At 41.0% G+C, this 72,089-nt stretch overlaps 1 protein-coding gene across 1 annotated transcript; it reads left to right on the top strand.

The window, feature by feature from the left end:
- The first annotated feature begins 21,592 nt into the window (after nucleotides 1-21,592).
- DPT (dermatopontin) lies at nucleotides 21,593-49,673 on the top strand. The gene is made up of 4 exons (XM_064702505.1): nucleotides 21,593-21,917; nucleotides 32,505-32,630; nucleotides 42,577-42,684; nucleotides 48,291-49,673. Exons 1-4 carry the CDS (start codon nucleotides 21,619-21,621, stop codon nucleotides 48,355-48,357), a joined length of 600 nt encoding a protein of 199 aa, XP_064558575.1. The 5' UTR covers nucleotides 21,593-21,618; the 3' UTR covers nucleotides 48,358-49,673.
- Nucleotides 49,674-72,089: the final 22,416 nt, after the last annotated feature.

Genomic DNA, 72,089 nt, shown 5'->3' with positions numbered 1-72,089 from the left:
TAACCCCACACACAAAATTTAAAGACTTGCAAGCACCCCCCCCGGAGAAAATACTTCAGAAACCGAAAATATTAGGAAAGATGCTGCTCTGTGCTCAAGAAAGACAGTTCAGAAAGGTTGTATAGAAGTCACATTTTGTTTGCTTTTAATGTTTTGAAAGGGGAGAATCTTTTAAACTTTCAGAAGTGAGTACCTGCCTCAGGACAGTGCCTCCTTGACTCTATTTTCTCCAAAGGAGATCCCTCACTCTTCAGACCTGCACAGTTGTTTGGACCAGACTGAAATAGCTGCAGTGATGACCTTGCTCTTACCTTTCCCCATGACCACCAATTTCTTTGGCAGTTAGTACTTTTGGGGGCAGTGGAAGGATTGTGTCCACCTGATGATGAGGCCAGGACTTGTCTTTGTGCAGGAATATAGCAGATGTAGTGAAAAACACAAATCCTCTACTCCTCTTTTCTCTCTGGGGACTTTGGCATCCAGCTTGTCCATGCAGAATTCCCTCAAGGAATGGAAAGGGCTCAGAAATGAAAGAACTGGCTTCAGGCCAACCCTTGGTCCTTCAGGCAAAATCCTGAGATGCCCTATACATGAAATGAATTGCAGATCTCTTTCTCTGAGGGAATTAGAGTTAATAGCTTAATGTTCTCAACAGAAAGGAAAAAAAAAAAAGAAGCTGTGCAGGCATTTCCTTCTTAAGGCAGTTTCAGGAGAGATGGTTGTTAGGGAGAGGGAGTAGGATCCCATTTTGTATGCAGATTTCAGTGCTGAATTGAAGGTCTTATGGTCTCATGATGCCAGGGCCAAAGCATCGGTATCTGGCCAGTCCTTTTGCAGTGATCATCAGATGACCTTGAGATTTACCCAACCAGGACAGTACAGTTTCTATAAATATTACATTTTCCAGGATCGTGTTTTCAGCTGTACCAGAGACAATCCTAGAGAAGAATTCAGTCAGGCATAGCCTCCAATCCTTCTTACCCCTTCCCTCTCCCCCAGTACTGGCCCTCCCTTACTCTGGATTGTAAAGAAAAGCTCTGAGATTTCTCTTTTAGCACTGACCTTCTAAGCCATCTAATGATGAAGATAGGAAGAGGCTGCAACCAGACAGTAGAAAAAAAACCCCTTTTGCTAGCAGGGAAATGTGTGAGTAATATACACACTGTTGGATGGTGGCCAAATCGCTCTAGTAACGGCTGTTAGTTCCCCTTATGAAGAAAATGATTAAATGAGAAAGAGAAGCTGCAGTCGGGTGTCAGAAATGCTGAGTCGCAACGGGAGAGTGCCGCATCCAATGGAAAATTACCCAGGAGCCAGCGACCTTCACATGCTGGGGACGAGGACCAAGGGCTTGTAGGGAAACCCTGCCCTCGCTCACACACTGCTGTACTACCTCCACGTCACCGCCCCAGCGGAGCACAGCCTGGAAAAGCAGATCAGAAGATCAGCTCCAAGACATGGTGGGCTGCCAGGACAGGCTCCATAGCATGAAACAGGACACTGCTCTCCATAGTATGCAAGGATGTCTGACCCCATAGCACAGCCTAGTCCTCAGGAATTACTTGCCTCAGGTAATTAAGTGCTAATCATCTGGCTCCTCCCCTGCTGCTTTGGATGCGCAGATTTGAAATCAGACAGCTGGGTCCAGCTGACCCATACCTGGGGCTGCCACAACAGGAGACAGCAGGCAGCAGAGGTGACTTTACCACGCTCTGCTTTTAGGGCTGTGCTATGGGTCAAGATAGAGCTTCCCCAGTGCATGCACTGTTGCCATTTTCACATGATTTTGAGCCCATAGTAGAAGCAGAATGCAGGAATGCTCTGGCTTCACCCTTCTCAGAGGATCTCAGGATTGGGATACCACCAGAACATCTCATCCTCTCTGCCATGTACTGGCACATAATCATTGGCTTTCCTGCAAGTCCTCAGCCTCTCCCTGAGAGACAGTGAGAAGTGGGGGAGGATGTGCAGTAACGCCAGAGGGCAGAGGATACAAGAGAGTAAGTAAGAGTTGTAGTTGAAAACAGAGGACAACTACTTGCATCGAGCTCAAAGATGGAAAAAAGAGGAGAAAGTAGCTGATGCTGCAATGATGGAGATGATGGCTAGATAGTGCTAGCACATGCTCCTGTGCTTTTATCATGAACTAGTGCAACATTATTGTTGTTTTTCCTTTAGACAGAGGTTTCATTTCCATTGCAAGAGCTGGAGAAACTACTGTCTGTTGATGGTATTGCTAATAGAGAACTGGTAGTCCCCAATGGAGTTCTTGTTCATGTCAAAGATGAAGGGTTTTTGGAGTATGAGAAAGATAATTCTCTCTTTGCAGTACTGGGGAATGATAAGGAGCCGTCTCAACCCAGTAGTCCTGTGTTGGCTAAACATTGCACAAAATATGATATCTGCCTGAAGTCATCCCTGAACTCACACCTTCTTGTGCTGTGCTGCAGAAACTCGTTCTTAATCCTCTGGACTAAAGTGGATTAAACTCTCCTGGCTGTGCTGACAGAGCCGGCTCCAGTCACCAAGGCAACAGCAGGCTCCTCAGCCCCTGCAAGGAGCATATCCACGCCGTGAGGTGAAGATCCTGGCTCCAGCACAGCCAGTCCTGCAAGCCACACGTTTTCAATTTGTACGTTGTGTTTTTTATTTGGCGCTGCATCCTGCTTGTAGCACAGCATCTGTACGGCGCTTCAGAAGATCCAGGACCAGGTGGGAGAGATCCTGCGCCCACTGTGCTGAAAACCAATGGGCTTCTGGGACACCTGCTGGTGGACTGGTGCTTGGCACCCAAGGTCCTGAGAAGTTCAGGCGTACACAAGGACTATTTCCAAACTCCAGAGCTTGGATTAAATGTCTTACTGAATATATGTCATGAACAACGATGACTGAGGGTAAATCAGATCTTGAATATAGGTTCAGACCTGAAACAAACTCCCCATATATTACAGCTTACACAGAGCCCAGCAACCACTAGAGGGAACAGAAGCTCACAAAGAATGACAAAATTACAAGATTGCTCTCTAAAATGAATGCAGTCAATGAGAAAATACTAGCAGACATTCTCCATTACGACTGGAGATGAAATATAGACACCTGCTGATCTGGTAAGATGAGGAAGTGACAACTGGAAATGTAGAACAAGTATTTTGTATCTTTGCCTGTTGTGTATCTTTTTGTATCTTTGCCTGTCCATCCTCTAAGCCCCAGCTCCAACTCCTGCAGGCAGAGGATTAAAAGTGGACGCCTTACATCCAAGACTCCTTGAAGCTGTTGATAGGAAATTTAGAAAGCTACAGACCAGGACAGCACATATTTGGTGGAAAAGAAGATATCACCTCATCAAAAAGAGCTTACAAACATCCCAAACCCTCTCTTTGGTATATGTTGCACACGGAATCAGAACCATCTGGGTTAGCTGTCCTGGGCTTGCTCCTGGGTGCTCTGGGAACATGTAGCTCTGCTCTGGGCTGCACTGTCCAGCCAACCTTTTTCCACAACAGTGAAAAAAGATCAGTACCAATATGATCAGGTAGAAAGCTAAAGTAAAATTTTTCCAAGAGGTTAGAAATAGCCTCAACTTCAGCAGCCAGTTATCCAGAACTGAGAGAAACAGGAACTAGCAATTGAGACAAAACAGTACACATCCCTGCAAGTCATTGCCTGTCCTTGGGGTTAGTGAGGAAAGAGTTTCACCAATCCCTGCTGCTGACTGCTCCTTCAGAGCTGTTCATGACGCCATAAGTATCCTTTGGTATGTGCTGGGACAAGAGCAGCATGCCTTGCTGGGTACCCTGATTTCAGCACTTCACAGCAGCTCTCCTGCTGGCTGATGGTGCAGAGCAGCCAGGAGCCAAAATGGATACAGGGCAGAGCAGTCTTTACATAGTAATTCTCACTAAAGTTTAAGGTCAGGTGAATAGTAGTGTGGGAAGGAATTGCACTCTTACTGCCTCTTGTGTCAGTCATTTCAGCTCATGTTAAAGTCTTCCCTTTCCTAGCTCTTGTATTTATACGCCTTCATCTTCTGTTTTACTATGTCAGGTGCACTGACTTCCAAAGACTTGCTCCTGATTCACACTGCTACAAACAAGTGGAGAAGGTCTCCACATGAGTGCTCCCAGGAAGGAATCCTTTACAGATCTCTTGATCTGTGAAGCAGCCAAAGGGAAATTTGAAACAGTAGTAGAAACAGTCCCATTAGTGCCTTTTGTCCACAGGACTCACCTTGATCCTGTTAACTGCAACTAACCTATTTCCTAACAAATGCACTTTTTGGTACTGCCTCCTTCTTATGCACAAGTTTTCCTCTAATTCCTGTTGATACCTGCTGGCTACCCTGCCTGGCACAGAGTGAGCCATTTCCCATCATTCCCACAAGCAAATCTCATGCAGCCCTGTGCAGCAGGTATCAAGAGCCACCTGGTCACACTGCAGAGAGAAAATCAGTCCAGAGGCCCTCAGCTGAGCAGCAGACACAGCACAGCTCCAAAGGTAGGTTGTGTAGGTGGTTCTTTTCTGGCCTCACTTTTCCCCTGTAGGAAGAAGAAAACCTTGGTTTTAGTATGGCTACAATCACCATGGCTGCCTGGCACAAAAATCAATGGAAGGGCATGAAATCTAGTCCAGTCTCTGTCATGGCACTTCTCAGCTGGGAAGTTGCCTTTACCCTTTCCTCCCACCCTCAGGGCCAGTCCAGCTACCCCCATTGTCTGCCAAGCACAGCAGCAAAATTTTTACCCAGCTGCAAGGACTTCACTCACAGATGTGCTTAGATGTGCTTAGCTGTGCATACACACAAGTGTTACTGATGCGCTCATGGCCTGTCTCCCTCTGCCCACATCTTCAAATGTCAGTCTCAGAGAGGTTCTGGGGCTGACTCACTCCAAGCACAAATTCTGGCCTGCCCATGACCTGCATGTCTGAGAAATTCTCCTTGGCCAGCTTTATTTCAGACCTTGGCTGTGAGCAGGAATCATGTGTCAGGGAGTAAAGCTCAACTCCTTTGTGATTGACAAGGAGGCCTCTGGGTATCCTTTAACCTAATGCTGCTGCAGAAATGGGCTGGTGCCACAAAGCACAGCAGTGGGAACAACTCTGACTGAGGTCAGGGAAATGCCAGCCTGCAGTTTCAGATCTTCTACAGAGGCGGAATGACCATATGCCTCTGTCTGGATCCCAGTTTAGGCTTGGAATATGAACCATGAAAAACTAGCAGGGTAGTTGAATCCCAGACCTGGAATTGGGATTCTCCCTAATCTTTTCAGACAGATGCTTCAGGATTTTTATGTAAGACCCTCCAGTACCTAAACAGGAGCATTATGGCCTCATTCCATAGAGCTGTAAATTCTCTTATCAAATGTTCAGTTCTTGACCTGATCATCATGGGAAGCCTGTTCCTAAATCAAAAGGTGTTTGCACAGCACACAAGGCTAAGAATTAAGATTCTTCTGTACAGAAGATTACTAACACCTTTGAAAAATCTGGCCTGTCCAGACTTTAGTCATTTCTAGAGGGTTAGGTTTTGTAATACTTTGTACCCTCAGATGTCACTTGGAGCTTTGCTCATGATTTCTGTGGGGACAGGGTTTATTTTAAGGGCATTTCATCTTATCAGAAACCAAAAGCACTTCATACACTCTGTGCACATGGGTATAACCTAGCCATTCAGGGAAATGCTATCTCTGTAGGACAGCCATGGGCTAACAAGACAGCTGCATGCATATAAAAATCATCATGTTAAGGACTTAATTTTTCTGAAAAGTTTTGCCTCCAAGTGCTGTGCAAATTAAGCAGTTCATCTTCACTTCCCCATGGTGGAAAATAGGCTGAATCAAGAGAGGACTTACAAACAGGACTCGACAAAGTGTGTAATTCTTTAGAGCAATTAGGGCCCCAGCATGTGACAGGAGCTGTGCATTTCACCACTCTCGCCTGTGCTCATATCTTAATATCCTCTTGAGAAGTTTGACATTGCTCAACTAATAAAAAATGGCCAAAGCATTTGAATGAAGCGAAGGGCAAACAAAAAATGAATTGTCTCACAAGTCAGATCTGCAGCTCTTAATCCAACCCTCCTTCCCTGCAGCCAGTCTGATGCCAAGATATTGCCATACCTTTGGCAGACATCTGAAGGAGAAGTGAAAGTGTGAAGCCACACATTGCCTTAGCACAATCACCCTCATGCAGGTGAGAGCTGGGGTGGTGGGGAGCCCTTGCTTGAGATATGGAGAGAAACTTGCCCTACGCCCAAGGTCTCACAATAAAATCATGCACTTTAATATCTGCATTGCACACAATCTTTGACGGTCTCTAATTTTTGAAGGGAAACCTTATAAATCTAAATATAAATCTAAATAGGGAGTAGGATACATAAATAGAGAACTGGTAGTCCCCAATGGAGTTGGTGTTCATGTCAAAGATGAACAAGTGCTATCTCATTGTAGCGCATCTTTAGCTACAGTGAGATAGGAGTTGTGGTGACTGTCTGTTTGGAAACTCCTGTAAGAAGTGTTTTTGTCAGACAGCTTTCTTCTCTCTGATGTTACAAAACCAAGGTGGCTGTGAACTGCAATGTGATTCTCAGTGAACCTCAACAGGCCATGAGACGGTTCAAGCAGTGCAGACTAGTAATTGAGCATTAACAAACATCAGTCAAATGTACAGCAAAAGAGGATATCAGAGAGAAGCAAAACAGGATTCTGCTGCAAAGCCCCAGTGAAGTACAGAATATGTCACATCTTTCATGGCAAACCACTTTCCCTTAGTATTCTTGGTAACTCCTGTCCCCTCTCCAAAAGACTTCTCTGCAAAGAAACAAGAGGGGTGAGGTTTACACAAGGGAAATTCTTGAGCATGAAATGCAGAATACAAAACACAACATCAGCCTGAAAAGTCCAGCAATCCATTATCATAAGCCTATATGAGCCACATTTTCCACATTTCTAAAACACAACCAAAGTAGCTAACATCTCTTATGTGGCAGGAATCCAGAGAAAGAGGCAAGCCAAAGCAAGACTGGGCAGTCCTCCAGCAGAATGGGTTAGCTTCAAAAGCTGAAGTGCAGTTAAATCTTTAAGGGGGAACATAGGGCCAGCTTTGGATGTTGTTTTGTCAACCATACATGGATTTCCAAGCTGAGGAGAAGTTCCTCTCATCAGATTAATATTCCACCATTAGGCTATAGTTTTCCACATAGGAATGATGGCATTTAAGCAACAGGAGCAAGTTCTATCATTCCATCAAACAGCATGGCTGACACTTGCTATTTCCAGTATGCTCTCTGTTCCACACACAGGGTAAATTTCCCCCCAGGAGAGTAACTACTATTTGCTTAGCAGGAGCTCAGAGCAGAAAGAAGAGAGGATTGCTTCTACAAATGAAGAGTGCTTGGGAAATTCTGAGTAGGACAGAGTGTTACTAGCATCTTGCAAGAAGTAGCATAGACACTGTGACAGTCTCTACTCTTGTGGAAAACAGCCCAGTAGGGAGTTAATTCCTTGTCCCACCTAAAAACTGTAATTTCCACCAGTACCAGACCATCTTATATGAGGCTGCTGATCCACTTGGAATTCGCTAAATCCCTTGAGATTCTCCCAGCCATGTTGTTACTCCAGTCACTGATGGTTTTCTTGGGTAGAGCTAGTTGGAACATGCTGTAAAGGCAGATCACCTAGTAGCCATCTCATCAGTATGGGGTTACTCTTTCTTATTGTTGTTTTGCCATGCCTTGTTCATACAGATAACTAGTGGCAGATGTAAAACAAGTGAGAAGAAAAATAGGTCTTTAAAATAAAGATTATTTCCTCTGAGCACACTCAGACAAAAGACAGGGTTTCAGAGATTTTGTGGTGCTCTTAGGAGAGAGACAGGGAGAGTCAAGTCATTTTAGGGAAGCTTTGTAAAGCCAAGTAATTCCAGGTTTAGTGGTCTGCAATGTGTATGTTGCATGAAGCAGGATAAAGGGGAAAGGGGCTACAAGCCTGCTTATATCAAGCAAGTGCAGAGAGAAGATGCTATTCATAACACAAAAACATTGTTGTGACACTTAACCTTGCTCTGCTGACAGCCTCGGTGAAGGCAGCAAGAATTGATTCAGTTTGGAGACTGAACTCCTATCTCTCTCCAGGAGTGAATGTAAGGGAGTAGGAGCACTAGGAAGGATGGGAGGAGTGGAAAGCAAAAAATATTTGTTCTTCTCTTATTGAAATTGGCAGACAGCTCCCCTGGTGTCCTCACATTGGCAAAGTGCCTCCCCTCCTCCTTAGCAGCTGCCCCTTGTTTCAATGTATTAAAAACAAGATAATAAATCTATCCAGAAAATACATTTACATGGTGTCTAAAATACAAAGGGTGCCCACATCAATACAAATCAGAATTGGTGATTCTGACTTCACAGAGTATATTCCCCAGAAGTTATTAAAATAACTTGGTGCAGAATTTATGTTATTTTTTGGAAAAGTAAAGAGGAAAAAATTCTGATGAAAAAACCTCACTCGAAGCCTAAACATGTCCTTTAACCAGCTGTTGTATACACAGATGACTGTCTTTTTTTTGGGGTGCACTGCAGGGCAAACACTGAATATTTCATGCAGGAAGAAATCTGGGGACTTTTTCTATGTGAGAATATGGAAAGAAAATTTCTATTAGGAAATTTTGTGTTTGAAATAGAGGCTGAGAAAAGATGGGCTGCATCCCCACATACTACTGCACACAGTCATACAAAAGATACTGAGTCCAGAAAGTCCCATAGAAAACTGTTCTTGAGTCCTTACACACTGCATGCTCCACAACATTTCAGAATGACCTGTTTCTAAAGCAAAATACTAATGGCCCATAACAAAGCTAAAAGCCAACACTAAAATGGGCCATAGAAAAAATAACAGGAGAAAGGCGAATTACTGGCAGTGTTCAAGGTCCCTGAAATAGCTGGGAGTTTGCTGTGGAATTTCCTAGCTGTTAGTACGTGAAAGAGAAGCAGGACTGGCAGCAACTGAGTCTGCATGGCATATGAAGTGTTTGGGTATCAGATCCAGATTCAGAAATATGGAAAACAAACCCCACCTTCAGGGATAAGACCTGCTGAAAGAGAGGATATGACATTGGCAAAATGGTAGCAGAAAAGGAAGACAGGAAGGAGAGAAGGTACAGAGAATGGGAATGGTGAAAAACAAGGAAAGAAACAGTGGTGAACTGCTAGGATTTTTAAAATGCCAGTTTTGTTATAAACTCAGTGTATGACCTTGATGACAGGTAAACCTTTCCAAGTTTTTCCTCAGATTCCCATGTCTGTAAAATAGATACAATAATTCTGTACCTCAAGATTCTTACATGGAAAGTGCCAAACAGCTATTAAATATACAGTGTAAAAAAATATCAAATAGTCATAAAAGGAAAAAAAGCCAACTCAAAAAATAATCGCTGGTATCTGTGGAATAATGTCATTTTGGGGGCAATAAAGAGCTATGCCATTTATATTCTTAAAAGGAGTCATGGCTGAGAAAAGCAGCACTCTCTTATTACCACTGAGGTCCCAGCAGACCTTCCTACTGAAAGAACACACTGTAAATGAATAAATGCTGATGTGATTGTGATAGTGATTGATGAAGGAAGATCAAGATCTCAATGCGTTCAGCACTGTGAGCACCCAATAACCTTACTTGAGAGCCTCGAATTCAGACTGCAAGGAAAAGACACTAAAGGATAGAGTAAGCTGGTAAGAGATGTAGATACAGCAATGAAATTGCTTTTTCTGGTTGGGTTTCATCTTGGTGAAGAGATAAGTGATCTCATCATCCTGGTCTCATGTTTATAGGAATCTGGATCTGTGTGTTGTGTATGAAAGCAGCCAGCAGTGCTCTGGTGTGGAGGGCAGAGGCCATATCAGGGAATTCGATGAGCAGTAACTATATGCAAATTATTACCTCTGCAGTGGATGACAGCAAAGGAATCTTGGCAACATTCTCTCAGGAATTTTTTGTTCCTCAGGGAATCTTCTGACTAACTGAAGGGCACTTATGAGTTACATGATTTCATTATTTCTGCAGCTTGGGCACTCTTTTGCCTGCAGCGCTGCAGGGATCTTGCATGCTGCTTGGGATTTTGCCAGTCAGCTCACTGGAGTACTGAAGCAAAGCAATGAAGCCAATGCAGCAAAAATGCTGATTGTACTACAGTCTGGGAGAAATTCTTTTCGTATTCAACTCACGGCAAAGCCTGTTACAATGTCATAAATCCTCTGTAGCAGGGAGAGAGGGAGAAGAGAGAGAAGCCTGATGTCTCTGCTTTTCCTGCACTGTCTATTCTCAGCACTGTGCGTCATGCTCTCCTTCACCATTCTCCATCACTTCTGCACAGCTCAGGAAGATTCTGACATCTGGGTCTGCAGCGTTAGGAATTAGCAAAGGCCTTTTCCACCACAATCCAAAGATCACAAAACCCGGAGAGAGAGTTTCTTTCTGTCACACCACATGTTTTTGCTCTGAGTAAACTTGACAGAATAAATAGAGACCCCCATAGTGCCAATATTAAAAACAATTTTCAGAGTACAACAGCACTTTAAATGGGGAAAAATGACACAGGGCTCTTGGAAGAAATAAAAGCAAATGTAAATGTCAAATTCAGTTAATGTCAGGAAACTGTATATTAGGAGAGATTGGTTCATAGCAGTTATTATAACCACTGGCTAAGAAATAGCTTTTTGTTTTCTGCTGAATACTTGGTAGTTTTTTTCCCCATCTTCTCCCACAATAGCACAAAACTGTGAGTTCACCTGTGAAAAGACAGAGAGCAAGAAGCAAGCAATAATAGTTAATAGCTGGAGAACATGGGTATTTGCTTGGAGTTGCAAGACATCAATTGTCAAATCCATAAGGAGACAGTAACTTAACAACTGAGTTTACAGCATTAGGCCAGAAATACCAAAAATGAGCAGAAGGCCAAAGAGGAATATGAAGAGACAAAGTAATTTGTTTAAGGATTCAGAACACTAGAGTGGCAGAGCTATCTTGAGCTATGACTAAACCCCTTGTGTCAAGATTTATTAACCCAGGATTCCAGGATTTACTAAACCAGCAACTCCGGCTGAACTGTTGATATTCTGAAGATTAGGCTTAAATACACAATAATATTGTTGGAAGGATGATACAAAAAGGGTTTTAGGCAATTCACACATTTCTTTTACTGGGTGCAAGGTTGCCATCTGGAGAGCTTGAGCACGACTGGGCTAGGGACATGGATCGTTTCAAAGGCAATTAGTCTAACCCATTCCTGACATAAAAGAACACTGGTGCACTCCTTTTAATTGATGAGTTTTGGATTCATCATAAAAATAATGAGGTGAGAGCTGGGAAATGTGCCAAATATAGGCTGAGAAACAGCCTGACTTTCATTGCATGTGTGGCACGCATCTGCATCCATGTTGCTAAGCATTCTAATGGCACAGGACATGCCTCCTAAAGTGAAAAATACACTTTTTTCAATATCATGCTTTGAAGGGTGGAGTGATAAAGAGAGCTACAGAGCAAGGAGTGGTCAAGTAGCAGAGTAACAGCAGCTTTGATTCTGTTACCAAGTTCCTCTGGTCACAAAGATATTACACTTGTATAACTCATGCTTTCTGTCTGCAGGTGGAAAATTGACAAGGTGTGCATTCTCCATCCCTGGAGATATTCAAGACTGGATGAAGCAATCTGGTCAGATCTTCAGCTAACCCTGATTTGAACAAGGAGTTGCTCCAGAAACCTCCAGAGGTGTCTTCCAACCTGAAGTATGCTGCACCCATTGCAACTAAAGGATGGTGTGGTGTTGCCTCCCATGCTCAGCAGAATAGCTACTTCTGGCTTTTATTTCCTGGCCAGAGCAAAGTATCTGATCTCTGCTGAAGAAAACATTTCCATTTTTCATGCTTCACCAGAAAGAATCATTGGGTATCGCTACAGAAGCAGGTCAATCCCATAGCGCAAGACTTATCCACAAGCATTTCCAGTTAGCTTAAATCATGAACTTCTAAACCAATGAGTGCTGACACTTCACATTGTGCTGTGTGGACATAAAATGTAGCGCAGCATTTAAGCGATGAGCAGAAATTTCTCTTAATCTTGTCATATTCCCTTGAAGGCAATCATGAAGTACAACACAAACTATTCCCTACTGCCTGTTATGCCTTACCTTATGAATAACCCAAACATACAACTTTGCTTCCAGAGATTTTTACAGCTCTGCTACTTCTTTTTTGCTCTTTCCATGTCTATCTTTCCATTTAGCGTCAAGTATTTTCTCTTCATTTATGCATATAAACCACATAACACCAAGGTTATGCGCCCTCAAGGCTCCTCCTCCATGCAATCCTTTCTCATGATAAACAGCAGTTGTAAATGTACTAAAGCTGAGAAGAGACACAGGGAACATGTTGCCCTAATACATTTGCTGGAGCTATCAATGCAATAAAAAAACTAGAATGTAGCACAAAGAAAAGGATGTATTATTCTGTGGATGTAGTTGGCAAATCATGGGAATTTGATGTGATTAGAAAAGCTTAAGGCAGTAACAGCTTTGTGGGGACTTTCCTGCTTCTCGGTGAGCACAGTTACTGCTGGTATCTAGTGTGGTGTCAGACACAACAAAAAAAATACAAGAGTGCTCACACAAACATGCCCTATCATGTGGGTTGGCATAAAGCTCAGTAAACTGTGTGGTGCAAAGCCAAATGTTTGAAGGTTGAGAGTAGGCTCAGAAACTTCATGGCTCATGCAAATATAACCTAGATAGCAAAATCATGTTTCAGGAGCTCCCAGTTACACTTCTTGTGGCAATGAGCAGAAGCTGTTCTGGCCCAGTCTCCCAGAGGGGTTAAATTAATAGTAGACGACTACTTGCAAGAGCAAGGTGATGGAGTAAAGTACACCGTGGATGAGGATTGATCATGGGAGAGCAGAACTACTGCAAAAAAAAGGGGCATCACCTTATTCTTAAGGACTAGGGGGGCCAACTTTTGTGAACACCAGAGTAAAAAAAGCTGTGTCTTGACAGAATGGTGCAGAATAGGTTAAGCAATTACATTTTTGATTATATGCAAACTCTATCAGAGTGGTATCTGAGCCTGAGCCATGTCAAACCTGCCTGTCACACTTACTGAAACAGTTCATCACCCAGTTGAACTGCAGGACTATCAGGACCTTTATTACCTGACTCTGCTCTATTTGTTTGAACAGATAGAATGACCACAGAGACTGGGCATCAGATATTGTCACACTCTCCATATCTCAATTTTTTATCTGCAACCCCAGATATTTCCCAGGGGAAGACAACCTTCCAGTGAGCTGTCAGTGCTGTCACCTCTGTACAGTAGCAGAGCAGGAGCTGCACCTAATTAGCTGAAGAAAGTAACAACAAGGGTGACCTCCAGCCACCCCCTGCTTAAAAGACAAAGAAGCAAGATCTGTAAATGCCATGTAAAGAGGGCCTGGCAACAGCAGCTGTCAATCACACTTGGAGAACATTTATAAGTGAAGGTGAAGAACTTGCAGCATGAGAAGGCAGATCTGACCTAGCTTTCGTCCACCTGGCTGAGATACCACCAGCAACAAAGACAGGGAATCTTAGCAGCACAAAACAAAGGCCACTCAAACAGACAGGGACCCTGGTGGCTCTCTGCTCTGGAGTGCTGGCACGGTGGGATAAGTCCCAGAAGGAGGGGAAAAACAGAGACAGAACAGCAGGGTCTTTTCTGAGGCTGAGCAGACAGTCCTCAATTGGCACAACTACAGAAAGCTGAATTTATCATCCACCCACAGACTGGGATTGGCGGCCTGAGCACCTTCCTTGGTAGCTTCAGTTCTCATAGGCAGCAAAGAGGGGTGGCATGTAGGAAGGAAGAAGGGTGAAGCAGCCTAGGAGCTGGGAGGGCACAAGGACAACAAAGCAGGGGGAGTCAAGGAACCAGATACCATCACAGGACCACGCTATTATCTCAGTGCAATTGCCAATAAGCCACTTCTGGAGCAGAGCAATCTGTCCTGTAATGACAGGGTTAAGTTTAAATTGGCAGAGAGCTTCTGGGACTTTTTCACTTCCACTGTCAAATCTCTGGGGCTGGCAGTTGCTAATTACAATAATATGAGGTGACAGTCACATGAGGAGTGATGGATGGCTGAGCAGGGCTGAAAATCCAGACGATCAGATCACAATGAATTATAGTGGCAGGGTGCAGAAGCCCCTTCTCCAGATTTTCTCTTGCTCTCTCCTCACTTCTTCCCCCCACCATCTGCAGCATCTCAAAAGCAAAACAGTAAAGAGAAATCATTCTCATGAATAGAATGCAAAATAAATGGACGGTGCTGGGAGCTGGGCTTCAGTGTCACTCCAGCTATCCAAATTCACAAAGCACGCAGCCAAAAGGGACCAAATAGGCATCTCATTTCATTTCCCACACAACATGGGCTGCCAGACAGCACCTGACTTCAGTGACTGTTACAGTAAAATCATTATGAACTCTTAAGATTTTATTTTGACACAAAGAAGCCTACACAAAGAAAGTACAAAACTGAAATAAAACACCATGAGCTGTGAGTATTCCAACTCAGAATTCACTTTGCATGGGCCTGAAAGATCATGCAGAGATAGGGTCCTTTGCATGTAAAACTGAGATACTTCTAAGTCACATTGTCAGCTCTTTTTCCTCTTACCTACCTCAGAAAAAAAATGGCTTTGGTTCAGCCCATTCCCAAGACCAGCAAGTGAATTACAGCTACTGCCATTCTCACATAAAAGATCAGTTCAGTCCTGACCTCAGGCTTACCCCATGGGTCAGTGCAGAGTTATTATTAGTTCAGATTTTCCCCTCCAGCATTTCACGGTGATGCTATGAGCTGCTGGTCACAGACTATGGGAAAAAGGCATGTGAGAATTTTCTAAATATACCAAAATTCTCTGAAGGTGAAACCCACTCTCCATCCACAACAGATGGTTTGCATGACAAGCATCACAGCTGATCTCTTAACACTGCTCGGTCGGACACTGACAGTCACGCCCCTGGATAACATCACCCATATTAAGCCCCAGGTCAGTAGTCCATGGATTTTGAAAATGCTACATCTGTCGGCTGTGGCCATTCCTAAAAGGTGTCCCATGAATTAAATTGATACAGAAGTAACCAGTCCTTACATGGAAACAAACATTGTGTTGGACTTTCAAAATTTAAAAAAAAATGGGGCTGGTGCCTCTGTTGTATCTCTTCTCAGATTATGAAGAGTACCTCAATAATACTTTGATTGCTTTTTGTAACTTCTACTTTTAAATGTAACATTTTTCCTCCCTGTTTTATCTCAACAGATTTTCTCAATGTTTCAATAATCAGCTGAAGCTACACATTCTGAGGCCAAACTTAAAACAAGTTGAAAGACAGAAAGGGTAATTTATCATATACAAAATGCCTTATGTATTAAGTTTAGTAGCAATTGCACTCAAATGTTTAATGAGACCACTGGAGAAAAAAGTCATAAAGTTTTAGAACCTTTCTGTCTGTGCTGATCTGGTGATGACTGCTCTTCCAAGAAAGGTCTCCTGCTGTATCAGGTGGGAACCAACAAAAGCACAGAGATAGACAAGTGTGAATTCAGCTCAAAGACTAAATATAACTGTTATATTATTATTTAATATAAATTTTTATATTAAAGTCCACAGACACATGTGCGTGTGCAAGAAGGATAAATGATGAAAAGGGGATTACTCAGCTCAATTTATAAAAAGGTTGTGGCAAAATGCTGCCTGTAAATCTACAAAGAGGTTCAGCACTGATTCAGCCTGAAGCATCTGGCTCTTTCCTGAATCAATGTCCACTGAATTTCCTGTATCCTCAAGGCTTTTTAAATTTCTTTTGCCAGCTTCACCTTCAGACACTGTACTTTGACAGTCTAGGCTTAATACAGGACTGGACCTAAGATTAGGTATGGATCTCAAGCTTATCTGCTAAAAGAGATAGTGGTTACAGCAATAAGAACAGACTTTGTTAGCAAAAAGTACTCAGAAAAACCTCCTCACTTTTAGCAGTAACATGACTTGAAAGGTACCATGCCCTGTCTTGACATGTGAAACTGTAAAGGCAAACACTTCTCAACTTGGCTTTTGCTTATTGTAAGGATCCTGGAAGGATCACTGTAATCACAGCTTCAGGGATTGAGTATTTTAACATAAATTGTAAGAGTTACTAAGACAGGGCAGCAATTACAGTATGTGGAGCAGGCTAGGGAGGAGCAGTTACACCTCTGCTCTGACAAAAGCCGGATTTCGATTAGGATTAAACCATAGAGGGGGTTGTTCAGTTTTAGTGGGTCTGAAGAACAACAATGAAAAAAGCATCAATTTCTGTTCATAAATTGTGCATGACTTCTTACAATACATATGTAATAGTCAGGTTACCAGGCTCCTCATGCCCGTATTTGACGAATGGCTGTATCAGAACTGGTAAAATGACCCTTAGCAAATCTATGTGAAATTACTTCTGTGGAGAGATCTGTGGAAGTCTGTAATGATGGCAATTGGTTCTTGGGTTATTTAACACCAGAATATTCTTGGTAGCCATTCTAGGATGTTTGTACAAACTCTACTTTTGATGAAGATGCCTTCCATTGCAAAACTCAGCTCTTTTCCAGTATCCAACTTTTCCCTAGTCAAAGGGAAGATGGGGAAGGTTTGTCAGAAAGGTCTGTGACTGTTGCTTTTGAGCAGTTTTTGGGGGTTATTTGATCTTGCAGTGATGATTAATCTATGATGCAGTTGTTTGCTGATTAGCTGAAAATTAAGTTTTCAAAATAATAGATCTCAGACTCACAGAAGAAAAACAGTTATCATGGCATCCAGATGGTTTCCTAAACTGAAAAAAATTGTTTCAGTTGTTTCTTTACTAATGTTTTGGTGCAGCTTTCTTATCATTTTCTCAGAGACTTTGTGACTTAAGTTTTGCTTTTCTTGTTTGCTTCTATTTTTTAATCCATAATTTAATAATACATATGCTGGAAGGAAGCTATTACAAAAGCAATTCAAAGGCTTATGTTAACTTGGAAAAATAGCACTGCAGCAAGCACTTTTTTTCTCCACAGCAACATTCCAGGTGGTATCATATCAGAATTTTCTACAGCTATCTCCGAAGAGAACACAGCTCTGCAATATCCTCCAGTATCACAGTAGCTTAAGTAGTAGCTTCCCTTTCACACAAAAGGAGCTACACAAAGTAGAAGCCGAACCAACATCTCGGTAGGGAAGGAGCAGGAAGAAAAGGTTGGGAAAATGTGTGCTTTCCCAGGACTGGAGTAGGATTTTAAATTCCAGCCCAGATGCTGAAGTTTAAAATCTCTTTCTAGCCCTGAAGTACTGGTGAACATTGAGCAGATAACTGGACCCACTGTGGAAAGGATTTTAACCTTTCCTGTTTTTCAAAAAGATGGTTCAAAAGGCTTAATCAAAATATTTTGAGAACATCAAGTGAATGGAGCTACACAAAATATCATTAATAGCTGGAAAACGTAACAAATTAATTCCAGCCTTCACCATATACGTTATTCTGAAAGAAGATAGCATCTCTGAGCTAAAAAATTGACTAGGATATATCTTTACCCCTTATGAAGCAGTCTTTCAGCAGCTTTGTCCTCCACAATACCAAGGTCTCTGTAATCTCATTTCAAAAATATAATACAAGCACCTCAAATCCTCAAACTTTTATGATAACTGACAATGTAGGAAGCTTACTTTTATGTATATATATATATAAATTTCCTGCATTTCAAAGTTTGAGGATATGGGGTGCCTTTATTGTGTTTCTGAACATATATATATAAATATATAAGCCGTGCTACAAAGATGACAGGAAAAGTAATCTGTAATTGAATTCAATTTACAACTCCTAGATCATTCAGCCTCCCTGACTCATCCAAGCCACTCTGCTTTATCAGAACTGCCAGCATCACACTGAGACAGTGTGCAATAAAATATGGAAAATATGTTCACAGTGTGTGACCTCAGGGATGATATGAGCTGTCATGAAAACCACTTTCTTCTTATGGTGAAATGCCACAATGCAGTTCATTATCTTGGAAGCAGACATATATTGCTGCTGCTAGTGGTACTGCTTCTGCCATACCTGTTTTGTGTACAGAGGGTTTCAGGGATCAGCATTACACACTCAGCCTCCTTCACCAGCCCAAAATGCAAAGCTTCACTTCTGGCCATAGTCCTGAGTAATAAATATGAGATGAAATCTCTCCTATCTCTCCCGATAAATGGTGAAGTGCTGTGAGATAACACCCTCATATGCTCCTTCTGCCCTCAAAGTGGGGTAAAAACTGGCTGCCCTTGAGCCAGTCCTTTGCAGACACAGGAACTTAAACAGCACAGATACTCCAATAAAACCACATGATACTACTTTCATGCAACTCAGTTTTGTAGACACAGATCTAGTTGTACCTGTTACTGACCCAGCCTGAACCCTCACTTTTCTCATTTCAGCTCTAGCATCTTTATGTATGCCAAATAACAAATAGAGCTTTACCATTCTTTCTTCTATTTTAGTATAGAGCTTGGGCTGGCTACTGTTATGCATTCAAATAATACTTCTGCATCTGTGATTTTAGTTCAAAGCACTGAAATCTTTCTGCATTTCATGCCTGTGTCATGGCATGGCAAGAAAATACTGCAGCATTTCTTCTAATGCTCCAAAGCACTAATAACACCTGCATCACTAGAGTAATGGTGCATCTACTACCCTTAGCAGGAGAGAAACACAGAATAATTCAAGTTGGAAAGAAGATTCTTCTTTAGTCCAAGCTGTGTTAAAAATTGAGCTAACTCCAAACGTAGGCCAGGGAGGCAGGGTATCAAGAATAATTCCTTTTATCTGTCACCAGTGGGCAGGACAGAAATTAATTTTTTTATGTGATTTAAATGCAACGTTTCTTAGAGCTGATGGGGAAAACAATTACCATACAATATAGATTCCACAGCATGGAAGTAATAATGAAAGATTGATCTTAGCACCTCATATTTACTACTTCATTGATACTTTCTGCTTTTCCAAACATTGGATATGCAAGGCTGATATTTTTAAAGTCAAATTAAAAGGTAGGTAATTTCTGAGAGGGACTGATTTTTAAATATCAGGGTTTTTGCAGTGCAAACTGTAGCAGAAGACAACCAAAGACACCAAGCTGCAGATTTTTTTGCAGCTCAAAAGTACTGGCTCATCAACTGTTGTGCTTGATTCAGCGGCCAGAACAGAATAAGGCTTGCCATGTCTAAACTGCCACAACTGCTACAGGGAGTTGTTGTTCCACATCTGCTGTGTTCACTGTCTTCCCTGCAGAGCAGCCAAGCCACTTCTTGATCACAGTGCAGCTTGGAAGTGCCACTCTACCCACTAACTGGGATCAGGCAGGGTAGACTGTATGTCAGAGGGGAAAACAGACACCTCAAAGCTTCACACGCATGTGAAAGGTAGACAAAGACTGCCTACTCTCCATAGATCCTTCCTTCCACCTTCTCTTTCCCTCTTGCCTGTAATCTTGTGGGTTGTGTAAGAACTTTGTTACCAGCAATGGTGCTTATAAGGGGTTATGTGAGGTGAGGATCATATGTATATGATGTATTTTCTGCTAAAATATCTTCCATGATGTATTTTCTGCTAAAATATCTCATAGGTATCTACAGCAGTGTGCAGCATTCCCTGATGTGACTGTGTGTTTAAGGAAGTAAGAGAGGGAAAAATACACTATTGAGTTATCTGAAAAACTCATGAGAGATTGTGCAGCTCATGCACTCTGGTGCTCATCACATAACTACGAGGGGTTTTAATCTTAAATTTCCACTCTCTTAAGACATTGGGTACCCATGTCCCCCACTGGTACCTAGGATCTAGAGGAGGGCAGCTGAAGGAAAGGGCTCTTCTCTGCTGTCTCCATAGTCCCCTTCCCCAGGCATCTAGGGATGCTGCAGCTGGAAGTGAGGCACTGAGCCACACCAGCAGCTCTCACCATGCCTTGTGCATGTGGATCTGCACTGGCTGTAAGCACAGACAACTGAGATGTTGCTGCACTGCTCAGGAAAAGAGCCAACCACCACCTACAGTTTTGGTGAACAAGGATCTGCTACAAGAAAAACTATTAGCTAAAGGCACAAAAGCATCTGGCCGATGAGGCTAGAGGCAGTTCTGAGACCTGAAGTTTGTTAGTAAATGCACCTACCTCCTGGGATGCTTATAGTCCTGCAAAAAAATGACCAGGCAGGATAGATTTGGAGATCCCTAGAGAGGAACAAGTCCAGTTACTATCACAGGCATTTCTGTCAGTACCAGCAACAGAATAAAAGCTCATAAACTTTTTTTTTTGTTTCTTTTCCTTTTTTCTGTGCATGGTCCAAATGTGGAAGAGAGGTAGTAAAAAGATTTGAGAAGAACTTTGCTGCAAGAAATAGCCTTTGGATTTCACTAAAAGAGACGGAACCTGAATCTGGAACTGTTCCAAGGGTTATACATTTTATTAGTAACATAGCAGAGGCAACATAGGCATGGACTGTCTTATTAAAACATGCTCAAGTTCCAGAGTTTTCTATGGGTCAAGTACACAGTTAAGTAAAGAACATCATTCCAGACTTCCCTGAAAAGAATGAGTTCCTGATAAAGAAATTGCCTAAGGATGTTGTGTATAAACACTTTCCAAGTGGCAAGTCTGGTTTTGAATTTGCAACACAGCAGTTCCTCAGCAACAGCCTTGTGTTCCTAGCCCATGATAAAATCAAGGTAGCTTCAAGGCCCTAGCTCAAAGATTTCAGTAGGCTCTGGTCACGCATGAAGTTTTTCTCATTGTAACTTGCTTATGTGCTTTATCCTCAAATTAAAATATCTGCTGAGTCCACAGTTTCCCAGAGCTCACATACTGTCACAGCAAAATCAGTTCTGCTTGGAGGAAGCCAATGCCCTACTTCTCAGGGTGGGCTGTTTCCATGACAAGACAGAGTCTCAAGTCATTTGGGCTCCACCTTGCCTCCAACCAAACCAGCTCAAAATTTCTAAAAGAGTTTTTTCAACAGAAACAGTGAATTCCCTCACCTTGACCAATTCTCTTCTTTCTAGGCACTGGCAGAATTACGACACATACATTTAGGAAAATGATGATGGCCACACACACATTTAGGAAAAGGAGGATGGCCACACACACAGAGGATCACATTTGATTGCATGTTGGAAATGATGGGAAATGGCAACTTCAAATAGAGCTTTAATTTCAAATAAAGTAGTTTCCAAACTTAACCGCTGTCTGGAGGATGAAAGTGGCATGTCTGTGACAGTTGTACTGTGACATGTAGCTTGCTGTGCTCAGTAGCTCTGCAGTGAAGGATCACAGATGGTTTGCGGTGCTGGGAAGACCCTGCTCTTAGGGACTGAAGTCTTACTGTACTTGCAGAATTCCACCTTAAAAGTAATTGGACATCTCTGTAGCTCAGAGGTTTGCTAAGCAATGACACACTGCACTTGGATTTGGAAACATAACATCTGGAAGCCAAATGTTAGAGGCAATATAAAAGGGCCAGCCCCACAAACCAGAGGGGCACTTCTAAGCCAGGAACATCTTCAGGATGGACATTTTCCTTCTCTGTGTGTTCCTGCCTCTGGTGACTGTGGCATGGGGCCAGTACAGTGACTATTATTATGGTCCCTATAATTATGGAGATAACGATGAATGGGTCAATGTGTACCGGCAAGGTTTCAACTTTCAGTGCCCGCATGGGCAGGTGATCGTGGCCGTCAGAAGTGTCTTCAGCAAGAAGGAAGGCTCTGACAGACTGTGGAACTATGCCTGCATGCCAGCATCCCAGAGCCTCGGTGAGCCGACAGAGTGCTGGTGGGAAGAGATCAACAGAGCGGGAACCGAATGGTAGGATAACCCCAGCCATCCCTGAAGGGCACGGCCCTGACAACCCCTGTGGAATGTGGGTCCTAATACTGTGGTCAGAGCAATGCAAATGCATATGAATGCCATGATAACCTGCAGGTTTTGCTGCCTTAAGACTCTTTAATCACATGCATTGGAGCTGATCAGCATCACATTTGTCTCCTCTGTAGCAGTTTCTTGCTGGAGGATGTCAGGGTCCTTCGGTCACTCACAACCTCAGCTCTGAAGTGGTTTGGTGTTGCTATTGTTTCAATGATGAGGAAAATGAGGCAAGCACCTATTGTGAGGAGAGCATAAAGTCCCTCTTGAAAAGTCACATTGAATCAGTGACTAAACAGGGAAACAAATTGCAAAACTCCTCACTTCATCCTCACGCTCTGATCACTCTGATTAGGAAAAATAATCTCTGTATTGCACTGGCTCTTTGCTTTGTGTTTTTGTTGCTAAGCTTTTTGGCTTAAGCATAAACAAATGCTGTTTTCTAGTTGTGCTGTTGTTACAGGAGCCAAAAATCCACACTAACAAGTGATGATGGTGGCACATATATCTGCATGGTGATAGCAGAAGATCATGTTAATTCCCTGATAGCATCCGTTTGCTTAGCTAGATGTTACATTTTCCATTAACCTTGGAGGCACAGGTGATCACATTATGTGGAGACAATAATTTCTGGAAATATGTATAGCATTTCATATTTGGGCAGAATACCCAGTATTTAATTATTTTCTGGGGTTTTTAATGAAATGGGAAACAGAGTATTGGACAAATCTGGGATTGAAATATTCTTTGGACAGAATGAAATGCATGCAGTAATGAGTATTTTCAAATACTTGAAATAGTTTTGCCCCAGAAATTGCATTGTGATTTTTTGATTTTTTTTTTTTTTACATGGGACTATGTTAGCTATGAAATGTGAAGTTTCTGCTTTTTTAATGATTCAAAATTTTGTTCTGAATTAATCATATTCTTTCATTTACCATGTGACGCATGCCTATGGCTGATGCAATTGCTAAGGGAAAAAACAATTGACTCTATGTTTAACTTTGGAATAAAAACTGAAAAAAAGGGGGAGAGCTGCAAAACAGGCAGAAAGAACGCATTGTGATAATCCTGGACAACTCCTTCATTTTTAATATACTTATGCAATTTCTATGTATTGCATAGTAATTTTGAATTAGACATTGCTTTTTGTTCAAAATAAACTTATTTTTTCACTCTCTAGAACTCTGTGGCAGCAATTGCTCAAGTTCACTTTTCACAAACAGGATAGTGTATAAGTCTATACAGAACATTTTCTTCTGCTATGTATCCATTCATCACTGTGTTCGGTATGTCAGCATGACTACATCCACAGTGTATTATCTGAATCTTGTTTCCTTCATCTCTTAAAAAAATATCTTTTCACTTTGCCCTCTTTGTTGCCTACTTTTTTCCTATAGCAAACCCTTTATTTTCTCTATTTCATAAAAGAAACTATTTCTTTTTCAACCCCTTTTTAATTGTTTATCTCAGTTTCTCTCCCTTTACTAGTTTTTGGAGTTATTTTAGTAATTCTTCACTAGCTTACCTTTGCAGGTGAACTTGTGCTCCTACTTACTTGGGCCATTTCCATAAATGCTGGTTGGATTCTGCAGTTTTCAGTTTTCCACCCCCAGGGCTGAGCTAGTTCTCTCAACAGTGCTTCATGGAGAGAGGCTTGCAGCATGCAAGCACACCCCTGGTAATGCCAACACTGCTGCCCAAGAGCCCAGTGACTGGAGTGAAAGTGTAGGCCAGTGTAGCCTCAAATTAATGTGGTGGCACAGATATATCCTGGGGAAGCTTTGAGAATCCTGCCTTCTCTCTTGGCATTCTTATTTGTCATAGGTGCCCCTCTTCTCTCTCTCTTCCCCATCCACCTCAGCGCTATTTGGAGCCATCCCCAATTCTAAAAAGATTCATGCAATAATCAAGTGGGAGCCCAAATATGAGTCACCATATGTACCAATGGCTCCTGTTTGGTCAACTCTCTTCCCTGCTGATCTCCCAACAAACCAATCTGTTGGTGAGCAATATGTCATTCTCAGGTCAGCTGACACAGCACTCTGCTGGACTTGCTAGTACATTTTCCCATCCTTGTAGGATGGACTAAAATATTCCTTCTTCAGCTCTGTCTCACAGAATATTTTGTCTCACCTTGCACACCACATCCAGTGATGCTCAATTGCTTGTACCACCAGTAACTACAAGTCTGCCAAGTTTTTGCTAAAATTTTGCAGAATCAATTAGGTCTGAAAAGACTTGAAATCATTGAGTCCAACCTATGACTGAACACTACCAGGTCAACTGAGTGTCACATCTGGTCTGTCCTTATACACTTCCAGGGATGGGTGAACTCCACCACCCATCTAAGCTGTGGGCTGCCAGATTTTTCAGGAGTATGCTGTGGGATCCAGTGTCAAAGGCTGCTACTCTGCTGCAATTGAGGCTTTTTATTCTTTTCCCTACCTTCACTGAGCAACGAGAACAAGCTTGCTGAATCTTTTGTAAAATCCTTTTTACTTAATAATAGGTAGCAGCTGTGCCTTTCCCTCACCCACACACCTTCAACCATGCTTTTGCTTTCAGGCTGAACATGTCTCCATTCTTCTAGTTCTCCTCTGGAGGTTTTGGATTCCAACAGTCCTAAGCAAGCACTGATCATACCTGCAGCTCTTCTCTGAGTTCCCTCTGGTTTCTCAGCCAGAACCCTAGTCAGGAAATCTAGTCGGGCAGAAACACCAAATTTAAATAACCTTTGACATATTATGCTTATGGCATTTCAAATTTCAAATGGTGATTTTCAAATTACCATTCCTGACTGCTGCAAAGCTGCACAATAGAGACAAACTCATGAGAGTTTAGAAAATACAGTAAAAAAAAAAAAACAAAAACAAGCTTAGGAGAGAAAATGAAGAGGGAATATAAAAGAGAAGAAAGAGTTTTCCACTCATTATTTTCTTTGGCCTTCAGTATTTGGGACAAAATGACAGAAATGGATGGTGGGACCATAGGGATAAGAGAGCTGGGGGGAGGAGGGAACCACTGGCAGAGCTTCCTGGTAAGTTTACTTCTTTCACTAACACTAGGGATTATACAGATTTAGATAATCAAACCATAAAACTTACAATCTTTCAGATATGAAAAAACAATCCAACAGAAAGAGGACAATGACACAGATCCACATTAGGCATCTAATACCTAATAATGCTTAGTTTATGGCCTTTGCCTCCTTCCAGGGTCAATGGAGAGAACAGGTACTCTAAAAACTACTCTCTGGGGCACCCCATCTCTTTCACAAGCAGACTCATGAAGACCAATCCCTTCTAACCACTACCTAGAATTACCTAGTGGCATTTCAGAATATATCTACCTATGGTGCTTCACTGCATAAATGCATCCCTGAAGTTAATCATATATATACATGCACTTCTGAAGAAATTATGTGCATTTGTGCTTTGCTGAAAGGACATAAGAAGTCTGTGAACCTGTTAGAAGACTCAAAGGGGAAATTGTGGCAATAGATTGCATCAGATGATCAGGAATGCCTTCTCAGCCTCATTAATCTCTGAATATTTTTAAAGTTAAGTACATGTGCAAAGACTTTGTTGAATCTGTTTCAACACCTTACTTCTTCAGACTAAGGTTAACTGTCTGCTAACCAAGATGATATTCAAAAGAGAGACAGCAACTGGGAGCAAAAAACAGTTCTTGGATAATTTGGAAATCCTCATGTCTAGAGTAGGGAAAAGTCTCCAGAGCATGCCCTGATTCTGCAGTCTTTCTACTGCAGAAGTCCTCGAGTCCTTCTACTCCTTCTAATTTTTATGCTGCAGCTTCTCAAAGAAACCTATCTTTTCAGGGTGCACAAATTTTATGTTCTTATCTCCATTTGTACTGCAGAAATTTTGACCTTGTTTAAATATTTCACCACCTAAGGTCTGAATGATTGAGGGTGACACTGTTCTTCACTGCTTTGTTGAATACTACAGAGTTGTCTCTACAGACAAGCCTCTGAACAAGGGTTTTAATAAAAGCTGTTTTTCTTGCCGAAAACTATCATACCAAAAGACAGGGTTCACACAAACAAAGGAACAAAAGCTTGCAAGTGAAGACAAACAGCTCTTCCCTCCAGTAAAATAAGTTTGGTTTACACCACATGATACAAATGAAATCATGCCATATCCTCATACTCCCAGTTAGCTGTAAAGAAAAAAGGAGAAGGATTTCCAGCCAAGAGCTATATTTACTCCCCGTTTATTGCCTCTTTTCCTCATTTAGATATCTGAGAAAGTGTTTAGATGGGACTTGGAAAAACCAGATATAAAGATTCTCCCTCTCCACTCCCTTTCTCTCCCTCCTTTGCCCACAAACTAGGTGCAAAGACAGACTACTGAGCAAAGGATCCTCCTGTTCAGGTTCTGGCAGTACACCTTGGTATATCAGTAGGAACTATTTTTGTGCCCAATCTGCAACCAGTCCACAATTTCAGATCTGAGGCTGTATGATATTACCCAATCCCAATAATCCAGCTGCTCTTTGAAAATGTTCCCATTTGTGCTATCTACACAAGCAAGTTAATTTTCTTTAGAGCCCTAAGTTTATGTTAAAGGACTAGTGCTGCAAGTCCATTTAGCACAGCTGCAATGGACTGAGTCCAGAGGGAGCATCTGAGGAGAAGAGGAATGTTTCTGTAGAAAAGGAGGCCTCGTCAGCTACTGTCAAGAAAAAATCACCAGAGTGAAAAGGGCCTTGGCTTCTATTGGAATTAAATACATCACACTGCAATGGCCTTCCCTGGGTCAGGGAGAAAACAATAAGTCATAAATGTCCCCGGAATGAAAAAAAATATTGCTGAAGATATTATTACAGAGGCTGCCTTTGGCATGTGGCATAACAACATGTCTCAGCGCCCCACAACAGATAGGGAACACTCCTTGAAAAATTGGCTTTTGGAGACTGATGTGACCTAATCAAACACATAAAAGTTGCTCCCTCTGTCTGGGTGCCAGAGTTGCAGGTGTCCTGAGCTTGCCCTCAACCTCTTATGTCTGCCCATTCGCCTGTAACAGACTGACCATTGAATTAGCTCTCATCACACAATTAATCCAATTACACAGAGGGAGGACATACCACAAAGATAACTCAGGAGAGCAGTATAGGGCCTCTCCTCCACAGGGACATGGAATGACACTCTCATGTTACCCTGTTATTAGGAACAAATCACGCTCAATGCAGCATGACCTGGTGCCCACTGAGCTGTTTGTCAGCCTCTGCATGGCTCTAGAGGGCTTCAGGGAGCATAATCCCAGTCAATGCAGCAGGAATTCAGTGCGTTCTCTAACAGCACTACTCCCTGCAGCCTAACATGGGCTTCCCTGAGCAGACTTGTAATGAACAGCCTTCCTCTTTGGGTTCTCATCCTCAGGATAACATGGTGCTGATGTAGCTGAGGAACAGGGGGGCTCAGAGGGAGTTTTCCCGGGGCTTTACTTAGAAAAGAGCAAAATTAAGGTGCAGGCATAAGTCTGAAGTGTCACCAAAACTGATTCCACTGCTCAAAACAATTCTATTGTTGCAAGCCAGGTTTGTATTCAGTCTGGCAGACACCTGTTGAGCCAATGAGGAACACGCTTGGCTGCAAAGGTTATTACTGATGTTCACAAATAACATGGCACAATTTAAGAGGAACTATAGGGTGAAACAGGTCATGCACAGATCCAAAATTCACATATGCATTTTGGGTGGGTTTGTTTCACACCAGCTCTTTTTTGGTCTCACAGATGAAAGCTCACTAGTGAAGAACAAAAGCAGTTCTGACCTGAACTGAATCTGTAACATGGATGTATGCTTTGATTGCATGCCATGACAGAGCTCAGCTGTACAACACTCATTAACCAGTTCAGAAGAAAATTTGGCAGAGGAGAGACTTTTCACAGGAATCACAGCAGGCCAGGAAGGTCTCAGATAACATATCCCTGTTGCTACACAGAAGTCCTCCCAGAATAAGACTTTCTATGGAACACTGCAGTCATTTCCCACACTGTACCCAAGGCAAGGGCAACTTCCCATCCAAGAGCACCTGATCTTCACCACCAATCTTCTCACTCCCCTCCCACCAACCAGTTCGCCTCTTCTTCTCCCAGTACCAGATCCAAAAGACAACATTTCACACTTGACAACTTGAGCCAGCTAGAAAAAGAAAACCTACCCACTGCCAAGTTTAATCCCACACAGTCCCAGCCAGTTTCTCACGTTCTCCTGCATTCACCTTGTAAGAGGCATTTTCCTCTCTTCTTAGCAATGTCAGGATTTCAGGAGTGAGGAGAACCTGGTAACATTAATATGAATACTAAACTAGCCTTAATAGTAAAAGTGCTAAAGAGTGGGTCTTGTGAAAAAAATATTGTTTTGACTTGGCTATAAATCCAAGTTCCTGAATCACTAGTTTTTACTCACCCTACTTACTTCAGGATTTGCTGTGATTCAAGAGTAGTGAATTCAACAGAGAAGGAAAAAAATCTGATATATTAAGTGTTGTTTTCAGATTAGTGCATAGAGCAACTGGCTGAAAAGGTGTGTGAGGAGGGTTGTTTGTTTCCCTTGAAGAATTACTTTCTGCTTGTAGGAAAGTGGTCAGCTGGGAAAAAGAAAGGGAAGGAAATATTTTATATGGCCTCACAAATAAGCACTCCAAGTTCTGAGAGCATCTCTTCATTTTTGAAGGAGTGTCTGAATTTTACTTGAAAACTAGAAAGATTACAGCAAATAATCTTACATTATCTCAAAGCTAAAGAAAAGTACTTCAACATCACTATTATTTTTGTTTTTGCTAAACCAAATACTGAGCTTGAATAAAAGATTACAGGACCTTGTGTATGAGACAGAAGCAAAGAGAGAGAATTGAACATGGCCTTTAATACGTATTTCAAATTTTACTTTGAATTACATTAAAACAAAAATGCAATTTAATTATAAAACATTACTTACATCCAGGTACACTTTCCATCTAAGAAATTAATTTTTAAGGCAACACCAATTATATTTTTTAATCAAACTTATTATGAGAAGACAGAATCAGAATAAAAAATAACCACACTTCCTAAAATCTGGTATTCAAATGTGAGTGCATGTAAGCATAGGAGTGTTTTGCTAGCTAGGTTTGTTTCTCAATTTACTATAGAGAGAAGTGTCCATGAGTGACATCTCTTTCAAAATGAATCTTTCCATCACAACCGAAATATATTAGTAGAAATAATGTGTCCTGTGAGAAACAACTGCTCACTTTGAAAATTTAAAAAAGTTTATTAAACCTTAACAAAAATACAACAAAGGACTACATAAGGAAAAAGCTGCAGCACTGGGAATTGCCATCGTAGATACCACATGGCCAGTGCATCTTCAAGATGGATGCTCAGTATTTTGTACCCCTGGGGGGTTTCATCAGCCAACTCTGGCCGCTCCCAAAGTCTGTCAGTCAGTTCTTCTTTGCCATTTATCAGTGGAGACTGCTTTCTTGTAACTTGATTGGAGGCGAGGTGTTGCCATGCTGCCCCCTAAGCACCAAGCTTTTCCATTCCCAGCTGTCCCATGCAAGGGGCACATGGCACAGCTTCTGTCCCAGAGAACCCCGGCTGTCTGATGGTCACAACACGGGGCGGGGAAAGGGAACCGTGCGGAGAACAGAGGACATCTAAACTATAATAACATAACTATACATCACTAAAGCTTTTCTTAATATTCACAAAATAGTTTTCTTTCAATTATGAGAGACAATCATCTTATTATCCATCTATAATGAAAAAAAACAGGCAGGAGATCTTTTCTCCTTTTTAGTGTCTTTATTAAAAGAGATCAGCTCAAGGTTGGGAGGCTCAATGGGGCCGCGGTCTCGCCGTCATCTCCTCCCAGGAGTGGCTCGCAGGAGGAGGACAGTGCAGCTTTGTCCCCTGGGGAGCAGAGCCGGAGGTCCCGTCCTCACCAGAGCAGTGGGGGAGAACCCCGGGTCACAACTTTGGGGTTGCCTCCCAGGGTCTTGCCTCTAGCCGGGGTCCTTCCGTAGCTAGGTGAGGGTTAAAAAAAGGTCTCAGCATCTCTGCAGGCTCTGTACTTTGTTCCTCATGTCCAGACATCACTTTGATCTCTTAATTCTGTGTTGGCTCATTGTTTTTGGGGTCTTTTGGTAAATTTGGTGGGGGTCCTCTCTCGTTGCATTCTGGGTCTGAGGTTATCTGCAAGGACTCCGATGACTCTTCTTGCACTGTCCTAGAAGGGCCATCAACCTGGCTTTAGGCAGGGCAGGTACTGATACTAAAGGAGTAGTTAACGAAAATGACTGGTGATTACAATAACAAGCAGTTAGAACTCCACCCTGGCAGCAACTGGTCCAACCTGTTCACTCTGCAACCTTTTAAAAAAAAATTGTCAGCTTTTTCTACTTATAACATATAACTTGTCAGGAAAATAAAAACTGTAATAGGACAAAGGCAAAGAGGACAGGACTTCCCAGACTGAATGTCAATAGGTGGGAAGAGAAAAGAAGGAAGAGCCTCCCACAAAGGCAAGTGAGCAGGAATATCAGACGTTGATCTCATCAGTGAGGATGGAAAGTTGCAGGGCAGTGTTGAGCTTCTGACGGGAAATGGAGAAATAAAGTGCTCCCAACATTGCACCTATGCAAAAGAGCTAGAAAATCTCCTCTCCCAGGGGCATGAGGACTTGAGCAGTGCAAACACAGATAGGAAGGGAGAGAGATGGAGGATGAGGCACAAATTTGTTGCTATTTTACACAGCTCATCTTGCAACAGGTATAACCAATCCCTATCCTGCTGTGTATCAACCATTCTTCCATCAGGATAACACCAATCATCTGCAGCTATCCACTATGTTTACTCAGAGTCTTAGCCATATGTTCCTATGGCCTATGAGCCAAAAATCAGAACAACTTCCTATCAAAGCCCTGCTGAAATCCTCTGAGTGAAAGCCAGACTGCCATACTTGGTGTGATACCATGGCAACTCAGAGTCCCCATCACAACTGAATTCTGAAGGTCCTTGAAAGAGTCTCACAAAGCACAAGTATTGTGGCCCCATCACCTTGGGAGATACAGGGACAAATAAATGTAAATACTCTTTACAAATAAATGTAAATACTCTTGTCTGAACAACAGAACGAAGGGGAAGAGACAGAGAAGAGACCCTTTGGTTCAAAAATGGATGCTGAAAACTAGGCAGGGAAATTCATCTCTGCACTGGTCAAAATTGATCAGTTTTTCAGCTTTTGCATACTTCAGCCTCACCCTGTCTTTGCAAGCACTAACACTCCTGTGCACAAGTGAATGACTTTCCAAACACCAAACTCCAGTAGATGATGTGTGTTCCCTTCTGGGTACTTCAGGTCTTTAGAATAAATTATGAGGTCATTGAATGAAACTAAGGGAGATTTTTGGTAATTGTTATACATACAGTTACTTCTGAAAGTGTCTTTCAGATAGATCATTGTAATTGATTTTATGAAATCGCAGAGAATGTTTGCTACAGGTTTTCCTTGATGAAAGAAAAAGAAAGAAAAGGAAAAGTGATGGAAGAAACAGCACTCCTATAATTTTCAGGATAGGGAAACAGTGAGGCCAGGAGGGTGCTTGAGAGAATGAGGACCGGATAGCTGAACCAATGACCTGTCTGTTTTCATGGGCTCCTTGTCTTTAGTCTCCAAGAAGCGAGGTATTCAAACTGATTGTCACTTGAATTACTTTGGGTATCAGTGTTAAAGTGTTGAAGGGTGTGCAGACAGAGGCATGCATGCTTTGAAACCATGTCTATTCTGCCTGGAGGCAGTGATTCACAGGTATGATAGAATTATCGAGCACACAGAAAACATGGAGCAGCAGATTTTTCTTTTGAAAATCCAGTCATAAACTTTATGTGACTCTTAAAATTACGTAACATCTGAATCACAGTTTTCCTTATGTGATTGCTATCAAATAATGATTTCATCATAAGCCTAAATGCTTTTAATAAAGAATCCCTTCTCCTAGAAATACATAGTAGTGAAAGCAACCAATGAAAAAAGTTAATGAACTTCTTTTAAAAAATAGCTTCTCAAGCTTTTTCTTTTTTTATTGTGGTAGAGAAGTAGTTGAAAAGGTTAGTTCAATAAAGCCCAAATCCTCAAATACCAACAGTCATAGACAAAAATATTAATGGACTATTTTGAACTCAGTCTTATGATTTGTAAACAGTTGAGAATAGTAATACCAGAACAATCTTCTTTCGTGATAAGCATACTAGAATGATTAAATACTTTAGCCTGATTAAATAGTTTTAGGTGCAACATAAATGCTAAGACATTGGTTAACTACTGCTGGTTTCTTATAGAAAATTGTTACTCTATACGCAGCAAGGGCAAACAGTGCTTCTCAGCACAAAGTCAAACCCTCAACTTGCACTCTATATCAAAAATGCTGATGCTGTTTTGAGAAATGCTTGAAACTATCAAGGAATCTAATACCATGTTTTCCTTGTGTGTTCTCCTCTCTACCCTCATTATTAGGTATCAAACCTGCTCAAACAATGGGCTGGTGGCTGGTTTCCAGAGTCAGTATTTTCCATCAGTGCTGGACCGTGAATGGCAATTTTACTGCTGCCGCTATAGCCGGAGGTGCCCATATTCCTGCTGGTGAGTTCAAGCAGACACCAAATCCATGATCTTCATTCTCCCAACAATCCCTATCAATGTCTTTGGCTGCTTGACCTGTCAGAAAACTTGTCTGAAAAAGAGTTAACTGTGTTTTATAGAGCTTAGCATGTTATTTCCAGTCTGCTGCAGGATTATTAAGGATCCAAGGCTAAGGGAAAGAATAAGGGTGCAGTTACACTGAACAGCACAACACAGTAGCTGGCCCTCAGTGAAAGGTCTAGGGATCAGCATCAGCCTAGCTGCGCTGGAAACCATGACAGAAGTCTCCAAAGTGGAGTGATATTTTCCTACTATAAATCCAGCATATTTACTGGAGTAGGAGCATCTCTGTGCTACACATTTGTGCAACAATGACTTACAAGACTGAACTTTTACCACTTACCTCAGAAAAAATATTAGTAGTGCATATGACTATGCTTTCTCTCTCAAAAATGTTTAAAGATCAAAGTCAAAATGAGCTACTGATCATAAGCCCAGAAGAAAAACGTGGTCTCAGCAGAGTATCACAAATAGTGCTGGCGACTTAATGGAGACTGAAAAAATGAGCTGCGAATCCCAAGCTTCCCATTTTCTCTAAAATGCACCACAGGTGTGGTTTCTCTAAATTAAAACCAAAGACAGCCGCAGATTTTGTAGAGGCAGCTTGTATTTCTCCTGTCCATTCTGTTCAAGAGAAGCCATCATTTTATGCTCCAGGGTTACATTCAGCTTAAATTTAGCTATTTTCCGTGATACAAAGAATAACCTGCCTACATTTAAGAAAAAAGTAAACCTGTGCTTGAACCGTTTTTCCACACCTCAGTTTTGAAGGAGGCTTCCCGCTGAGATGCATACAAACTGTTTATGTGCCTGTTGGTCTTACTTGGCTGGCTGGCTACTGGCCAAACACAACAGCACTGCCTTGCTTTTCATCCTTCAGTCTCCTTCCAGCCAGGTGGAAAATAAATGTTTTTATTATTATTATTTTTAATGCCTTTAAATTACAGGAACTGTGTAACAAGGTTATTTAACATTCTTCTGAACATTCTTCTGCCTCCTTTCCAGCAGACATTGCCTATGTATGTTTCCTACCTGGGGGTTTATTTACATACCTGCCCAGGCTCTTCCCTCTGAGGGAAACTCAGACTTTTAAGCAGTTCTTCCAATCTCTTGTACTCCTCTAATATTGCATACATTTTCAGAGAGACAACAGAAATCTGATACTTTTGTTATTGTTGACAGTTCTACTTCCCTCAGATGTTGTCTTGACAACTGGGAACAGCTTTGTCTCTGCTTTGCAAGTTGGCATTCAGAGTAAGGCAAATCCTAATGTAAATGATTGAGGTTACTGGAGTCTTTAGTTTTCATCTCAGCTGTATACAGACTCCTATACTGCCCTTCTATTTCCATCAGTGACAACACTCCATTTTTGTGCTTAGAAAGAAAGCCTTATGTAGTTCACCTGCAGTTCCATGCAGAAAAGGCAGCATTTCAAAAGCAGGTGAAGTGTTTTTCCCTCTAAGGAGGGTAGAAATTCCAGGTACTCACATTCTTCTGGGAGGGGAGAGCTGTAAAACTGGTAGGAAGCTGTGTCACTGGCTGATAGAAGACTGTGTCACTGGCTTGTGAAAAGCTTCTGGTGCATAGTTTGTGATTATGGGTTAATTAAAAAAACATTCTGCCTCTATAGTTAGCAAGGTGTATGTATATAAGCTATTTCCGCATAGTTATCCAAATTAGGATGTTAGGGTCTAGAAGGACAGACAACTAGATGGGTTAAAATATAACAGTTTAACAGGCTCAGAGGGCAGTGGTTAAAGGTTGATACCCTGCCTGGGTGCCTGTCCTGCTTAATATCTCTATCAATGATCTTGAGGAGGTAACTTGGCCAAGTTTGCATATGACACCAAACTTGGGGGGTGCAGCTGACATGCTTGAGGGCAGGACTGCCAGTTCAGTGGGATGTAAAGTAAACTGCTTCTTCTATGAGGATAGATTGCCTATTGAGGCTCCTTGGAGGCTTTCAAGATGAACCAAATAAAAGCTGAGCAACCTGGTCTGACCCTGTGGTTGACCCTGTTTGGAGCAGAGGGCTGTCGCAGAGACTTTTTGAAGTCCTTTGCCACCAGAGCTATCATGCAGTCCCACATAGAAGGACTTTTTTACTGGAGGATCCTCACCACACAGGTAAAGTCTCTCCTCCAAAACAGCAGTCTCTTTTCTGTCATCTGCTAGGAATGGTTTCTTTTCTGGTTTACTCTCTTTCCCTGCCTAGACGGTGTAGTAGTACTCTGGGCAAGTACTGGTTGTTATGGTAACATACAGCCAACATGAACTTCACCAGGGTAGTGTGAAACCCCATACTTTGGACTCACTTTTACTCATAAAGTCACAGATGTGACTTGTCTCAGTTATTAAATTTCAGTGTACTGAAACCAAACTTCCTGTCCCCTAAACTCAGGAGACTTCGTTCACAACATAACTTTCACTGGCATTTCCAAGTTATTGTCACAAGACTTTGTTCACACATCACACTTCTGGTCTGTATCTTGCACTAGTTAACATGCACTTGACAGGAAGAATATGTTTTCCAAACAAACTGCAAATTAGCTCTGGGCTACCATGAGTAAGACCTCACATTGTATATGCATGTGAGACACAACAAAGATGTGTGTGTATAGTGTATCATTATTTATTGCAGCTTCTGCCCCACACGATAATAGTATTTGTTCTGTTCCAGGAACACATTGTAAATAAAGTAACAGTGAAGAACTGGCAATCAACATGCTGCTGACTCTTACTTTTTGGTTGGAGAGACTTATTTTCATGCAAAGGCATGAAACACACTACTTCATTATATATACCTCATCAGTACATGACTATTACTGGAAAAGTAGTACCAGGAAAGTATGCAATAATGGTGGTACTTTGTGGATCATTACACAGGAAAATCTATATTCAAAGAAAATCCACGCTGCAGAATTTCTCAGCAGCCTTGACTTTTAATGTGTAATGTACCCTTAAGTATGAAACCAGATGTGGACAGAAATGCATTTTAAAGAAAACTGACAATATTGAGGTGTGACAAAACTGTTTCAAATTGGCTCTCACCTTGAGTATTTGATTCCTTCCTCTTCCATTTGTCTCCATACCAGGCCTCTCTGGTACATATAAAAGCAGTAAACCAGCTGATCCTTAGGTATAGTTTCTCTTGTCTCTTATGCTTCGGGACTACATTCCTCCTGAAGTGAGATGACCCTACAATGAATAAAGACAGGTTTTGCTTATGTGCATGAGCCATGAAACAGATTTGTTAGAATTTGCCCTGTTTTTCACACCTAGAATAACCCTGTGTTTTTTGTCAACTGCTAGTGTTTGTTGGAATACAAATCTATAGCATCATCATGCTAACTGAAACCAACACTTTGCCTTCACTTTGCTTAATAAAAGGACTGAAGTCAAATACATGTGGAAGGACTTTTTTTGTTAGCATTTATATTCTTACTCTTTGAACCCACTAGTTCTGTTTCAGCTAGTCCTCTCACCATTAATTCCCAGCTTTCCTCTCCAGTAAGCACATATTGAAAATAAATTTACTAATCTTTTCCAGTCTCATAGTTTTGCACTTGCTTTGTAACTTTTTTTACAAGTACTTAGTTTCCCTCTTCATTATGCCAAGACTTGTCATGGATTCTGAGCATTTTTAACATACTGAAAATAATTAACATTCCTCACAGGAGGCAGAAAATCTCCCTTTACTTTACCTGGCTAGGGAATGCTACCACAGTAAAATAAACTGTGTACTGATTTGCACCATAAAGGAGGCAAATCTATCACAGATTCAGAGACAGTGACACTAAGTGGTCCCATTAGAGCTCCTATTTTACTTTTTGCCAGGAAATGAAAGCTTGACTCCATACTCTGAAAAGCAAACACATGTCACAGAGCCGCCTCAAGTCTGCAGAGTGTTTATGACTGTTTCCCTTCTTGAAACAGTGAGCAGTTTAAATGCCAGAAGGTCTGTCTGGAGCTGTGGCTGTTCTCTGTCATGGTGACACTGTCCAGGCAACAATTACATTTTCCAAGAGTTATGGTGTTTAAAGCACTTATATGTTTTCCTGACTCAACCTGCCACACAAGACACATTGAAAAGGATGTGATCCTATGCAGGTTTCTCAAAGATAACCAGTAGCAGAGGTACAAATCCAAGAGGTGAACTCAGAATAGATGTCATGGAAACATGCAGTTCTGGACAACCCAATTCCCCACTCCTCCTTTTCCATAGTTAAAAAGGTATTTTACTGCTGGGGGAGATTGATTTTTTTTTTAAATTTTTTTTAAACTATTACCCATCAAATAGAACCTTGCTGTTCAATTAGCAGGACCATCTTCCAGACACATTTTAGGAGAAACACATTTGATCTGACATTGGAAATCTGAGCAAGTTATTTTGGACATATATTTCTTGAGGAGCAGGCACAAGTTGCCTTGAGCTCTCTACTGCTGCTTGTACCTGCATTGCACAAACTTGTGCAGGCCTGGAAGAGCTCTGGTCCCACTGTGCCAGCCTCCACCTTTGTGGCTCCTCAACCCTGGAAGGGTGTGTGGCTTTCAGTGCAACACAGTAGGAACACAGCAGCAGTGATGTGTCCGTGTGAATCTATGGGCTCAGAGCCTGGAGCCTGAGCTCAATCCCAAAACACATGACATGGCCTCACAAGAGAACCTCTCATCTCTAGAGGAGCTCCAGGACACCTCTAGTTCCCTCGCAGCTTGGCAATCTGGGATCGTACTCAGAGCAGTTGCTGGAATTTCTGTAGACAGCTTACTAAGACCTTCTTTGGCTTTTCAGCTTAGGATGCATATTTTAAAGCAGATGACCTCTGTCTTCCACCTAGAGGAAGAGTTGAAATTGATTAAAGAGGCATATAATTACCATGTTCATTGAATGTAACTTTGCAGGTTTGTGGCTCTTGAACAAAATTTCTCCTTTAGGAAAGACGTACTCTTGAAGCACTTGTAAACAACATCTGAAAGTAAGCCCATAAAGTAAGGAGTGTCAGGAGACACTTCTTGTCCTCAAATGTCAGACAGTTAATGTTAAAGCTTATGTCTTCCTCTTAAAATGAAACAGCTCTTTCTTTTGGCTGTGGCATTGCTTGAGGAAGAGTTCAGCCACAAAGAGGGGAATGAAGGTTAAAGAGAAGCCATTCATCTTGTTAGCATTGTAGTTGCACAAGAAGTGAACAGCGTAATACATTCCAAAATCATGTACTTATGATCAGGGAATAAGTATATTCCACAATATACTTATATATATATTAAGTATATATATTTATAACAATATACTTATATATATAAGTATATATTACCTATATACTTATAAGTATATTCCACAATATACAATATACAGACTGAAACTGTTCTACCACCGACTATCTCTCATACTTTAAAAGACTCATTTCTTTTATCTGCTTGGCATCTGAAAGCAAGGCATACCCACAGTTCTCATTTATTTCTTTAATCAGCAGGTTGTACATATTAAGGCTACCAGTGTGACTTGATGTTCTTATTGGTAAATAATGGACTCATGATAACTATTTCTGAAGTCAATTGAGAAAAGAGTGCGACTGATCACTGTAGATTAGTACAAAACATTCTTCTCAGTGCTAAATGAGTAACTCTGTGTTTTCTATTAATCTCTACCATAGCAATTCTTCAACATGGAAAATAAACAACACAGCTGTTTTCAGATTAAATAAAAACAACAGTAACCCTGGTAAAGAATAAATCCCTTATTTGAGTACATATCCTACCCTGAGCAAGATTTATATGATTACAGTGAAATACATTAGAAAAATGTGGGGATGGTTGGAGCAATGTAAACCACTGAAAAGATAAACCATTCCACATCAACCCTATTCTAGGTAAAAATGCCATTATGAAAATACCTTTTTCTGTCAATTTTTCCTGCTCACAGGCCAAACTACATACACCCCTTATCATACGATTTCCTTTCCCAGTCCTGAACACTGAATTCCCTTCTTTCCCCTCTCTCAACAATGTCACTGGTGCTTCAAGTCTCTTGTGCCCAAAAATCATAACACCTGCTACTATCCAGAAGTAGATTTTAAAAGCTGAACCAGAGTTCATGTTTTCTGTATTTTCTTGCAAACAGATCATACAGACTGGAAAGACTACCACTTATTAAAGGTCTCACATTACTCTTTTCTCCCCACAAGTCCTTCCCCAAACGTAACACCTATGTGTGCATCTAGGTTGGACAAACAATTCCACTAGATGCACCCTGCTGGCCCTTACCCCTCAGCCTTACAAATTACTCAGTGCCTAGAGCCCACAATTGCTATAACACACATCTTCTCACATCTGCTTTGCCAGCCTCTTTCCAAGGGCCCCCTGTCACCTACCCCCTCATGAACTACAGGCACCCTGGCTTGGTCATACAACACCCCAAACAGCAGCAGCAACTTTGGGCACTTGGCGATTCCCAGGTTTCTCACTTCTCCTCTAGCCCAGTTCTGTTTGCTATGAGTTCAATGCCAGAAGTGCTTACAGGGCACTGTGAAGGTCACTATGGATGGCTATTCCCACCTGAAAAGCCCATGGGCAGGCAAATCCTCACTAACTAAGGGAAAAAGTGTCTCACACTCATTTTGTGACTCCTCTTGAGTACAAACCATACATTGCCATACATGGCTCACAAATGCTACCATGTCAGAAAATAAATTATGTGTCTGTAGGACCATGGTAGGCTGCTCACAAGTTGATATGCACTTTGTATTCATTAGTGAGTAAAACATTTAACATTTTCAGTTAAGAACTTGATAATAAGGGTACAGACCAAGCTACAACAAAACCTGACAGAACCACTGTCCTGTGTCAGGCAGACCACTTTGGCAAGGCCCTCAATGGGTCTTCCATTCATGATGAGAAAACCACACACTGACTATCCCTATGCATTAAACACAAGGGCATCTCTAAGTGCAGACACATTTTGTGTAAATTACCCTCAGGATTCCAAAAATAGAGAGATAATAGAAAAGGGACACACCACAGAGCCCTGCTACATGGACGATCAATTGCATTTCCTTCTAAAGAACACAGTGCAAGCCAGACAACCTTGAAATGCAGGGGCTTAGGGGAACAGTTTCAGAAATGAGTACAGCAATCATCAAAGAGAAATTAATTAGACAGAACACACAGACTCATGTGAACTTGAACGACGCTGTCATAGCACTATTTATAATTTTTCTCTCCAGAACAAAAGTAGCCCCTAGGCACCTGCCTATGAAACAAGACACACTTCAGAGCAGCTCAAGTCCCCAAATAATTTATTTTTGGTGATTGCATAGATTTGGTTTTTGAACATTTCTTAGTGGAGGAGCCTTAAGAGGCTTCATGGTAATGTGGAGAAGTTAATAGCGAGGGAGGGGAAGATGACAGCAGTCAGAAAGAAAAGAGAGGGAAGATAAATGAAGACTGCCACTGCACTTCAGAATAACACTGCATGCCTCTGCAAAAGGTTTGTGAGACCACAGCAATTCAGAAGTTTGTAATCAGATTTATTTTTTCAACTGATAGACCCATGAAAGAAGTTCAAAGAACTGACTCTCAGTTCTGTTTCTGAGTAGAGAAAAAAGCAGCTTTTTAACCTTGTGTGGCGCACAGTCTCATCTGCCCAGCACATACCGCTGGTCAAGACTACAGAACACTTTCCTTGCTGAGTGCCAAAAACAGATGTTCTGAAACACATTTGGTAGAACATATGAAAACATGTCTTAGTGGTTTCCCATAATAATAGCTAAACAAAGTGCCAAACCTGGAGTTGATGGGAGAATGCAAAATTAAATGTTGGTCCATAGCTGGTCTTCATTTTTAAAACCTTCTATGACCCTGGATTTTCTGAACATGCACAATCAGACACTTAGGCTTCAAATTAGTAAACTAATATGGGCACTCTCCTTTGGCTGCGTGGGCAGTGTTCATGGTTTCCTCTCTTTCTCCTAGTCTGCATGACCTGTGAAATACTGCTGTTATTTCTTACCAATGGCAGAGCACCGCAAGGGCTTTGCACATCCGTGTGTCCTTGGTCAGAACTCAGAGAACAGACACTGTGACCAGGCCTGACTTTCTGCTTTCCAAACACGCTCTGAGATGGGTGTCCTTGTACTTTAAGTCAAAATCTGTGTGATGATTTTCATGGCCAAAGGAAAGGAAGCATGAGAACAAGATACATTCAAAGGAGTTGATTGATTAGACTTGAGGCTCTTATAAGGTCGTGCTTGAGTTTCATATGCAGACACATTTTTCATTTGTTAAGAAAAAATTATTTGTTAGAATGATGTTCTAACTGAATGATCTTTCCCATTCAAAAGCTGAGTATGACCTGGAAAGCAACCTAATAGCCCAGAGTACCTCAGTTTTCAGGTAAACTTTCTGCTTCTGAGTTCTCCAGCAGTTATAGGTTTGAGCTCCAAATACACCCAGAGCACTTCATAAAAGGTCAAACCCATCCCAAAAACTATATTCCTAGTGAGTATTTAAGCCTGTGCTTAGACTCCACTGATTTAACAAAATGTAAATGCATGAGTGCTGGCTGGAATGTGCTTCAATCACGTTCAAGCATAGTTCAAGTACTGCTGCTGGGCTGGATTAAGTCAGAAAAAGATTGCCAGGATTTCTGTAAATGTGTCTTAACCCTACTAGTCTCAACAGGAGCTGGGCAGTGTACTTCCACAGGTTCAGCATCTCCCTCATGGGGAACCTGATGCTTCTCTTTGCTGTTTCACAGTGAGGCTGACAACTCCAGTAGGAGCACCCATGTAAAATGGTGTAAGACATGGAGCCAGGCTTCCATTCAGACTTCAAATATAATGTTGACAGGAAGTACTGGTCAAGCTTCCAGCCCCTTCCTGAATCTGCTCATTATTTTTAAAATGAATTGCAGTATTACTTGCCTATTTCCCGGGGAAGCAGCAATCATAATTTGGTTAATAATTGAAGAAGCACTTTGAGGTCCTCAGATCAAATACACTGCACAAATACTGTTCAGGCCCATATTTTTACATTATAAATTGGGCAGAGAGAAGAAAGAACAAAGAGTAATGGATTAATTGTTACATTCACTTAATACAATTCATACATGGATAAATGCTTAGTGTTGTCTTTGTTGTCTTACTTGGCAATATTTACTGTGGTCTACAGCTACAAACCAAAGAGTTTCACAAGAGGAAAATTTGCTGGAGCAAATCCCTGCAATAAAGACATAAGTAGTAGACAAATTTTATCTTCTTGTTCAGATTGCTTTTATCCCAGAGCTGCAGATATATATACATATATTCAAATACTGCAGTTTGCTCTTAACTGTTGTAAAGTTGCTGAATTTTATTCAAATAGCTACCTTGTGGAAGGGGCTAACAGCAGGCCTGTTAGCTAAAGGAGCGAGAAGAAGCGAGAAGTAAGAAGAAGGTGATAAAGAGCTTTCTCCAAGGCTGTAACCAAAGAGATCGAGAGAAGAAAGATAAGAGCACTTTGCAACTGGATGAAGCATTTTTAGAAAGTTAGGTGAAGTCACTAAAACTTTTCACCAATAGCATAGTATTGACTTATTGTAGCCAATAGTTAAGGTAGAAGAAAGGTAAACAATTAGAAAGTGTATAAAAGATCAGCCACATTCACTAATAAAGTGTTGCCATCTAAGACTGCTTACAGTCTGCTTTGTGTCGTGACCGCCTCAACTGCAACACTACCTGAATTAGTTGCATAGAGGAGAAAGGCAGTCTTGTGAGACTGCATCTTGTAGTGCTGTCAAGAAACGAGAACTTTCAAAGACACAGGAGAAATCTACTAATTGAGTTGTAGTCATTCAACTGGACGCTTCTATAAGATGGAAAATTATATTATCTGCTTTTTCTTTAATGTAAAGGTTAACAACAGAATATCCAGGACACTATGGAGAAGATATGGACATGATGATGTACACTTACGACCATTACATCCGTGGGGCAACCACAACTTTCTCTGCTGTGCACAGGTTTGCTTTTCACATGTTTCATTAGAAACTTTAAAATGCCTGTCTTCTCTATTTCCCCCCAACAGAGCATGGCTACACACGATCTGCTATGGTACTTAGCAAAGCACTAGGAATTCTGAAGACCAAAGTTCACAGTCCATATGATTCATTGTCCAGAGTCATGCATCAGGAGCAGAGCATGCTAATGGGGACCATTTGCCATGTCCATCTGAGCAGTGAAAAATACAGCAGTGGTAGGTTGGGCTGAATCTGACCTTTATCAAATGCAACAGATCTTCTGTGTGCTTTCTCACCCACCTCTAGTTGGAGCATATTTCATTGAGCTCAGTAAAAACACCCTGCGCCTTCAGGGAATCAGGGACCTATTTTGGTCCACTTTTCTTTGCAGAGAAGCAGGGAATCTGCCAGCATGCAAAGTTAATACCATATAAAATGCAATGTGAATGCTTTAAGCTGCCCAATCTATTTCAACACAATTCTAACAGATTCAAGCCACTCCAGGAATTCAGGCAGTGCCATGCATCTTGATCCCTTTCCAGAAAATGAGTTAACTACGTTTTATTGATCAGTTCTGGTCATTTCTTGGCATTTGCTAGTCCTCTTGGGAGAGGCCCTATGGCTAGTGAAGTTTTAGTCATGCAAATGGATTCACAATTTTTCTGTTCAGTTCAAAAGGAATGTTTCTCCCTTTTTTACTATGCACAACTGCAAAGTTTTAAACTTTGGGCTTAACATAAATCCCACACTGTAGTCTGCTTAGGGCTACAGCAATCCTAACAGAGCAGGTTTAAGAAGGGTATAAGCAGTCACTGAAACCTGATTGTGGGAGAGGGATCTTAATTATTTTAAGCTGCCCTCTAATACATCAATAGTGAGCTATTTCTTTGCTGATGTCTTTTGTTAGGCACCTCAGCCCAATATATTAAAGCATTTGTTATCAAGCAAAATACAGACAGCAAGGTAAGGAGTGCTGCAATGCAATGCCAAGATGGGCTACATGAGAAGGGGGAGAGAAGAGAGAAGTGGGAGTTTAATGACATCAATATTTCAAGCACTCTCTAATAACACTCAAAGCAGCCAAAGTGCTTTTGTCACTGTAATGTTCTCAGCTTGCCAAAGTTCACCATAGGGATCCCTCACTCTAAAATAATGAGGCTTTTCCAGAATGACAACACGTTTTAAGACCGTTACAGGTCCATAACTATAATTTCCTGGCTAAAATACATTATCCTGTTTATTACCAAATGGAAGCCATGTCTGCAAATTCTTCCTGCAAGTGGAAAAATAACTCATAGATACTTGACTCAAGGGTATCTGTTTATCGCTTTAGATAAAGAAATTACAAGGTCATAAGGGACAGCCCCATTCTGGGCTTTTCATCTTAAATATTTCCCAGTGCTATCCTTAATCCTTGTTCCTCATGGTTGTGGCAGAGAGTAGGGGAAATAATGCAGACAGTGCATGCTTCTGCAGCTGGAATCCAGACTCCATCGCATGTGGATGTCCGGAATCCACAAGGACAGGCCTGGAAAGCAAAGCAGCCAAGGTAGCCTATGCCTCTGAGCAGATTGCTATCTCTGGCTGCTAAAGGCAGCCTTCAGAAGAGGGTGGCAGTGGGGTGACTGGAGCAAAGGCAGCAGCATGGGAATGTACATTGGGAGTACAGGTCCTCACAGGACCACAGTGCCTGGAAGAGGAAGAAGCCACCAGCACACTTTTGTCCTATCTCTGCTCTGGTGGCAGTCATACACCTGCAACAGTAGCCAGTTGAAACTACAGAGAAAATATTTTACAAATTTCAAACTAGAAAAGTTTTCTGCACCAATGAACTTTCTGGTCCTCAGCTTTCAGAACAACCAGAAATCATTTGTGTTGCCAAGACAATGAAGTGAAAAAAAAAAAAATCTTGCTATACCAGTTCAGAATTCAGATTCAGGCCTGTAACACTCCTGAGCAGGATGAATCACAAAAGTCAGCAAATTTGTCATCCTTAATGATTCTTTGCAGCTCATGAATCAGAATAGGAGCAAGAAAAGGTCTTCTGATCTCAGCCTGCCTGGAACATGCACATTTCCACTTATTTCTGTGAACATTTTTTAATTCCTCTTTTCAAGCACATTAAACTTGTGTCCCTACTATTTAGTTCATATGGACAATGTTCTTGAGCTAACAAGAGTCAAGAAAAAGCCTCTGAAGGTATTTCAGTTAAAACTTTCCCAATCACTTCAAACAGGTAGGTATTTTTAGACCTCTTCAATAAACTTGCAGAAATCATATCTTCCCTTCCTACTCTCTGAGACATTGCATTAGTGAGGCCACTGTTTATAGAAGGATATTTGAGACAGCATGTGATGCTTGTGGCAAAGGACATAGAAAGTTTATAATGATGCTATCTCCACCAACACTTCTGTAACCACTGCCTGTGAGTTTCCATGCCTGTGTAGCAGGAGAGAGAATGAAAGAGTTATTTTTGTAGTTATTATCAAAAGTTTTAACTGCTTGTTTGGGAAGAACAGACTTCAGAACTGGTTACTATTTACATTTTCCAGTCTCATTTTAAATAGGTCAAAAGGAGAAAACAACTGTCTATAATGCAAGACAAAAGCAGCTGGAAAGAATTAGAAAAGGCCTGAAGTATCTCCGGGAGCCAATTCAGGAGTGTGGTGATAACACTGATGCAGACAGGATGACCTAAAGACATAAATAAGGGAACATTTGCAGGAAAGGGCAGTATCTGTATCAGACAGACTGATACAGTCAAATTTCAGAGAAGGACATGGGCTATCTGAAGAAGGCTGTAAACAACTGAAGCTGCCCACAAACACATGCACATTGCAAACCCTTGGCAAAATAGCTTTCAAAATTAAACCCACAAACTGAGCAACATAATACCTTCAGCCTGAGCTCTGAAACATGCCAAGTGATGATGGTATGACTTTCTGGTGGGGCATTGTTAGGTGGCTGTCATCTGGTTGGAACAGTCTCCTGGTCCAGAGAGCACTACTGGAACACTCACAACCCAACCTGCAGCAAGTACATTGGACAGGGAGGTGGGAATTACCAGGTGTTCTTGGAAAGAGCCACAGCTTGTCCTTTGCTACGTAGTATTAAAATAGCACATGAAGGCTGTCATAAGCTCATTTCTTCTACAAAACTGTTCTCTGCTCCATTTGTTTGGGTCATCTGAATAACCAGTTACTTCTTAACTGCTCAGACATCATCACTGAAAAATAAATCGACAGCCGGATACCCCAACAGTAAAGTATGTTTGAAATGCCCAGACTAGCTGGACATCCACCAAGCTCAGCTGAGCTAAATTATAGGGTATTTAAGGTCCCTAATATGTTTCATATGACCAATGAAAGAGGATTTTGTCAAACTCAATCTGAGTAGGAATTCACAGAATGTTTTAACTTGATTAGAAACAGATTATTCAAAAATATTTGGAGATAAAAGAAATTTCTCTATACATCAAAAATTCAAATCTGACAGGACATGACAGCTGGAAAGCAAAAGAGACAGTTCAGTATTGATTCCCAATGCCAAGGAAAATGCATTAATTTAGCAACTGGGAGGGGATGACACCTACTAACTGGTGTTAGTCAAGATCTGCAAAGGCAAGTTCAGATATATTCTAGTGTACGCCTCATAAGGCAATTCCTGATGGCATCTGCATCCCCACTGGTAAACTTTTAAGAGATAAACAAATTGAAACAGGTTGATAACTACTGAATTAAGCACACAACAGCAATAGTACAAAGTAATAGCCTGCATCCTGAGAAACTGGGCATGTATGCTTGAGTTCAAACACAAGTAACCGTGGAAAAAATGGTAATATGCCATAAATGCATCAACCATGTACATATATGCTAGTGTCAGCAAATCCAAGCTGAAATGACAGCTTCAGAAATAATTCTGTTCCAGTATTTTAAAGCATAATATTAATTCAGGTGACTAAAATGCATTTCTTTTAAAGAGCTTGACTTTTAATTTCATGTCCTATTTTAGAAAACCTACTTGATCTAAGATTTTGAGCTAAAAGTCTCTCTGACAATGGGTGCTATCTTAGCAGACCTAAACTTTGACTGATATAATTCTGTTTTCCACAAAGAGATCCTCTTTATTTTTTTATCTCTCTTGGTAACTTAGTGACCAAAAGAGTAATAACTGTCCTTGAAAAGCATGCACATTAACCAAATAATTTTAGGGTTTATTCTTAAAATAAACCTAAAAATGAATCTTGCATTTCATTAATCTTTGGTAACAATTTTACAAGGAAATTACAATTTAAAACACCTAGGAAAAATCTAAAGAAAACCAAAGCCAAACTATATAACTGCTACATCATAGTTGCTGATGAGCATGACAAAGACCCAGTTCCAAATGACACACAGGATAAACTTGTAGCTTAGCAGCACAGTAAATTTCCAGTTAAAAAAACCTCAGTTAACAAAAGTTGCAATGAGACATTTTATACCTTCAGGGTAGATACAAAATGTATACCTACAGGGCTTAATAGTCAAATTAGTCTTATTTCAGGACAGAGTCACCCATTCAATGACACCATTTAAGCACAGTTAATACCAAAATCTGGGCTCAGGGGGTCTCAGCACATTCCCAAGAGGCAGCAGTCTGGCACCAGTTTGGTGGAGGGGTCTTAAGATGCAAGCTCCTATTAAATCACCCATTACCAACATTACCCACCCTATGCCTCATCTTTAGGACATCACTATTAGCAGAATTCAAGCTTTCAGAAACCTCTTGGAGGACTAGCCATTATCAATATAAATGACAACTGTCATCTGCAAGGATTGTAGTTTGGATCTAAATTCAAGTTAGCCAGTATCAAGCAGCCTAAATTCAACATTCCCTTCACAGCAGGACTATATTTGATCCTCTGATCTCATGCCTATCTGTCAAAGGAAAATTTAACACACAATAAGCTACAGAGGAAATTAAATTTGTAGCCTGTTGTGACTATTGGACACTAAATCACTGGCCTCTACTGTTGAATCCCACTGCTCCAAGTCAGGCTTCCTACTAACAGTTATTAGGTTTCCTATCGCTCTCTTGAGAGAGAATACCAATCACAAACTGAGAAGAGCATAAACTCTCCTTACATTCATAAATGTTACTCTTCCTCACATGTGATTTGATCAAGGATGAGAAATCAATATTTGCTGTGTGGATAACTCCCCTCTTAGGCATAGCTTAAAATCACCCAAGTACTATTCACCTTTTACACATTAGTGAACAATATATGACATGACAATAACTTTTGACAGAATTATCCTTTTCCTCTTGGTCACTGATTAAAAGTCAATTCAGGACTGATCACCATCAGGATTCATTGTCTTCAGAGACCTACTTATTCAGAGAGCAGATTTTCTTATCTTGTAAAGAAGTGTAAGGGAGTTGTAACTATCACACATATTTAATGTTCTTTTGGCTCTTGAAAACACAGAGCACTCAGATGAAGGTCAGTTAATGGCAGACAAATGTTTTTCTTGCCATACCAGTACCTGGTATAACGTTACTCTTACTTGTATAGCATCTTCTGCAGTTCTGGCTCACTAACACCTCTCTTTTGTCTCTCTTTCATGCAGGGATCGTCAGTGGAAATTTATTGTCTGCAGGATGACAGACTATGACTGCCCATTTCAGAATGTTTAAAAGATTGAGCGCACTCCATTTGGAAACCTTGGGGAAAGGCAGGGTGGGATAAAATTAGTGATTACAGAAGGAGATCTATTAGGCTTACAAAAATGTACCAAGACTCATCACCTGTCTGCTAAACACATAATTCTTTCCCTCTGGAGCTAATACGTAAATTGCCAACCCACATGCTTGCAACAGTGAATTCAGAGGATTCTTTAAGGCTGCACTGACAGTTGTATCCCCCAATTAAATTTGCTTATGACATACATGTTTATGATACACAAATCTATGGCATATACAGTTACCTTTCTTATATGTACATGTAGCCATTGTAAACACATACAACTCCCTTTCACAAAGCAGCTCTATAGAAATGGCTTCCCAGCACCATAGCCCCTCTGAATGAGTGGAAACATACTACACGCTTCCCAACATGCACTAGACTTTCCTGTCTTCTGCTTTGTACTTGGAACCAATCCAGTGACCCCAACCAGCTTCTCAGAGCTGGAAGTGTGCAGAAAATGTAACTGGGAGGTGTCTGATGGGCTGCACCTGGCATTACCTGTTACAGCCCTCAGCACAACTCCACTGCAACAAAGGTCTGCCCACACAGGAGAATTCCAGGTATTTACAACTGGAAGACATCAGTATCTGACAAAAATGAGAGTAGATCCATCAATAAAAACAGAAGATTAGCCCAGCTTTACTAAGAGTCTCTTTTATATTGTTTTAAAAATCTCTAATGATAAAATTAATCAAGAACTCTGGTCTGGGCAAATCCAGGAGAAGGTCAGGCCATTCGTGCTCAGTAAATATGGATTTGACATTCTTCAAGAGTCTGATTTTCAGGTGGATTTGGTTTCCACTGTGGGTGCCTGTACGACATCCATCTTCCCTTGGTAATACAATCTTGGCTTAGAAGAGGCAAAGTTAGTGATTTAGGTGACCTTAGTTCCTCCAGTTTGCAGATCATATTGCCTATAAAGTATAAACTGACCATGTTTCAACACTGAACAACACTTGTGCAGCTGTAATCCAACAAGAAAGAATATTGATCTGTTTCAGAAAGATCAGAGGTAGGATTTTCACTCTTGAACAAGTCAGAATTTAGGGCTCAGTTTCTTAGTTGATTAATTCAATGGTGAACTTAGCAATGACTTTGGTGCTGCTGGCTCAAGGGCTCAGATGACTCCATGTGCCTATTTAAGGCTGCAAAGCTTCATAGGAAACAGTGGTGTCTGCCAATGAGTTTTCATATTCCAAGTATTTTAGCATGTTTAGAAGCATACCCTCTTGTCCAATAAAGGAATTATAGGATTTGCTTTGCTGTAGCCTTGTTCTTTATTGATTTTCCTTACACCAGCATATTAATTTGCACACAAACAAACCCTCTGTCACTCTCAGAGACCATAAAGGTGATCAGGGAGTTCTGTGAGAGCCAGTTGCTGAGATATGTAGACTACAGTGAGAAAGAGACTTTGATTAGCTTAGGGAAGCTGGAGAAGCTTGATCACTGACTCTGGTAGACAGGCAAAGGAAGCCAAAGGACTCCAAACAGTAGAGCACCAGAAGAGAAAGCACTCAGGCCAAGGAATCAGTGGAAAAGGCTGTGCACTAAAATTAGGCACAAGAAGATCATCCCTGAGAATACTTGCTCTAGATGGAAGCCCATCTCCCACACAACTTTGTCTTGACTACTTAGGCTGCTCTTCATTCTGTGTGTACACCACAGGCTTATGAAGGCCTCTGATGGGACAGTAAAATATCCTCTTAAACTGGAAAAGTGCAGTTCTGGTCTCTTGTCCTGAAGCTGCAGTGTCATATTGTCCCATATCATAGAATCATTAAGGTTGGAAAAGACCTCCAAGATCATTGAGACCAACATGTGATGGAATGCTGTCATGAGAACAACACCATAGCACTAAGTGCCATGTCCAGTCACTTTGTGAACATGTCCAGGGACGATGCCTCCACCACCTTGCTGGGCAGCCCACTCCAATGTCTAATCACTCTTTCAGTGAAAAAAGTATTGTTGATGTCCAGCCTAAACCTCCCCTGGCACAGCGGGGAAGAGGAGCCTGACCTTCACCTTGCTACACTCTTCTTTCAGATAGTTGTAGAGTGATAAGTTCACCCTTGTGCCTCCCCTTCTCCCAGGTTGAGTGACTCCAATTCTCTCAGCTGCTCCTCATAGGACTTGTACTCCAGACACATCACCAGCTCCATTTTCCTTCTCTGGACTGACTCCACAATCTCAACATATTTCTTCTCATGAGGGGCCCAGAACTGGACACAGAATCTGAGGTGAAACTTCACCAGTGTCAAGTACTAAGGGGCAGTCTCTTCCCTAGTACTGCTTGACACAATATTTTTTATACAGACCAGGATGCCATTGGTTTTTTTAGCCACCTGGGCACACTGCTGGCTCATGCCTCTGTTCTCCCTCATCCCTGTCCCAGTCCCTAGTTTCCACCCTTGCTCTATTCCCAGCTCCACCCTAGCAGTGCATCTGTGTAGGATACATTTCCCAGAACTCCTCTTCAGAAAGTTAAGTAATTCTCAGATGAGGAAAGGTGTGGGTGGGAAACAGAATGTATCTTGAGGGAAGGCACAAATGGGATATGGACCAGAAAAAAATCAAAAAATCAGAACAGAGGCAGAGAAAGAATGGTTTCCATGAAGTCCTAGGACAAGAAGTTAGCAAAAGTAGGAACAGAACTTAGCCCTTATCTAAGTTTTTATCTAAAAACTTATACTTGCAGTATCCACTTCTAATGTTGACTTAACCCTTCCGCATGGGAAAACACTGCTCTTAAGATTCCAGCCCAAATTCTTTAGCAGAGTGAGGTGATGATGAGCCTGTCTCACAAAGTTCGCCTGCTTCAAAACGTCATCAAGTTTGCTTTAACTTTCCTAAAGCCATTCTGGTAAAGTGAGCCTTTCAACCTGTTTTGGACACCTTAGGACACCAAACCTGAGCCACATTTCACTCCTGCTGGCACAAATCAGATGCCATTGCAGGGAAATGAAGAGTTGTGCCCAGTCAGACCAAGTACAGCCCAGAACAGATGCCCAGTGCAGGGAGCCCACTGCACTTCTTCATTCTCCTGTGCTCCAAGGCACAGAAGCATCACACCTGCACTTGTACTATATGGAGTAAAAGTCTTCCCTGACCTGAGAGTAAACACAAAGCCTAACATTAAAATAAATCCTTAGTCTTTAATAAATAAGACATCAGGAAATAAAGTTTTATTTATTTAATAAATAACAACAGCATGGATTGAATTCAAACATCTGAGAGAAAAATATTCCCTTGGAAATACTAAGCATTGACCCAGCCATGCTACAAGGGCTGCAGATGACACCCTGGTCAGCAATTTTTTTTTATAAACTAGGGCAGGAAAATCTTTTATTCAGAAAGGGAAACACAGCAAACTTCAAGAAACAGATAGAACCTTTTGAGCTTTTCTATATGGAAATAAATAAGGTGGCTTGGCTGTAGAAGAGAAACACCAACAGGCACCAGACTCCCTTTGTGAGTCTCCTTTAACTTGAAACTCAGTAAAGGCAGGTGCTAAGACATCCTCCATTCGATCCACTCAGCTTGAGAAGAGGTCTGAATAAGAGACCAGTGTAAGTAATTTGGGAAAACAGACAGTCAAAGAGAAGGACTCAGTTGCTCTTGTTCCTAAATCTCAACAGTAACTTAAAAACCATGGGACTTCTGTTAAAAAATAAAAATAATGAGCTTTATTTTTAAAGATATTCTGATTTCTCAATTTGCAGAGTATATAAGCACTTCCAGTATTTTTCACTTTCAGTAATTTTCAAATGTTCAAATGTTTCAAGTGTTTCCAATTACTTCTCAACAATGCTGAGCCTTGAAATGTCTTTCTAAGGTGAAGGCTGAGATTCTTGTTTAACCACTTGAAAATGAGAGCTGGGACATCAGCACTTTGGTTTTATATTTTAGGTCCTGTTTTTCAGGACATCAAATATTTTGGAACTCATGATAAATACACCTTGGCAACACAGCACTGATGAAAAAAGAAATAACAAACTTGTAGCCATGTTGAAATAAGGCTTCTTTCCTGTAAGGTCAAGAGAGACCTTTTAACCTCGTCCAGCCCAGTATTAAGGATTTTGTAATATGAGATAAACCTGGCGGAGAGTCATGGTATTACTCAAGCAGAGAGATGTCAACAAAGCTGAAGGGAAACCGGTCTGTGGGTGAACTAGAAGATATGGCAGAAGACCAGATGGCTCTTTGGAAAACTTACTTAGGTTGGACCCTTAACACCCAGACACTGATTTTTTTCTATTTTAAAACTTGATTTCAAGTACATATTTATTGCATTAGCAACAGGTGCTGGCCTGCATCTTTAAGGCTACAGTAATGTTTGTAATCAGAGAGTATGAACGTCACTGGTAGTGGCACTTTGTGCCAGAGTTGTTGGTGTGAACTGTAGGCAGGAGTTCTGCTAATAACACATTATCAAACATAAACAGTGCTTGCGCTTAGATTTACTTTTCAAGACAGAGTAGTTACACAGGGGACTGCTACTTTATTTCTCACATTACAGGGTTCTGGTATATGTTCGGCTGATGCCCTGAATAGTAAGTTGGACCTATCTTTTGAGAAGTTTATTAAAGGCACAGGACTGCCCACATGCTGAAAATAAAAGACTAAAAAAGTGCCTGTAGGTCAGAGACAACAGGGTTGTCTTTGTCTTTCTGAAGTTCATACCTGAAAAACATCCATTTCAGTCTCACCAGCTTGCGAAGCTCGACCAAATTCAACTGAATTCATCCTTAAGAGTCATGCATGTAAATATTTTTCAGGATCTCAGCTGATATATCTCTGCAAGGAATACTGGATAAACTGGAACTCAAGTTAGAGGGAATCAATCAAAGAGCATGCCAAAAGACACGTGAATGGCCAAGGCAGCACACATTCTGTACATACTTTCTTAAGACATAAAAGCCCAGAACTGGTCAGGCCATTGGACTGGACAGTCACTGTAGGTCACTTCCAATTGAAACAGTGTATTCCCTTCTATCCTACTTGAAAAATCTGACTTAACTCATGAAGACCATGACCCACTTTGCCTCAGGTTATCTTTAAATCATTTGAGAAGAGTAAAAGCAGTTTTGCTAAGCTTAGCATTAAAGCCTTGTCACAGATAAATCTCAGTATACAAAACAAGGTCTCAGTTATATTTTTGTAGAATGAGCGTTTTAGTTTACCTGCAGGGTCAAATTCTCAAGTCTTGCCTGAACAAGACAAATCATCACACTGCAGAACCTGATCCCAAAGAGATCATCCCAAATCATGAAGAACATAGAAAATCTTCCCAAATAATGAACACATGAAAGTGCAGAAGAGATGGTTCTATCTCAGAGAAGAATGAGGGAAATTACAAGAACCAGAGTGAAAATAGTGAAAGAGACATGAAGCCACCTGAAGAATATGCCATTATGTAATTTCTTAAAATAAATGCATCTCCTCTATCTTAGGAGATGAGATGACTAGGATAATTTAATACCAGCAAAGAATTTGGAGAAAGCTCCCCAAATAACTTTGAAAAGAAAAAAGCCAGCACAGTACATCAAACATCATCCTTGAAAAGCAGAGGAGTTGCCAATTGAAGCAGAACCAACTGATAATGTTGATATAAATCTTTTAATCTGTGTTTAGAGCACTTAACCCTTGACCAAAGAAAACAGAGAAAGGAGAACTGAAAAAGCAAGCTAACAATGAAGCGTAAGTGGAAGGAGAAGATGTGATCACAAATTAAGAAAGTGGCAAGAAAAGAACAAAAGCAAACAAATTCTCAACAAACTAATTAAAATGGGCCTTTGGTACTACCTGCGGCCTCTGAACTGAAATTCCATTTTTCCATGATTGTGTGAGGCTGCATATAAGGCTTTGCTTCAGTTAATATAAACATATTGCTCAAATTATTTTAAAGGTTGAAGTTACTTAAGACTCTGGCTTGGGTTCAGACCCCTGTTAAAGTAAACAAGCTTTGGCTTGGAAACGGATATATTCATCAGCAAAAGAAGATCCTGATAGAATAAATAAATAAATTCAGACATGATCTTACATGGAAAGTAAGATGTAATAATAATTCCTCCTTTATTTATTTTACTTATTCAGAGTGAATTTGACACTGATGGAGAATTTGAGGTGGCCTTGAAGAAACACTTATCTATATAACAAAGTGCTTTTCTGTCTCATATTTCTGCCTTCCCCTGGGTCCTAGGGGACCTCCTTGGGGTCTAGGAGAACTGCTGAATGTCTGTGGCTCATTCAACAACAGCTGTATTGCTGAGGCAAGCAATGAAGAGCATAAGTAACTCCAGCTGCTGCCACTTCTCTTCTAGAAACTGACTGATGACCATAAATGTAATTCAAAATCAGCAATGAAATAGTAATTGAATTGTAACAGATTTGCAGTTGTTACACTGAACTGTAGCATCATCAAGAAGAATTTTTCCCCCAAGGATTTTATTTGCTGAATGTGCCACACTGGTTTGGGAAGAGTCACCTACTCCAAAATATTCAATTACAATTCAGAAAGAGAATTAGATGAGACAAGAGTGTCATAAACATTCTTCCATACTGCTTAGAAATGTTAAAGCTAAACCTTTATAGCATCAAAGCCTGCAGTTTGCTCTTTGGTTGGTCCAACATTACCTGCTTTCCAGGTGCCTCTGACATTTACCTTTTCTGCAGATGTGAACTACAGCACACACATCACAGACTCTGCACTTAACACTACAGCACAGCAAATATTGCACTCACAGCCCAATAACCTGAGCCATCATTTGCTGTTACTTTCTGGATTATTTAACAAAGCAGACAAGAGGAAAAGGGCTTTGAATAATTAAGTGTTGTTTGGCAGGCACAGTAAATAGGTACATCTCCATGACATTAATTTTAAATGGTGACTGAGAGTGCTTTGGTGCTTTGCGCCCACATCATACACACACAGCACAGTCTCAGGATCACCAGCAAGAAAGGCATATCATGGGTTCAGGTCATTACTTTTCTCTGTTAAACCCAACCAGCCCCCTAGTGCCCTGCCTGATACAAATGGACAGAGTTCCTCAGCAATAGGGGAGCACCTCCGCCTTGGCATGAACCGAGCACATGTGCTTGCTCAGGGCCTAGCTGTGTCACTGCCACCATTCCATCCAGCCTCTGAGGTACTCTGCCCAAACCCAATGGAATGAGTTTGACCAGGCTCCTGTCAAGCCCCCCAAGATGTCTTTCACCCGCTTTCCCCTCACTCACATCGCAGTAACAACTAAAAAGACTAAACATTATTAATGTAAAAGCATTAGTATCAACAGTGAAATCTCCTAATTTATACTCATCCCTCCATTCCAACATGCAGAATCCAGCATTTCAACTTATTAAATTTCATCCAATTAATCACAGTCCAATGCTCCAGTCTATTTAGATCCCTCTGCAAGTCTCTTGTCGCTGAAGAGAGTGAACAACACCTCCCAGTTTGGTATTGCTGGCGAACTTGCTAATTGTACATTTAATTTCTGCATGCAGACCATTGTTAAAAATGTTGAACAGCACTGACCCTAGGACTGAACTCTGAGGTACACTGCTGGTGCCTGGTCTCCAGCCAGATGTAACCCAATTCACTATAACCCCCTGAGCTCTTCTTTTCAGCCAGTCCACCACTCAGCACACCATGAATCCATTCATCCCACAGATGGGCAACTTGTCCAAAAAGATGTTGTGGAGGGCAGAGCCAAAAGCCTTATTAAAATCCAGAAAAATACACCTAACACCTTCCCATCACCCACGATGCAGGTGACATTTTCATCGAAGGATATCAGCCTACTGGAACAGTACACATGTGCACTTGTTCTCCTTTTGTTGTGTCCATTGACCTCATTATTTGAGTTAGATTTAAACAATTATGCAAAGTCAGACATATTCACTTGTACCACAACACTCAAATTCTATCTACGTATTCAATAAAGTTAATAACATATTTCCACCATGTGCTGTATGAATAGCTGAAAAGATCATGAGCTGCTGTTACACGTTTGTTGAGCTGAAAATTTACAGCATGAATGTATTAATGAATTAAGCCTTTTGATCAAGCAAAAAGAAAGAAAGAGCAACAGACTGATATGTATTATTCTCCTGCTTGTTGTATTAAAAATTGATTCAGTCTTTGGTCTGTTTCTTGGAGGACCATACCAAATAAACAAAGAGGGTAATAAAGCAGTGTGGGATGAGCAGAAGTAAATATCAAAATATAAATGTGTCCACAGAGCCAAACACTCTGATAAAAAGGATGAGCTATGCAAGACATACCTGATTTCCCGTGCTGGAATTTTCCTTTATCTCCTTTTGTCAACAAAGGTCTTAGGCCTAACAGAGAGTAGACTGCAGTATGGTGCTGACACACTGGAGCATCTCAAAATGAGCTTGTGAGAGTAGTCTAATTCCAGTAGGCTAGAGCATAACACCAAGGATTTGGTCATGATTCTCCTGTTAACTTAATTAAAAATTACAAAAACTACCTAGTGCTTCAGAAAAAGCTGTCATCAGAAAACAGACTATTTTCTACTATTGGGTCTCCTTTTCTGTTGAGACCTAGATCTTCCTGATAGAAAGCGAAATGCTGTTTGACACTCTTCTAGAGGAGGAGGAATTAGCTCATTCTACCATGATCAGGTACATTTCTGTACCCCAGCTAGCTTGCTCAGCATTTACTTGTGTGTTGATAGGTGTTGCTCTATGCTCTATGGTGCACCATGCATGGTACAATGCAGAAAAAGCTCCAGTGTTTTCCACTCCTCACCCCTCATTTGATATGTACTTTCTTGATTTCTGCATAGACAGTGAAAGAAACTGTTAGAAATTGAGATTGATAGAGAATGGGAGAGGATAAGAAGGTGACATCTGCCTCATTATAAGCATCAGTTTAGTGCAATGGCCATGGTCCCCCATTCAGGCACATATTTGAAAGCCAGAGTCAGTCTGAAATAGAATAAGCACTCACAGGGAGAATGAGAGTACAGATGAGGTATGTACTCTAAACCCATGTGCAGCCAACCTGACAGTAGAGAGAGTTGATGTTTTCTTTAAATTATGTATGAGCATACTGATGATGTAGGAACACTCCAATTAAAAACAAATCAAGAGGAAATATTCATCATGAGGCTTTGCTAGAGAAGCAGTTAATTGTCTGAAATCCTAAAAACTAAAGAGTGCATGTGTGGGCACATGATAAAAAACCTGAAGATAATTCCAGAAAATAATTAAAACCACCTTTTCCTTAGGAAGCTGTTAGGCTGAAAGCACAGTGCAGAAACATCCATGTCATCTACCAGGCTTCACCTAGGCAGAGGCCTTTAATTGATTCTTGCTTACTCCTTCAACTGAGGGAACAAACCCATTATTCTGTTTAGAGCATCATGCTCCAACAAGCTGTTCAAGCTGCAATTTGCTTCTTGGATGCTGTGTAAGGCAAAAACAAAAAACCTGAGTCATGGCAGAGCATGACTCTTTTTGTTCCACAGCAAAAAGAAAGAGGGGAAAGATTGGGTGTAAGAAAGAAACCTTCACAAAATAAGGGAACCTAGGGAAACAAGCAGGACTGATAAGTAATTAGCCCCACAAAAAACTCTTTTATAAGTCACCATGAACAGTACCCCTATGAATAGTCTTTATGGAAAGAATGCCCAGTGGCTAAAGTGCTACCCAGGAGCTTGAGCAGTTCCTGATTGTCCATACACCTTTCATATGAGGAGAGGAGGGCCACTTATGTCAGTTATGCTCTCATGACACATTGCAGAATAGGACTGAAGGTCAATTCTAAGAACTTTAAGCAGGATGATATTCTTAAAAGCCACACTCAGAGATGCTAATAGACATTTTCAAAGAAATACTTTCATTGTGCCCAGGTTGCTAATTAATCCATGCACATACTTCAGCTAACACAGCTTGCCTGATTTCAGGATAGCTCAGTAAACACTAAGACTGTGCTTTGTTTCACGGGTAATTTGGACATGTGAAACATGCCCTGAGTCTCTCTGAATCTCATATCTCCTTCCATAAGTCAGGGATAGAAATCATCACTGGCATCATGCACAAACAAATGTAATGACAACAGTGAGGCTCTATGATATTATGACAAGGAGAAGGCTGGAAGACCTCTATAAATATGACAGATCAGATGAATCTCAGTGTGAGTGTGCTGGTTCGACATTCTGGCATTTTGTACTTGTCCAGAGTGCTGATACCAAGGGCATCCTGCCTGGCTCCTCAGGGCTCTGCACGGGTCCCTCCAGAGCCAACCCAGCAGCATGGCATTTTCCCAATTAACACAGCCACCACAATCCACCAAACAGCCCTAAGTTCCCTGTTCAGGTGACCAGTTCTCACCTATCAAAGATGGATTTGTCTTCTAGAAGTCAAAGCAACTCATGTGGCCAGCACACCCACCATGACTTTTGTTGCCAGGTCAGATATCACATGCAGATGGTGTCAATGAGCCAGGTGGAAAAAGGACTTAGCTATCTACAGTCTTCTGGGCATGTGCTGAAGAGATAAGCTACACTGGTGGTCTAGGCAAGTGTAAATGGCTGAGTCTCTCCCGGGGCTGTTCGGGTCCGATCCAGCTAGCTCTGGACCCTCGGCCCCTCGCAGCCTTTACAAGGACAAAAGTAAAAGATGCAAGGCGCTCTTCTCCACTGGGCTAAAAAATCTCACAGCTTTATTGTGGAATTAGTCCAGGGGATCCGCCACGGGGAATAGAGCAGTATCCCAGGAGAAAAAGAGACCAAATGCCTGATGGCCGCAGACTTTTAAACCTGGGGGAATGGGGGCTGGAGGAAGAGGGCCACAGCCAATGGGATACAAGTGAGGAAGGGGTGAGGGGAGGAGTACACCTGGGACAAACCATTACCACTGGGGCTTTTGGGGGGAAAAACCATGTAATCAGGGCAAAAACAATGAAATAAACTATTTACTGCAATATAACAGGCAAGCACCACCTTTTTCAGTTGTTCCAGTTACAAATTTTCTAGAATGGCTAGGATCTTTCAGGACAGAGGGGTGGAGCTACTCTGCTGTCTCTAAGTTGCTAGGGCTGCACTTTGCATCCATGGAATACCAACTGCTAAAGTACTCCAAGCAACACACTTGGTACAAAGGACACCTTCCCCAGCTACCACTGCACCCCCCATCCGCTACTGCAAGGAGGGAAAATGTTCTTGAAGGATCAAAGTGTGGCTTGGATTAAAACGCTTTATAGACACTGATCTAGGGAGCTGCCAGACATATCACCCGTGACCAGATTAACAACAGCACTCATACCCCAAAGATAGAGAAAGCAGTTTGACAATTCACATTTTCAACAGTAAAAAGCAATTTGCTTTGACAAAGATCAAGTTTTTCATGTGGAGGAGATGGGCTTCAGCAAAATGAGCAATGGAGACTGGAAGTGGAAAAGTGGAAGGCAAATTCTTAGTAAATCAGGCTGTGGAAGTCTGGAAACTGGTTCTTAATCCTAACCACTGCTGTCTGGTACACAGCCTGAACCAGACCACTAGCCCTGAGAGCACCTGTAAAACCAAGTCCTGCAGGTAAAGATGCCTGAGAACCTTGTTGAGTTTTAAGGTTGGAGCCAACAGCAACTGAACATGTGAGTTTGTGTCTAGCAGCAGAAATTAGTCTGGATTTTCATAGAAAGTTCATACACATACAGAAATCAGGGATGTCTGACTGAAACAGCTGCTTGGTGGAATTTGAAGGGATGTGCCAAGGCACTTAACTGGGCACTTGGACTTAGTGGTTCTTTTAACACACAGTGCAATTGTATGTGCATTTTCTATAGTAGCCCAAACAAAAGAGACAAGACTCTCTAAACTCTTGATACTGTTCATTTGAAAAACATCAGTCTGGAAAGTCCCAAGTCAGATTCTGAAGGTCAAGGCTAGATGTAACTTGAAGATGTTGACGTAAAGCGGCTTGATATGGTAGCCAAGAAAATGTGAACTCTTTTTAGCTCCCTGTTCTCAATACTTGTCTCCATAGATAGCTAGCGACATATCGACATAGTTACTGTTCTAGTTAGCACAGCTTCTCAAAGGGCTTTGAGAAACTTCTGAGTGGGGAGTACTGTGACCTCAGACCCGCATGCTGGAGGGTAACTCAGTAATGATAATAATAAAAGCATAAGAACATGGTAAAGGCACTGCATTTTTATAAGGCTAAACTATAAAGATATTTATAACAGTCAGTACCCTTATAATCTCCAAAACATATCCACAAACAACCATGAAATTAATATGCTTAGGCAACTGCTGAGCTTAATCCAGGGCAAGTTTAAATCAATGGAGGGACATCAGGGACACTGGACTGTGTCCAGAAGTGAGCGAATGAAAAGTACAGGACAGAGGGTAGTGCTCCAGACAGCATTCATACAGTATGCTAAGAATATCAGATACTGGCAGACCTTGCAGAGGATTTATCAATGGAAAATCCTCAGTAAGGCAGAAATTGCCTCATTTTTGAGCTATTCTTTGCATATTTTTCAATACCAAATCTATGGTCCTAAAACCATTACTAAAGCTTTCCATAGGGGTAAGTGGGTTTACCATGAGTCAGGTTTAGTATAGCATAATTCCCTTCTTTGTGAACCTTGTTAAATTGTTTCCACTCCCTCACCACTCTCTTTCCAGTAAAGGTGAGTTAGGCACAGACTAAAGGAAGCAAAAACCCAGAATTCAGTTGCCTGGCAGTAAAACATATGGATAACTTATGCAAACAGCTTAGATGTTTTGACTGCTTGAGTACTGAAGGCCTGTACATGGGCTGTTTCAAACAGGACCAAACAAGAGAAAACCTTCACAATTCTTTGTTTGTCAGTGATTCTTAGTGGAGTGTGTCTCCTGAATTTCTCTACTTCCAAGGACATTTTCAGTTGTTGTTGCATAAACATCTACCCCTGGATCTCTTAAGGATGTCAAAAATACTTTTCTCTCTCTCTCTGCCTCGGTCCTTGCATGTACTCCCTGCTTGTGGCTAGCTGGGAGACGCTCCTCCTGCATATCTACATGCCTCTGACATGCTCTTCTCCTGACTCTTCCCAGGATAATAAAGGCTATTCCAGCTTGACAAACTGACTCTCAAGGAATCCAGGAGGCTTTAGATCTGTGTCCACATGAGGACAGAATATGAAGCTGATAATTTAAGGGAGTTGCCATGATTGTGACACATGCATAGAGCATAAGATGAGTTCCTGCTTGACTTGGAGAGGCAGTGGGATGATGCACTTGCAGACACTCATAGAAAGCAAGACCTCCTGTTCACTGTGACTTCAACATCAGAGCACCACTGGTTCTTTCACTTTTTCTGTCTTTCTCTAAAAGAATAAGTAACACCCAGGTAGACAGTAAATGAGACACTCACTATACAGGGAGAGCCCGAGCAAGAAGAAAATCTGTCAAAGGACACTGATTTAATGAACACAGTAATGATAAATATTATGTGCACAGAGGGAAATGGCCCAGCGTAGTGGTGAAGTGCTGTGCAGATACAAAACAATTTGGTTGCCAACTGAGAAATGTGGCAAATATATTAGCTGTAAGAGTTATATGCCTTCCAATATAGTCCTAACATAAACTATTAATTTTCTATTCTTTCCCTCTAACCTGGTTAATAAGGCTGATAAAAAATTTATTAGGTAACATGAAATATGCACAACACCACCTTTAACTGTGTGCTTGTCAGAGAAAACATACATTAAAAAAAAAGAAACTGCTTATGAAACTGCTAAAACACACTAATCTGAACTCAAGCAATGTTATTGCCTTGTGTACATATTTCCCACAAGAAAGTGCAACTAGTTATTCAATATTCTTATTAATGATAACTATAGTAAAGCCCCAGTAAATCTGGAGAAATATATTTTTTAAAAGATCAGGTTGAGTGTACTAGATACAACAGTATGCTGTCCATAAATGTGAAAACTGTAAGATGTCTGCTGGAATTTATAGTATGCACAAACTCAGTAAATTGTTGGTCTTGAACAACTATAAGTGTTCTTTTTTTTTTTTTTTGATGATTGCAACTAGATGGATGAGCTCTATTTTTACACAGGTTCACTGAAGGAGAAAAGCTGTTGACTATCAGCTGATGTGCACACTCATCAGGGACTAAGTGCAGGTAGGACACATTTCCCTGGTCTGCAGTCAGTGCTTTACAGGCTGTAAGCTAAGGAGAAGTCTGTAGTAGAGACAATGAAGGCAGACAGCTCTTCCTTTGGGAACAACACAGCCTCTCTTATATTACTCACATATAAGAAGCTCAGGCATCATAACTTGAACAGAAACCAAATAAAGATTCACTCACAGACCACAGATCCTGGGACCATGCCACAAGACATGGAATCAACCACCTTCTCTCCTCTCTGAATCTCTGTGTAGGCTCCAAGCCTTGGTTCTCTGGCTTCAGCTTTACATGTTTTCTTCATTATAATCAGCTTGACAATGCAGGGGAAAAGGGATTTGTTTTCACTGTACATGGACTCCCTCCTCACCTGTTACATGATTAGGCTGTTACATAAATGACCCAAGATGTCACATTCCTCACCCGGGCACTGACCCTTGAAATAAACCAGGCAACATGACTCTGAGTAGCTGGAGAGTCTATTTGTGAGAGGATTTGCTGAGCAGAGCTGCATTATAGAATGTTCTTTCCATCTACATGACTGTGTTCATCAGTGGATCATCATTTGCAGACAGAGACATTCAGACAGCTATGGGGCTGAGAGTTTCCATGTTCTGTTCCAAAACTGGAAGCACATCAATGGGATACCAGTAATGTTTCCTTCATCTTTATTTTTCCAAGTAAAAGGAAAAAGGGCAATCAGTCACAAGTGCACCAACTTGGTTCCTTGTTTAAAAACAAGTAGATGACCTTGAATAAGATTTTCTCTCCCATCCCTCTCTTCACACTCGCTATCTGATCCAGAGCCCATGGAAATATGTGAAAATTTTAACCCAGACTTCAAAGGGCTCACAATCAGCCCTTTTTCATCTACCCTTTTCAAACATACCCAGCATTTTATGCAGCACGGTGTATTCAATATATCTGGTGCCATTCGCCTACAAACCACAAAGCATTTTGCAGTCATTAACAGCACACGCTGACAGCAAATGTTATTAAGCAAATATTATTCAATGGCTGATTCTAGGCTCCTGAAAATGAATGTGAGGGGAAAGGATTTATCCAGAATCACACTGAGTTAGTACTGTGACTGCAAAAGAACTCCTGCTCTCTCTACCCTAAGGAATGTTTCGTCCCCTTGGATACTGGATTAATTTTGAAAAGATTGTGAAGGCAACAGGTTGCAAACATCTTCCTATGGCACCTTCCTGAGGGTGATTCTCACATGTTGTCCTCTAACACACTATCAGAGCGTATTGTCCAATTCTCAGAAAGAGCAAAGCACCTGAGCAAGCCTGATGGTAATTCCAGTACACCATCCAGTGATCCCCCAAGGGGTATTTGGCTCTGTGCTATAGGATGTTAAAGCATAACTGTCCACTAATTCACACAACCAGGAGTAGCACTGGCTTAGAGATTATGTATTCCACAAACGAATGCCCTGTTATCCTGTGCACTGCAGGCTTGCAGATCTCCACAAGTAAAATTCATTCACTTGGTTTTGGCCACCGAAAAAAAAGCTTTTCTTACTTTTTTTTTTGTTGTTGTTTTCAGCAAATATAATTAAATTATTACAAATGTAGACCAAAGTGAAAGCTAATGTACATTGTTGCTAATCCTTATTAGGATAAAACTTCTGATATCTCCTAATCAATGATAAAGATCTGACCTGCAATTAGAATTTATTCCCTGTCTCTACAGAAGGTGAGTCTATATGAAATCGCATTACACATCAATTTGTAATGTGCTCCAGTTTCTCATCAGATATTGGATCGAACTGGTCTATTATATATTTTCCAGAAAAGGAGTGACGGAAAGGGAAGGGCAGTCATTGGGTTATCTGGGGGGATCTCTTAGAGAAGCTGTGTGACATGATATCTTTCAGCTGTTTCAATGGATGGTCTCTCTTGCACTTTTCAAAGACAAATGATACAGCAAACAGTCAAACTAGAATAGAGCAGCACTCTATTCTAGTTTACAGGAACTCTGGGATTTAGGGAAAGGCAGGACATAGGGGATTTGAAAGTTGGCTGCAACTCCTGTACTTAAATTTCAGTTCCAAGCCCATCTAGAACCAATGCAAAACTCTGGAGAAATGCAAGTACTCATTCTGATGAAACTAACAGAGCTGTATGGTTGTACCAGAGTCTCGACCTTCTGTATTCATTCATATGTGAATGCTATGAGCTCTCTAGCACAAGAAGTACATTTTCAACATTCTTGTCTTTCATTTCTTTACTTGTTCTTAATCCAATACATGACCAATTCCTCTTGAGGCAGCAAGGGTGACCTCAGCTCATGTAAAAACAACCCGCATATATTCTAGCTTAGCTAATTTGGTAGCTTCGTATTCAATTGGAAGGATTATTTATCTTCCAAATATAACATTTAACATTGATACTAGTTTCTTGAAAGGATGAAAGAATAAAATGTATATAGGAAATAATATGTAAACTCAATGTAAACTCCTATAAACACAGCTACTTCACTTTATCACATATTCCCAGCCCATGAGGCTTTTGGATGTTCTAAATCAGGGTTCCCTAATTTTCACAGGCCTGAACAAGTAAGCAAAATGCTAATAGTTAAAAATAAGTCCACCATAAAGGTGAAAAAGAGAGCTGTTTTCCTTGCTTTCCTTAATACTGAAAGACAAAAACTGGCTCTCAGCTGAAACCTGAGCTCACAGATCAGCAGATTGATGGTGCAATCATCAGTGGACAATGACAGTACAGTTATCTGGTTTAGTTAACAACAGCCAGAGCAGATCATGCACCTGGCAACAGGAAGAATAATTTTCTTCTTATCATGTATCCCTTTCTTAATCTAATCACCTACAGAACAACTGACTTATTCTTTCAGCTCAAAGTAGCTTTTTAAATAAAAAGAAATGAGAACAGTAAACACAAGATTCTTAGAATGCAGAAATGGCAAGGTACTTTGGATCTGTTACCTCCTTTCCTGAATCTTGCAGCATTTTTACTTCAGATACAAAAAATGTAGCCAACAGAGAAGGTATTTGTACAAATTTTTCATCAGTGGGGATCTCCAAGACAGTATTAAGTCAGTCACATGGCAGTGAGTATCAAGAAAATCCTTTCTTCTTCCTTTCTGCTGTGACCAAGAAAGCTATCTTAGCTACATATGTTGATAACAAAGATAGAGAATGTGTAGCTTTCTGATATATTCTTATTTCTACCTGTTGAACTCCCATATTTTGATATTTTTACATTTTGGGAGCCAACCCAGCAATTTAATTTGTAAAAACACCTTCCCATAATGCTTCAGCCTAATTATACTGGGAAAGTCACTGTCTGGAAAAGATGTATTGCAACCATATGGCCTCTCAAAACCATATAGATTTTTAAAATGCCTTGTTCTATGAGGTCTTGTCAAGGGAAGATGTCCCTAGCCTTCAGCTGTTAGGAAAATCAATTACTCCTACCTCAGGTACTGCTACAGGCCAAGCAGGTCATTAAAAATAGCTAATGGCTTAGTCAGCCACCAAACTTGTCACTTGCCCCATGCATCCTATTACATTCTCTCAGCACATGAGAATTAAATGTAATTAGCTTATGACAGTCAATCACTTTTTTTTCATCAAGGAAGAAAATAAGGGAAGTCATTGGGTAAAAGATGATCTATACAGCCCTTTCTGACACAGGAGCAAAGAATAGTTTTTATGACATAACAACATCAAATCTTTTCAATATAACCTAAAGTTCTGCCAAGCCGTAATTCTCACTTGGACTTTTCTCACATTATTATAGGTTAAAAAAAGGAAGAAATAAATTATAAAAGTGTGTGGATGTGTGTAGATACACAAGGGAATAGTCACTCAGTTTGTTTCCTAGACCTAATAAATCTTTGTATAAAATGGTAGGGTGGAATGATTTTCAGTTAGGAATTGATCTCATGAAACTGGAAACTGTTGTTAGCAAAATTACCCTTGGACCATAATTTTGCTGGTACCTGTGGACTCCTTTTTGTCCTTTCTATTTTCTATTTTACTGTTAAAGTGCCAACCTTCTTGATGATTTTATAATGACAAAAAAACATCTATTGCAGAAGCAAAGAAACAAAAGATGGCATGAAAACTAAATTGCACAGAAATTAGTAAGTGCTACTATTACTGCACAAACTAAAATTAAACTGAGGGAAAGCACTTGCAAAGCATGCAATGAGGAGAGAATAGGGAGTTAACCTGTCTGTGGCAATGAGGGATTTATCATGGCTGTAACATTCCAGGTCCACATGGCCATTCTAAATCTGGCCCAGTTTACAGTGATCAAAAGCTGGTACAATCTAGTGTAATGTTTGTTGGCTGTAGAAATCAGCTCATGGTTTAAATCTAATTCTTTTCAAAGGGCAGTAGTTGATAATGTAAGGATGCTGCCCAGGAAGCTCAGAAGACATGTTGTTATCTGCCCAAGCTAAACCCTTCTTGCTTATTTGTTCTCATCACAGCTTAAGGGGAACCCTGACCAAACAGAACACTGCAGAGCCACATCTGACTATTATTTGTGTACTGAAACTGTAGTAACACATCTCTCTTCCCCATTAGGCAATAAGAATACAAATAAAGAGAATAAATATACAAAATTTCTAATCAACTCAGAGGCCATTTTTTCTATCCCTGAGAGAAAATTCACTAAATATGGAACTTTGTCATACAACATTTATTGCCTTTCATTAACATCAGATGAAACACAAAGTCTCTAAAACCAGAATAATATTTCCTTCATTCCCCAAATGCTGGGTTTGTAAACTCAAGCACACATTTAGCAGCAAATTAAGTCTTTCTTCTGGTACCAGTCAGTGCAGTCTGCAGTCCTGCATGATGTGACACAGTCACAGATCCCTCTCTCTTTAGATGAGGGTCATGTCATGGCTGTCTGTAAACCTCTGAATCTGATGGACAGCCATCACAGGGTTAAATCCCAGTTCATATCTTGCTGACTGCATGGGAAGCACATAATATTCAGTTCCCTCTCTAAAGAAGAAGTCTATTTGGAGAGCTAGAAGGAAGCACAATTTGTAAATATTTATACTGTTTGCCAAAACTACAATGCACGTGCGACTCAGAATGCATCCCACAAGCCAGCCTGCACACTGCAGTAGCTCCATGTTCCCTTGCCAGAGAAGAATGGCTCCCTCACACCCCTGCACCACTTAGCCAGAACCTGCTGAAGAAGCCAGTCACAGAACCAGCCTTACTATCCAGCAACTGTGGGTAAGGAAAGGTTGTATCAGCCATTTCACCTGAAAATCACCTGCTCTGGCATTCATATTCAGGACCTTTCAACAGTGTCCTGATTTATGCTACCATGGCTAATACACCCAGTGTAGACAGCCAGTTCAGTTTCATAATTGTACCCTCTGCATAATGAAACTGAAATGAAAAGCAACCACATCTCTTACTTCATACTTTAGTACCCATCCTGCCTCAAACAGGGAGAGCCAAAGGAAAAAAAGACAGAAATGAAACATATACTTTGCATACGACACTGGATCAGTGATGAAAACTTCAGCCCATGGAAAGCTAGAAGCATGGTAAAAATTTTTTTCTCTAGTTATCAATTTGGTAAAATTGTATATTGGAGTTTTAGAGGGGAATGCACACAAAAGCAGCTGCTAACAAGGTGCTGGCAAAGTACTGTGAGGTGCAAATGAACCACTGCCACCACTGGGGACTGCTGCTTCTAGACATTCCTCTTATAGTGCTGTGAGGCTACACAAAGGGTAGTGAGCAGCATGAAAGAAAAGACCTGTTGAAGTGGACATTTGCTGCAAGGATGGAAGAAAGCTCCATGTTTCTACAGCCTGCTGATATTGCTAACATTTGTCATTCAGACTGATATTCTACTGAGAAACTAATGTTAAAACTTGGTGTTGTAACCAATTTACATTGGAAGTAGAATAAAACAATGAAGTCTTATAATACTTAATGAAAGTAGTTCCACTCTATGTAATTTTGCACCTTCTTTGCTTCTCAGATCTTTCATACCCCTCCTTATGATCCATTCTAAATGATTCTCATCAAGAATAAAATTAAGGAAGTTTTTATGGAACAAGCACAGGAGCACAGATTGTTCTTCATAGGTTTCCAAGCTTCTTGGCATGCTCATATTTGCAGGCTGGCTGCTGCTCCCTAAATATTTGTAGGTGCCTTAATTTAGAAAAGCAGTGGACTGTGCTCCAGAGCAGAAGCTTCCAGGGCAAAAGCTGGACAGAGCAGTGAAGATCATGCTTGTGGCACAAAGGGGAACCCTGCAACTTTCATGTATGAAGGCTGAGTGCTCAGCACTTGATGCCTACCATTCTCTGCTTTCAGTCATATTTCTGTGTGTCTCCCCAGCTTTTCCATGAGTCTCCTCCAAAAGCTGAAGCAGCAGTAACACATGCAGATACTGCTATGCCCTGTGTGGAGTACAGCTGGCTAGACTGGCACCAACCGGCTTTCTGCTAGTTAGCCAAAGAGAATTTGCATTTTCAAGCTATCACCCGCAGTGACTTCACGGAAAGTACAAGTATTATCCAGCACCGTTCAATAGCATTAATCATAATACAAATCCTGTTCTTGGGCTCATTCGCTTCATTCCAGGCTTGTCCTGGTGCCTGACTCATACTTAACCACAAATTCCCACTCTTCTTTTCCACTGAATTGTAATTTGATGGACACTGGGGTTACTACCAGCAGGACAGTCTTTCAATCCAGTTGGCATGTCAAGAGCTACTTATTTTATTATTGCTTCTAGCAACTTAGAAAAGGCAGTCTCTAGGGTTTTGTAACCGGAATGCAGCTCCCAGAGCTGGTGCTACCCTGGCTGCCTTGTAGTGTTCTTGGAACCAGTTCTGGGGCTGAAGGATGGCAAAATGACACCAGGCACAGCTCCAGCAGAAAAAGAGGCTACAGAGGTTTGTCCCCATGCTGCAGGCAGGCAGGCAAATGAGCTACCTGCAGAACCTACCGCCCTGTATCTTACAAGTAAAGCGAATAGCCTGCTTGGTTTCCTGGAAACTTTACTTTGTTTCTTTCCTAAACACTCTTCTGAGATCAGATGAGAGCTAATTCTACTGGGTAATACATAGTTCAAACTAACACTCAGATGTATCCAAGAAGAAAAACAAATCCCTACTTGCAAGTTTGGCATTTTCTGATGGCAACAGCTTGTTCACTGCTTTTTGAGTTACAGCTGTACGCAGCTGTCCGTGATCAAGTGTTGCCGAAACACCCAGCAACCAGCCAGCTTTTCCCATGCCTATTCTGTGCTTTGCAGTTATTTTGTTCCTTGTTATGGCCCAGATGTTGCTATATATACAAGTAATCCACCCTGGAGGCTTGGTGGATGTTGCACAGGTAAATATAAGATGGTTTGGCACTGGGGGACAATATAAATAATGGGAACACATCCAAAATTGACCTACAAACTTAAGGGGCACTTCACAATCATATTCTTTCTATCAAAAAGGATTTATATGTTTGCATAACCTCACCATGCCAGAGAGGGACAGCAACAAGCATTTCAACTTAACCTCACAGCAGAACTAAAACTTAAATATACATCTGTCAGTATGATCTAACTTGCAATATGGAAAACCTTGGCTGGAGGCAAGAGAATGAAAAACCCTCAAATCATGAACTCAGAACAAAACAAGTGCAATGCAAGAAGAGCCTTTAAACAAGCATGAGAATGCCATATTTTGATTTAAATTATGCCGAAAAAATGGGATCATAGCTAGAAAACTCAGATCGACGGATTTTCTTTCTTTCTTTGGTTTGGTCAAACCAAACTAGCCTGCAGATTAAGAACTAGAACAAATGTTTTTCCAGCACCCCAAGATGTTTGTTTTTCTCTTCTTTAAATGCACACTAACAGTGCAATTGTTGCACCAATGTTGGGTTGTACTTCTTTTGATCCAGTACTGTAGATTGTCAGCAGAAATTTTTACCAGATTTCCTCCTTGCCTTCAGTAACTGAATGCATTTCATATCATGCTTACATAAAGAAAACTTCCTCAAATCCTGATCGTTGCCTAAAAAAAGTGATGGTTTTTCCTCTGGTGTCAACTCATATTCTTTCCAATTCCTTTCACTAAATTTCATACCCAAGGGGAGGTCAGGACCTACCAATCTGACCTAGCAATTGGTGTAAATTTTGTGGCTAAACCCTCAGGGCTGAACCAAGGTCTAAAAATATAGTTCTCTACCTGTGATTAAGCCAACCTAAAAAAAGGAAAAGAAAGGAAGAAGGCAAAAAAAAGGAAGAGGAAATAAAAAGAAGAAGAAGTAGGAAGATAAAAAACCCAAGAAAACAGAAATGAGAAGAGAAAAGAATACAACTTCTTGGTTAACAATTTGGTTGTATAGATATGCATTTCAATCTGAGCAGTCTGCAACGTACTTGGTTTGTTTGATTTGTCACCTCTGTTAAAGGTGAGATTTCATTTCTCTGCTTAGCCTACATAATATTTACAATAAGAAGTGTGATTAGGCAATCACTGGGAAACTAAATCTCTTTGGAAGATTTAGTTTCAAATTCTTTTGAAAGGAAAGCACAGTAGGCTCCATGAGATAAGTAATTCCTGATTCAGAATAATTAACAGTTTACATATAACTTTTACAATACCCTGTAATTGTTAATGACTTTTATGTGAGAACTAGATGGTAGGGAGAAAACAACCTTTATGAATTCCTTTAAAACAGATATAGTCAATTTTAGAATAACCCTGGGGCATGCACAGGGTTATTCTAAAATATATATACTGTGTGACAGGTATAAATATAGCAAAAATTATAGTAAAATTTGTGACCACAGTTACAAATTAGTCAGGAAATAAACATAAATTGCAACATATCTGACCTCCCAGCAATAGCTTATTTAAAAACATTAAGGATCTAAAATGCAAATAAGGCAATGAAAACTACTTCACTTATTGCTCTTAAGTTGAATGCGGAGACACTTTTGCAAATGCCATGAGGCACTTCTGGGCATTCTTAGGGATCCAATTGTGTTTAGAAACATGACATCTGTCAATTAAGAAGCAAGTTCTGTAAGCAAGCTGCTGGGATTATGATGTTGCCAGTGTATCAGTCTGTACACAGCCATGTCATGACCAAGCACGTAAATTACAGCTTCCCACTCATTCCCTACGTTTACATCATTCTTCAGCCTCACTAAGTTCCAGTTTCTAAACCGGAATAGTCTTCAATTCAAGAAAATAGCAGCAGTTTGGCATGAAAAAATGAGCCCCAGACACCGCCAAGTGGTATTTTACTCTTTTGGATTGCAACACTGCATCTCAGAACACAACTTCTTGGATCATCAACAACATCTTCCGAATGGAAAACCCCTGCCCTTGGTGCAGTGCTGAGATCTGCAGACTGCTGGGGTCCCTCCTCCCCCTCCTCCTGCCCTCACCTCAGGGCTCAGAGTGTTTATCACACTTCTTTCCCTCACTCCTCCTGCAGGTCAGCATTTAGTCCTTTACCCCACAGCCTCTCCCTGTGGCTGCTGGGCTCAGCTGTGTC

This window comes from Zonotrichia leucophrys, chromosome 1, assembly GCF_028769735.1.
Source record: "Zonotrichia leucophrys gambelii isolate GWCS_2022_RI chromosome 1, RI_Zleu_2.0, whole genome shotgun sequence".
NCBI lineage: Eukaryota > Metazoa > Chordata > Aves > Passeriformes > Passerellidae > Zonotrichia > Zonotrichia leucophrys.
This window is presented reverse-complemented; position numbering and strand designations above follow the sequence as displayed.

What these genes read in the sequence shown, in the direction of transcription:
- DPT (XM_064702505.1), top strand. Translation starts at nt 21,619, where the DNA reads ATGGACATTTTCCTTCTCTGTGTGTTCCTGCCTCTGGTGACTGTGGCA. An exon ending in AACAGAGCGGGAACCGAATG is followed by an intron (nt 21,918 to 32,504) that starts GTAGGATAACCC and finishes CCTCATTATTAG; the next exon opens with GTATCAAACCTGCTCAAACA. An exon ending in ACTTTCTCTGCTGTGCACAG is followed by an intron (nt 42,685 to 48,290) that starts GTTTGCTTTTCA and finishes TCTTTCATGCAG; the next exon opens with GGATCGTCAGTGGAAATTTA.